General features: G+C 36.9%; 1 protein-coding gene across 1 annotated transcript; it reads left to right on the forward strand.

Moving 5' to 3' along the window:
* Window positions 1-40650: 40650 nt before the first annotated feature.
* On the forward strand, window positions 40651-41226 carry LOC145140645 (uncharacterized). Its single transcript, XM_079074064.1, has one exon. It carries the CDS (start codon window positions 40651-40653, stop codon window positions 41224-41226), a length of 576 nt encoding a protein of 191 aa, XP_078930190.1.
* The last annotated feature ends 30863 nt before the right edge of the window (window positions 41227-72089 follow it).

The following is a 72089-nucleotide window of genomic DNA, read 5'->3' on the forward strand; positions in this document are numbered from 1 at the left end:
GCACACATTCTTTGTCTCCGAAAATCCACTCCCACCAGTAAAATTTGAAAATGCTTAGTTTTATGTGATAATGGTGGGAGGCGAGGTTAACCATAATTGTGATGATGGTGAGAGTTGGTCCGAACTAGAAGTGTTGGTGGGAGAAAGAGAGAGATCAGAGGTCTAATGGTGGTGGGAGGATAATTAATTAGAGTAGTGAATGTTTAATAATAGTACGAGAATGAAAATAGAGACGTTCGAAAGTCAATGTGGTGTCCGTTGATGTAGGCAGTACTTAGAGATGGAGGTAGTTGACATGCAGGTCATTGGCGGTTTATTATTGAAGGGGAAGAGTGTGATTAAAGTTACAAGTCTAATGCCTTTAGCTTATAGATTTTTCTTTATATATGAATATAATTTAATCACAAATTTAGCCTCTTTAGTTATCTTTTTACTCAATTTGGTTTGAGGACAATCTAGTTATTTTACACACATTTAAAGATGGCCCATTGATTGTAACAACTAAAGGGACCAACTATGTAACATTTTGCAACCATGAGGACCATTGCCATAATTTTTTAAAACTTAGACTAAGCTGTAGATTAGTACCAACCACGGATTGCAACTTTATTGGGTGGTGTAACTATGAATTGTACCCTATATCAAAGGAGACGATCCTTGGTTTACTTAACTTAATGAACATTATTCAAGATAAAGTGGAGAAAAAGAAGTTAGGTTTGATTTGGAAGATTCTTTTCGTATCCGGTTGGGTGTATTTTATGTTTTCTCGTTTTACCATAAATAATCCATATTATATGGTAATGTGTCAATTAAGTAGTTAAAAAATGTAATTAGAATTATGTATTTTGGTATGTTGAACTTCAAGGTTTCCTTTTGGAAATGTATCTTGATTTGTTAGAATTATCTTATGAAATGTGTTGTTATTATGAACTAATCTACTACTATGTTATGTATGTTGAATGCAAAATATGATGTAGCTTATGATACTTATATAATCAACACATAAATAAACAAAAAATATTATATTAATATACATAACCATAATGAAAACTTAAGTACTTATGATTAATTAATAAACATTTTTAGGTCCCAAATCTTCACCTCTAATTGTGGTGGCCCTTTTCACTTAATTTCCATTTCGCATATGCCTTTGTCTTTACACGATTTTGAATGATTTTACCCTGTTACTCTTTTTACTTTCACAACTTCTAGCATTATGACCCTTGTTGTGACATTTGATGCAAGTAACACTGGCTATAACACATGTGTATTTCGGGAAGTCGAATAATTATTTAACCATTAGTACTTATTTATTTTGTTTTACTTAGCTAGAACAGTTGTGAGATTTAAAGTTTATAAAAAATATATTTTGAGACAAAGGATTATACATTAGAAAAGTTTGGAAGGATTTAAGGAGTACTTAAAATTTTAAGTAATTTACTATCTATAAGAAGGATTAGAAACCTTGCAATTCACAAGTTGTATTGGAGTCATATTTGAAGGATGGAATAATGTTTGGAAAATTAAGTTAAGATTACTATGTTACCTAGATTTTGGTTTGAAAAATCATTATTAATCATTAAGTCATAATAAGGTAATCTAGGAATTCCATGAAGTTATTGATAGATTAAGACTTAAATTAGATGATGTTCTCATTCATAAATTCTTGGTTCCATGAGACATTAAGAGATTTGTATGTTGACTCATTGACGAATTAGAGCCATTTGAGAATCATTATGAGTTTTGGAACGTATTTCATGCATACATGGCCGTGGGTAATGTTTAGGAAAAATTGGAATCAAAAGGGAGAAAAATAAGATGTCAAAAGAATAAATTGTGCAGACCAACATCTCAATTGGCGTATGAGACGCTAGACTAAGACGTCGTGGCATCTTAGTGTCGCACTGTGACTCCTTAGTTGGTGTTTAAGACACCAGACTACGATTCTTCAACTTTCCGATAGATGCTTCTATATTGACGGGTAATGAGTCATAGAAGTGTAAGATGTATTATGAACCTATGTAAGGAATATTTTATTTATTTTATTGTTTGATCATGATGTAATTTACAATACAAACAAACACAATCATAATTAAACAAAAGCATCATGATTGAACCGTGGATCTAATATCCATTAATTAATAATAACTAACTTAACTACAAGATGGATTAAGAGAATACCTTTTTTGATGTCAAGAAGAAACCTAATAGTATTCCTCATTGGCGCATAAGAAAAATCAAAATAATCATTGTGGAAAGGATTTTGAGCCATCAAATAGGGAAAGGGGGGGGGGGGCAGGGGGAGGGGGAGAAGATGGATAATGAAATTTAGTGTTTCTTTAAGTCTTCTATCAAGAATTTCCATGCCTTATATAGTTCACAAACACTAGGGCCTTACTTTGTCTCCAAGTTTGATCAATTATGGTAATAGTACCATAATTCAAACTTGAAGCCTTTATTACATGGAAGACCATTCTCTGTAATTTCTAGTTATTTAAATATCTACTAATAAATAGAAAATTAGTCCTTCTATCTATTTATTCTTGGTTTTCAAGTTGAGTCAAGTGTGTATCCCAATAGGCTCATTTAATTATTAATTGCATCACTAAATTGTTGTGCCAGTAGGCATATATCCAACAAACTCTCACTTACACATGCCATAACAACTGTAGAGCTGAACTTATAAAATTACATAGGGTATGTATTCCATGATAAGTACTAAGATCATTTGAACCATTAGGTTTGATCTAGTCCAAAATAAGTGATCAAATATCATTTTATTCAAGATATATGGATGAACAAGTTCCATTGAAATCTTGGAAAGATCAGATGTTCAATATTATGTTTCTTAATAGAGTCTCTCGATGATCAAATGAAAAAAATGCATAATTAAGCAAGTATCAATTCAGTCTAGGTATAACTATACATTTTTTTGCCAATATCGATTCATTGATGGTCCCATCAATATCACTTCTACAAAACGCCAGAAGGAATAAATCAAGCTTGAATACATATACATTTACCCAATCATCATGTCAAACATGAGTGTACCATGTATGGTTTCTAGTTATAGACGAAAATGGAGGACTTTAAGGCACAAGATACTTAGGGTAAATCCTATACATCTATGTTTTTGGTACAGAAGATATTATCAGTGAAATTGAGTAATCAAACCCATATAAACAGTTAAGGGTAAATAACACAAAAGAAACTAAGTTTACACAAAATTCTAATTTGACACTGTGTTTTTTGTTGTCTCAATTTGGACACCGCATTATTGATTTTTTTCCTAAATATAACCATAATATCGGTTGCCTTCAGGTCAATCGGTTTTCACTTTGCTAACTAGGACATTAGTGTATGTGGCATCCACCTAAGATCCTACATTGTAGTTGAGCCTTTATAAATGAACCCAATCCTCATCCACTCCTATTTCCCTAGATCGATCCTTACTTTTTGTTCTCAGCTCTTCATGAGGATTATGCAATGTTTTCTTTGTCTCGATCAACTGGATCAGCATCCCAAAGTGGGATAAACAAGTCAAATAGTGTTCCTTCTAGGACGTGCTACTGTGGACTAGCAGCTCCAATGAAGATATCAACAAGTGAGAAGAATCCTGGTAGAAGATAATTTGGGTGTAGGTACTGTTCATATTAAGATGAAGACTTTGGTTACTTTGAATGGTATGATGGTGAAGTAAGTCCATGGTACAAGGAACTTCTTCTTGAAGTTATGGAAAAGAGGAAAAAAACCACTGGACAGGGAAAAGGAACCCTCGTCATGGTTAAATTAGTATGCTATTTCTTATTAGGTTTGTGATTAGTTTGCTTGTTGTTTTACTACTCACGGTAGGTATTTTGATGTGGATGGTGTACAAGGGGTAAGTGGGAAGAAGTTGTGATAGGTCTCTGTGACACTCGTCAATTTTGGTCAACAGAAGTCAACCATGATTAAGGTAAACATAATATATCCCTCACAACTATTATGATATATTAGAAAATCTTTCAATGAAATTACATTGCCTTTTAAAATTTCAAACCTTATGTAGGTCTGTACATCAAGAACACCAAGATCCACGCCAAGGACCACCATCTTCAAGTTTTGTTTAACCTTTGGACAATAAAATAACAAGTGAGTTTATAACCCATTTTCTACTAGTTTTTCTCATTTCACTCGTTTGGGGGAGATTACATGCCATGCTAACAAATTATACTTTGGTCAGTGACTTTACACAAAAGTCCTAGATCTAATATATGTTGGATAAAACCTTCAACATACCAAGCTATCTCCCTCTTCATACATTTCCACCAATAACTAAGTCTTAAATCTTTGTAGATCTAGGTTGCACCAGGATGAATCGAAAACCTAGACTTGTGTGCTTCAGCCAACAATGTCTGCCAAACCCCTCTTGAAACTGGAACCCAAACCCTGCTATGATGTGTTAGAAGTCCACGCCTATCAGTAACAAAGGTAGCAATTCGATCCTTGATTTTATCCTTCATTCGGTTCTCTTCCTTGATCCCCTTAATCCGTGCCTCTCTAATCAAATCCAATAGAAGTGGAGTGATGGTCTTAATTAAATATAGGTGCCTCAAAGGAACACTAGTCGACTTGCGACTCAAAGCATTGGCCACCACATTGGCCTTCTCTGGGTGATATAAGATCTCACAATCATAGTCCTTCACCACGTCCAGCCATCTACATTGTCTCATGTTCAGATTTGCCTGATCCATTAGGTACCTCAAACTCTTATGATCTATGTAGATGGTACAGTGGACCCCGTACATATAGTGTCGCCAAATATTAAGGGTAAAAACCACCATCCCAAGCTCCAGATCATGAGTAGCATAATTAGCCTCGTAAGGCTTCAGCTGCCTAGAACCATACACAATCGCTCTACCACGTTGCATGAGCACCACTCTTAATCCCATGATCATGGGTATCATAATATAATACTAGATCCTCAACACCCTCTAGAAGGATCAGCACTGGAGTCTCACATAATCTCTGCCTCAGAGTCTCAAAGGTTGTCTGCTACTCGGGTCCCCAGTACAAAATTGTATTCTTCTCCATCAAACGAGTGAGAGGTACCACAATCTTGGACAAATTCTGAATGAACCTCCTATAGTAACATGTTAAACCAAGGAAAATGTGAATCTTAGATGCAGACTTTAGGACTTCCCACTGCGTCACCGCCTCAATCTTGGCCAGATCGACCAAAATCTCATTTTGATTAATAAGGTGCCCCAAAAAATGGACCTCGTGCAACCGAAGCTCACACTTGGAGAATTTGTCATACTACCTCCCCTTCCTCAATACCCAAGAATCTCCCGAAGGTGCTCCTCATGCTGCTCTTTTGTTTTGGAATGGACCAAAATATCATTAATAAACACAATAACTGACCGGTCATGCATCTGATGGGTTTTGAGCATAACTACAACCTATGTGATCATGCAACCCAAATTGCTTTGGATCTAAGTTTTTCACTAGTTGAACATGCAATTGAATACCAAAGCAATAAACCCTAGATCTAGCATACAATTTCACAAAATCATATAACAAAAGGGTTTTGATGATTACCTTATGTGTTATGTAGTAATAACAAGAACTCCTTGTAGATCCTTGACTCTTAAAAGCTTAGTGCCTCAAATGTTGCACCTCTAATGGTTCACAAACACCACTAGCAAGAGGATGAGAGGAGAGAGGAGTGAATGCCTTTAGAAAATCGGTTCTTCTAGGTTTTGAAGTCTTAGGCCGAAAATCCAAAGGGTTGAGTCCCTTTTATACATGAGGTGGCCTAGTCCCAAAGCTAGGGTTTGCAGGTGGAAACCCTAAATCTCTACTTAAGGTCTAAGCAGCCCATGAACTCCTCTTTAGAAGGCCTTGGACGAAAATCATATAGGGCACCCTATAATTTTCGTCCACTCCTATCCAAGGAGTCCAAGAGCCCAATTTCACAACTATCAATGATTTGCAAAACAACCCCTATACTTTTAATCAGTTCCTTAAATCCTAAAATTAATTCCAAATTAATTTCTGATTAAATACTAATTAAACAACATGATTTCTAATTAATATATTATTTTCATAATACATTAATAAATCAATTTATTATTCCAAATAATAAATTCAACCTCTCTCTCCAAAAGTCATCCTATCAAGTTGCTAGAGTGAAGGCAACCCAAAATGACCATGCTTTTTTCAAATCAAATACATACCAATTATAGTTATGGGCTTAAACACCTAGTCCACCAGTCTCCCACTTGGATAGGTCTAATAACTATAATTGCAAGTATGACCTCTAAACTTGACTACCAATCGTAGCTTTCAAAAGCCGCTGTCGAACTCTAACCTAGTTAGTTACGTGTCCTTAGATAAAGGATCAAATATTCCTCCATTATACAAGATATCATATGAAGACGAGACATGGATTATAATCATTCTCTCTGTTCAAGGTTTGTTTCCCAATTTCCGATTTAGGACGACTGATTCAGACTACTAAATTGAACACATCAATTCAGTCCATGCTTGGCCAAGCGCTTTAGATGTCATCACCAAATCATCGAGAGGACCACATATATCGCTTTTTCCTGTTTAGGGTAAAAGGAACAGATAAACTTCGACTCATATGCTTGCACTATTCACTCATCAAATCACGCATAACAATACGTTTTATAACATCAAGTTACTGATGTGTTTACGTATTATCAATGCACAACTGACTCGCAAACAACAACTCATATGTCTCCGTTTCAAGAATATATGATATTATCGTCTCAAAATTACTCGTGATATAATCCATGAAGTAATTCTCTGAGCGTGAGTTAATCCAATACTTAAAATCACCATTTCAAAAGTACTCACGGACACTGCAACAAACATTTGCTATGTCTAAGCTCTTAGACAATCTACAGTCAGATTTATGACAGTCTTAATTTACTACTTACTTCCAAAGTATGATCGACTGTGGATGTTTTGAATAATCCAATTATTCGGGAAGTAAAATATGCAAAGTGAAACACAATAATAACCTAATTAAATATGGTCTCAAAACTATTGAATATAAATAAAACTCCTTTTATTTAATCAACATATTAATTAGACTTTATTAATTGTATAATGTTTCGAGTAATCAACTAATCACTTGAATTAAACATTAGTCATGTCATGTAACAAACATGCATACTATGTCTCTCTATGGTCCTTCCTTTGTGAATAGATCAATTGGACATAATTCCAATGATGCCAATATCATAATTCCAAATCCATATTATAAGTGTAAGAATTTCCAAAATTCCTGTCACCACTAAATGTGTTAGAGTATAATCTTTCATGTAATGATCCTTTTGTGATGATGTGGCCTAGAAGTCACAAAGAATTTGCCAACGATGTCACAAAATGCTCCATTGAAACTTTGTTACTTAAAACAATTTCATGGTAAATAAGTATCAGATTCAAGGTAACTCCTTGAACAACTTCTTTGTATTAAGATTTCTAACTCACATTCAGATTCTAATCACTAACTCCCATTATGGAAATATTTCCATAATCCCATATGAGTATCAATTCTGATCAAGAATTATTCCAATCCGAAACATGTCAGTATGGTCCGTCCAAATGCTACTATACTTCCAACTGTCCACAAGCAACGAATCTTCAGCGAGCCTCAGATTGTTCTTGACAATTTTTTAATAACTTTAGTCAGATCTTGTTCTAGTCCTTTTTCCTTCTTAATGCCCTAGGCATTTGGAAAAATCTGAACAAGCGAATACTATAGCATATGTGAAGTATAATTACCTTTCTCCCCTAAATCCTTTTACAACCAAACAATTCTCAAATATAGCAACATGCAAATTGAAAACTTTGTTTCCCATAAATAGTATTGCCAACTTGCAATACTTACCATAACTATTATGCTCCCACTAGCATAATAAGTATATTATTGCTAGCGTAACAATTATGCTCCCATTAACATAACACTTATGCTCCCACTAGCTTTGACATGTATCCAAAAATCAACTGGACTTTTAGGAATCAATACCATTGACTTACTTACTAAAGTTCAGATTCCTGGTACGTGATGCTTTGATCTATCCAGACTTCTCAAGCCCATACACCTTTCATTAGTTAGCATGCGTGTGTGTTTAAACCCTTTCAGAACTTATAGCAATAATTCCTGAATGTTCAAACTATTTCTTGTCATTTCTCATAATTCAAACTATGAAAAGGGATGCCGTAATCATATACAAATTTGAGAACGCAATTATCGCAACTGCTAATCATAATGATATCAAACAGATTTAAATCTACTAGCAAATTTTGTTTCCACGTAATCATTTTCATGAATTAGAGCAAAACCTTTTGCCACCTAGATTTTTTGTTGTATGTGTTCCTATCCATGTGAAATTGTCATTTCCAACCTACAATCATAAGATAATGTCGATGACAAAACCAACATCAAATTTAGTTTACTTTCATGGACTGAACTTTGTTTATTCTTAACTTCTCGCCTTCTGGTAGCATAAGGCCTGCCAATGCTTCCAAGTTGTCAAGCAGCTCATTTAATTGGTCTTAGTTTATCTTTGTTTTAACCAAAACATCACAACTACCAATTTCAAATGTGCTAGAGTAAGAAAACTTTTCTACTCCACATTTCATGACGTGTTATAAACCTACTTGGTTTGAAATAAGCTTCAAGATTTAATTTGAAGTTACTAGAGTGTGACTCTAAAACTTGATCGGAAAACGAAGTATGACTCATCTCATGATCAAACCATTTCAACAATATCAGATTCCTCTTCTTAGTCAAAACAATTGCACTAAGGTGTCCTTAGAGGATCAATTATGACATGGTTCCACAATCATGAAAATGATCATAAAACATGATACTAAAGTACTCTCTTTTCTTCTCAGATTGGAGAAACCTTTATCTTTCTGCCTAACAGATTCTTCATATTCGTTCTGCCACACTTTGAAACTTTTCCAAAGTATCAGAATTACACTTAATCTTATAAGCATAACCATATTTACTGAACCATCAGTAAATCATGACGAATATGCTTATCGTCCTTTGTGATGGTTCTGACCAGTCCACATCAATGTGTACTAGATCCTTTAGTCCTTCACTTATCTCACATAAACACGTGATCAAAGAATTAGTCATGATCTTCCAGTGATCAAGATTCTCATACATCACACAATACGGATTGTATGACTCCAAGTTTGTATCCAATTGAAACTTTGGTGATGACAATTCCTTTTTTCATTAGTCAGTGATGACATAACCACAGATGATATAGTCAAGAATCAAATCCATATTTGACATTGCTATTAATAGAAATATAAGCACTAATTTTCATAAATACCATTGAAAGGAAATATAAATCAAAAATTCACTTTATTGATAATATGTAGAAAAACTTGTCCTTACAATGCAAATATATGAATACTATGTATCTAGACATATTTCCTAAGCAATCTATTAAACTATCGCAACTCCTAAGCAGCAGCTCCAAATTCTGATCATCGAACCATGCGAATGAAATCCATTTCTCACGATCAGAATTAGCTTTCTCTTCTTAAGGTTCCTTCTTTCTCTTAGATCCTGCAAAACATCAAAATATGATTATCACATCATGTAATAAGAATCTATGAATAGGAACTTAATAAAAGAGAGTTAGATAGTGGATGTACCTGAAGTACAGTCATACAACTTGACTTTACTATCTATGCGATCTTTTAGGTAGACACGGAAGCTTCGCATCCAATGTCCCTTCAATTGGCAATAGAAACATATGGACTCTTCAGGAACAGCACATGGGACTCTCTCAAAATTAGCCTTTCTCTTTACCATATGGTCAAACAGTTTTACCTCGGCCGATCCCTTTCCATTGGGAAGAGAAACCTTTTCTGTGCTACCAATGTTGCCATTGTCATTGTCCATGGAAATTTGGTAGATTGATCCTCAAACACATTTGCTTGACCATTTCACTTTAGCATTTTTGCTTTAGCAACAATTAGAAAATATGTCATATCAATAAGGGTCACGTCGTTGTCGGTCATATAGTAGTCCTTAACAAACTCAATATATATCCCAGGAAGCGAGTGAAGAACCAAGTCAACTAGCTCCTTTGGGAAAACTACACCAAACATTCCCAATCTATCAAGGTGTGACTTCATTTTAAGAACATGTGCACAAAAAAATTTCCATCTAAGTGTTTACATGCCAAAAGGGATTGAGTAATCTTGAACTTTTCAATTTGACGAAAACGTGGGTCAGGGAGAATCACTGGAGGAAGAGCCGGGGAAGCATGATTTCCAGTTCCACCATTTGAAGAAGTGAAGATTCTTTCACCTTGATCAACTTGTGTAAGATCATCTTCGGAAAAAGATGGAAAACCATTTCCGGGAAGACCATAGTTGTCTGAACTTGACATCTATAAAAGGGAGAAAAGAATTCAAGTTAGTTGATTTATTTAATCCTTAATTATTAACCTAAATTTTAAATTAAGGCTAGGATCCATATGTTTGATTCGAATTCTGAAGAGGGATGTCGTAATCAAATTTTGAATCTATTTTAGGTAGGTAAACATTTACGAGTTTCAATCTAATGAAACTCCTAGATCTTTTGAGATTCATTGAACTATTCAATGGCATGTTTAATCTCTATTATGCTCTCACTTTGTGACTGGGATGCCGAGGATCACAAACGAGATGTGAATAACCATGCAAATTAGCTTGGTACTCTCGATGTTATTTATCACCTAATCAATGTGTCGGTTAACTACACACGCTCTATTGATCAATGATATTTACGAGACACCCATTGCCAACAATATTGGTCCCATATTAGTGTGCCGGTTAACCACACACGCTCCACTAACGACCAATACGATGCAATGTGCAGTTTCATGGGTTAGCATCAAATTCACATTTTTCCTAAAGTAACTAAGAATGGGATTTTAGAAAAGGTTTAGTTACTTTATGTCTTTATACTTTTGATGAGAGTTTAGTGTCCTATCCTACCCGTTCGGTTAACAACCCTCCACTAGTCAAGGGTGCGGTGGGTAAGAATGGATACCCAATGGCGGTCATTTTATAGGCCGCTTCCTTAAACACCCCTTATAGACCAGCTTCGTGAATGAGGCCTACTAACAGTAAGACTGACTTTTCTTTTACATATATATATATATATATATATATATATATATATATATATATTAAACTTTTAATTGTATAATAGTATAAGGGTGTATTTTGAAGCTTTTAAAATACTAGGGGTTTAATCTTTTAATAAATTAAACTTTTAATTTGATTAAATTTAAACCCTCTTAAGGATTTATTAATTTTCTTTTAATTAAACACTTAATTAAATTATTAATAACATCCATAAGTTTGTATTTTAAATCTTATAAAATACAGGGCTCTAAAATTTAAGATTTCAAAATTAAACTTTTAGTTAAATTTTAAATTCGAAAACCAAAGGGTGTATTTTTAAAACTATTCACAAATACTAGATCAAATTTTTAAATAATTAAATTAAACAATTAATTTTGTCTTTATCTTAAAATTTGACCAAATCATATCTATTTTTAAGGATATATTATTACCTTTTCAGAAAATTCAATTTTAAACAATAAAAACGAATTATGGTAATTATCCTAATCAAATCAAGATATAAAAATCGAAAAATCAGGCATCTGACGAGTCAACTCGTCGAGTTCTGGGCTATGAACTCGTCGAGTTAGACCAACTCGTCGAGTCCCATGAGGAACTCGTCGAGTTCAATGAACAGATTGACGAATCTGTTCCCTCCTCCTTTGGACAATTCACATATGCATCATATTCAACTGAAAAACATCGTAGGCCCTGATACCACTGATGGGTTTTGAGAATAACTACAACCTATGTGATCATGCAACCCTAATTGCTTTGGATCTAAGTTTTTCACTAATTGAACATGCAATTGAATATCAAAGCAATAAACCCTAGATCTAGCATACAATTTCGAAAAATCATATAACAAAAGGGTTTTGATGATTACCTTAGTTGTTATGTAGTAATAACAAGAACTCCTTGTAGATCCTTGACTCTTGAAAGCTTAGTGCCTCAAATGTTACACCTCTAATCGTTCACAAACACCACTAGCAAGAGGATGAGAGGAGAGAGGAGTGAATGCCTTTAGAAAATCGGTTCTTCTAGGTTTTGAAGTCTTAGGCCGAAAATCCAAAGGGTTGAGTCCCTTTTATACATGAGGTGGCCTAGTCCCAAAGCTAGGGTTTGTAGGTGGAAACCCTAAATCCCTACTTAAGGCCTAAGAAACCCATGAACTCCTCTTTAGAAGGCCTTGGAAGGAAATCATATAGGGCCACCCTATAATTTTCGTCCACTCCTATCCAAGGAGTCCAAGAGCCCAGTTTTACAAATATCAATGATTTGTAAAATAGCCCTTGTACTTTTAATCAGTTCCTTTAATCCTAAAATTAATTCCAAATTAATTTCTGATTAAATACTAATTAAACAACATGATTTCTAATTAATATATTATTTTCATAATACATTAATAAATGAAATTATTATTCCAAATAATAAATTTAACCTCTCTCTCCAAAAGTCATCCTGTCAAGTTGCTAGAGTGAAGGCAACCCAAAAGGACCATACTTCTATCAAATCAAGTACATACCAATTATAGTTGTGGGCTTAGACACCTAATCCAACAACATCGGCCTACACAGATGGTTCATTAGATGCATGAACATGGTTGGTGCATTGGTCATCCCGAATGGCATTACCACGAACTTATAATGACGATAGCGAGTCTGAAGGTCGTCTTCTCAATATCCTCCTCTTTGACCCTCATTTGATGATACCCCAATCTCAAATAGATCTTGGAAAACCAATATGCACCCATGCAACTGATCGAAGAGGTCATTAATCCTAGGAAGTGGATAATGTTTCTTCACTGTTAGCTTAATCAATTCCCAATAATCTATGCAAATCTGGTTTGAACCGTCCTTCTTCTTCATAAATAGGATTGGCTCTCCCTAGGGTGAACTATTCAGCCAGATAAACTCTTTGCCTAAAAGCTCCTGGAGTTGAGAGGACAACTTCTGCATCTCAGGCGGTGCGAGGGGATATGGCACCTTAGGAAATGGGGCAGTACCAGGGATTAGATCGTTCCTAAATTTAACTTGCGTCTTTAGAGGCACAAAAAACAGATTCAATTATAAGACATCATGGAAATCGAAAACCATTGGTAAATCGAATATCAAATGCTTCTTCTCCTCTTGAACCTCAACCACATAATCAAGGTGTTCGCATATCCATGTTGTAAATATCTCCTAGCCCTTTCGATAGAAAAGAAAGATGATCCAACTCTGGTACCCTCGTCGTAGATGGTCAACTCTCCCCAACTTGGGGTACGAACTACTACTAATTACTGCTCATAATAAATCAAAGCCCCGACTAGCTCAACCAGTCTATACTCATAATCACACAAAAAAACCCCATCAGAATGGGAACAAAATCAATTGGAGAGTGTACCCTTAATATCTACAAAACACAACCACAAAAACAATTTTGGCCGCAACCTTGAATTCCTCGGTGATTGAGACATGCAGTGGACACTCTAACATCCCGAGGGCTACAACAAAGCTCCTACTAAAATATAGCAATATAAAAGACCGACTCGCACCCGAGTTAAATAGCATTAAAGCAGGAAATGAATTCACTGGGAAGGTACCTAAGCAGAAGCATAAACATAAGCATGCAACAATTAATGCAACATAAATATAAATAGATACATACTAGTAATGACATCAAGCATCACCCTGGCCTCCTATGTTGTCAACTAATAATCACTTCACCAAGCGTTCGGGGCCTCAACTCTCCCTTGGTTACCATCTATGTTCCACAATGTCATAGGAGCTAGTTCCTGCACTAGCCTGACATCAAGTAATGGGCAGTTGGCCTTTACATAGCCCAACTACTCACAATGGTAACAGACTAACATAATCAGTTGTTGGAAATCCCTCGGATAATAGCCCTCCTTGCCACATTGATGGCACCCTGTCCCCAACCGACAAGAATCCTCGTGATCCTTCCCGCACTTTCTACAAGTGTGGCCCTTCTGGCCTCCAGATCAAGAATTAACGGGCTTGAACCAAATAGCTGCTGACTGGGTCTGAACTGGGGCATTCCTCTTCTCCTTCCTCTATGTCTCTAGCTCTATCTCCCTCCTCCGGGCATATAACTACAACTCTACTTGGGTCTAGTACTAGGTGTTCTCCACCAAATCTCTAATCTTAGTCTTGAGCATGCTTAAGTATCGTGATATTTGTACTTGATCTGAAGCAGGATACTCAGGGAAAGACAGGGACCTCTCGGTGAATATCCTGGTGATCTCTGTCACCGTCTCGATTGTCTTCTTGAGTGATAGGTACTCCTGTACCAATCACTCTCTCTCCACCAATGAGACATACTCTGTCTGAAACATCTCAGAGAGCTACTCCCAAGTCATCGCGGCCCGTTACGTAGGAGAAAAAGTCTAAGTCGAAAAATTCCACCAATCCTTTAATCCCAAGCAAAGAAGGTTCAACATAAATCTGGTATTCAGGTTATATGGACAAGAGCAGGTGTAGAAACATCCCTCTACGTCGGGAGATCCACCTCATAGCAACAATCGGGTCCTTGATTATAATGTCCCAAAATTTCAAAAGAATTAGAACTTTTAGAACATTTAGAACATTTATATTTATTATAAATCCCATTAAATTCGTTACTTAACCAAACCCTTAAGTTTGAAGTAATCAAAAAAATATTTCGAATCATAGTTTCATCCATACTAATCCGTTTGTAACTGAAAATCAACAACGGAAATAATAGTGAGAAAAACCACATAACAAGTGTTCGTGGCAAGGACCTAATCTTCGAATCACGTTTGTGTATAGTCAAGATTTTTCCTTACGCTTATTTGTACCAGATGTACATGTAATAGTCATTTTATGACGGAAAGGATAGGCACAAAGCTTAGTGAATTCGTACACAACATAGAATTAGAAGTATTATAACCTACTCCTACTTATCATGTCATTATCAATCATACAAGCATATATATAGCACATAAATTGAAATCACACAATACGTGCATGTTCAAGAGCACATCCTAAATAACACCCATATAAGGACTTGGCATCACTGCCTTCAGTCCATGGACTTGGCGTCTCCGCTATCGATCCCCCTGACTTGGCATAATGTACTTCCATCAGTTTGTCTTGACACAAAGCCATCAGTCAAATAGGATCGGCCTTTCGGCCTTCAGTCCCCCAAACACATCAAATATAAGCCATACGAAAATTAATAACATCATATACAAATCATACGGAAATTAACAACATCACTTATCATTCACATAGTTCCTAGTCTCACTGACCTAACAGTAAGCACATAACACCATCATGTTATGTAGTGAGGAACTCACCTTAAACCATAGTTGAATCACTGTCGAACAAGGACTGAAGCTCTTGGAATCAAGTTACTTCCTTCTTCCAGATATTAATGTTTATGGTGCTAGCAAACACTCTTTGGTCCATGAACTCACTAAAAAATTCCTAAGTATATTTTTAGATTTTTACATTATGGGTCAATAAAATTTTAGGGACTACTTACATATGTTCATATGATTTTTTTACAATTTATGGTGAATTTTACAAAACTATATATCATTGCAGCTCAATCTGGTCCAGTCTAGAAAAACTGTCACCTTCACCCAAGTTAGGACCAATATCAGTTCAGGGAAAAAATCAAGGAAAAATTAGACTCAAATTTTAAGCTTTAAGAGTTTACGGATCCAAATTTTTACTCCCTATTATTTTTCAAGAATTTTTCGAAGACAAGGGTAGAATAGGCATTTTTGATAATTTCCTAGCTTTGACTTACTGGGTTAATTTGTCATCTTAACCCAATAAGTCGTCATGCAATGACCCCATAAAGCTAAAAACAATATCCAAATAGTAGCTACAATTCATTGAGTCAAAATGATAATTCCAATATCAATCCATGATCTAAAGTATAAAACTTTAAAGAGAATAACAAAGTGTGATGCTATATAGAGAAAACACCACTAGGGTTCGGATTTCCTCCACCCTTAGCCCGTTTGAGGTTGGACAAGCATCACCCATTTCCATCATTACATGGTGGACAATGGTGGTTGGCAGGTGGTGGCCATGACTAACATCCATGGCGGTGGTGGAGGCGGTTCTAGGGCAAAACGCACCAAAGGAAATAAGGAGAAAAGATGAAGAATTAAAAGCTTACCGGAACTAGGATCGACCACCAGTCAACCTCATACCCCCACACTAGATTCCTCTTACATAGCCTTCTTGATTCCTTCTTTTGTACCAATCTTCCCTCTCTCGTTCTTCCTTACGGCTCACCAAAATCACACACCCACACAAAGACGTAAAAAAAATAGGCTTTATCAATGGATTACTAAATAGACTAACACTTAATTAGATAGGGCCCATCAAGGCTTGAGCACGTCCAAAAATATGTTCCAAATTTCAATTACACAATTAACCCCTGAGAATGCCATAATGACAATTTTCACCCATCAAATAAATTTCTTTGCATCAATAAGTTCTAGAGTTGGCAACTATGGTGAATCCTTTTGAAATTAATTACAAAACCTCTAAAACAAATTTTATTGTTGTTGTTGTTGTTATTGTTGTTGTTGTTGTTATTGTTGTTGTTGCTGTTGTTGTGGTCATCGTCATCATCTTCGTTGTCGTCGTTGTAAGATACCACATCGTATCATACTTCTAAATGTGTAAACTGTCAAACGAATCAAACATCTCAAACTTCAACCCTAGTTAATGTGTCTGAAAAACTAAAAATATGTATTAAGAAGTTATGAGAAAAGCAAAGATTCTAGTGTCATAACACATGTTATTCTGTTTCCAAAAATATAAAAAACGACCAAAACGGAGTTCATATGTAAAAGTTACGACAGTTATAAGAAAAACAAACTGGTTCTTTAAACTGCTAAAACTGAATCGATCCATTGAGGCACTTACACATCTCAGATGGAAATTCCAAGAGCGTTTTCAGACTCGGGTTATGGTCTACTATTTAATTTCATACTCGAAATATTTTTAGCGCAAATATTAGCAAAATTCGAAAAATCGAGCGTTTCAGGCCATTTAGACGCAAAACTTTAAACACGATTTCCTAGAGTTCTACAACTCAAAAAATTAATCCGTTCAGGTTTTTAGAATCCTTGAACTCGGCCCTATCATAAGACACTTTCAGAAAAAATATTCGACATCGGGATCTCGATACACCAAACTAGGATTGTTTTGGGAATTTATTGAAATGGTGACATCATTGGAGCCTACATGTGCATGTAAGAGATCTTCCAAATCAGCCACTTGTCTCGTCTTTGGCCCATGCACCCATACACCACCTTACATCTTCTCTTTTTCTTCTTCTTTGAGTGTAAAACTTCCTAAAAGTACTAATTATGACTAAGTGAAGTGTGTAACCTTCTATCAAGGCATGACCTTAGAGAGGAACACTTTCACTATAATAGGAGCTCAATACATCCCATTTGAATCAACAAAAAACAACGCTCTCTAAAACTTCCTCTTTTTTTTGGTTTACACCAACACAACACCACCAAGAAGCCACCACTGGACCACAACTTATCCACCTCCTTTCTCCAATGATTTTGCAAGGAAACACCACCCCAAACATGTAACATCTAAAATCTAGGTATTTCATTTTAAGCCCTTGATGAATTTTTAAAGTTTCAAAGCATAACCCTCCGTATGTTGGGCGTACATGTATGTACACTTAGCGTACACAAGTGGATGCATCGGTTAGCTGAGGCTCATATGCGGGGGAGTACAAGGCCAAAGGCTAAAACCCTAATTCTCAAACTTGAGCCCTATTTAAGCTCATTTATGACCTTGGACCCTCTTCCTTACCTGCCTCCATTGCCTTTAAATGTCCCTAAAACCCTAGTTCCTTTGAGAGTAATTCTTGAGCTTGAAGGTGCCAAAAGTAACACCTTTTTGGTGTATTAGCAAGAAGAAGGAAGTGGTGAGCAAGTCTTGGACGTGGGAGAGCTTGTAGATCCTGCATCTAGAACATTTGGAAGAGTTTTTGGAGGTAAAAAGTTCATATCTTGCTAATCCTCTTGCTAGTTTGAGATAGGGTTTAGTAATAGGTCCACTTTTGGTCCATGAATCCTCTCATGTGAGTTCCAGCAACTCCAGCGGTTAGGAATGTTAGATCTGAGTTCCTTTGGCACGTTAAAAGCGTAAAAATGCTAACTTGAGTGTTATTATGGCATCATGCATGAGTTTAAGGTCTTAAAGGGAGTCTTAATAGATAAAATGAGGTGTTGGGTTCCCATATGGCATGCAAAGGCATAAAGTTGCCAACTTTATGCCCTAGGACCTCTAAAATGACAAAGATCTAGAATTGGACAAAGATTCTTCACGTATTAAGTACTTAATGGCTTTTTGTGAAAAATAGCTTGTACGTTGGGCGTACTAGTTTGTACATTGCGCGTATGGCCCAAAAACTTAGTACACTAAGCATATTGAAGGTGTATGATGGGCGTACGCTTCCAGTGGGTTTTGGGCTTCCGATGGAATTTTGAGCCATTTGGGCCCTATTTAACCTTGGGCTTAGACCTATTAGTGTATTGGGCCTTTGATCTGGTTTTTGTACTATAGGTAGCATGGTTGGGCGTTTTGGGCCTTGTGGCCCATTATTGTTTTGGACCTTGGATGTTAGGCCCATTAATGAAGGAAAGACTTTTACGCCTTATTGAAGGAGTTTGAACTTAGGGTTTTGGGCCAATGTCTTGATTTTGTGATTTAATTCTAATTAGGATAACTTCTGTGTATTCAATGTGAGATTTCCGAACCAGTAGCTGAGCAATATTTTTTTTATCAGCAGTCTGAGATGGGTCTTCTCACTATAACCATGGGTCTAAGGTACCAAGGTCGTCCCATTATCCATTTATGTAGTATGCAAGTTGTTGTATGTCACATGTTTTGATTGGGTTGAATATACCATAGGGCGAGGCCTAGTATGACATAACGGGTTGAAATATACTCCAGGTTGGGGCCCACTGTGATATACTAGGGTTGTAATATACCCCAGGGCGAGGCCCATACTTCTTTTTTGGGTTGGGATGAACCCCAGGGTTGGGCCCATTTGTATGATTGGTATGTGTTATTTTAGTAAAGCTCACTAAGCATTAGCTTATAGTTTTTATTGTGATTTTAGGTGCGTCCGGTTCTAAAGGAAAGGGCCTGGCTTGATGGCGCAACATTCGCTCTCCACTATTTTCCGCATTCACTGATATGGACACTCTGATGATTTTGTATAATGATGATTACGTATTGGATTTTTGGAATCATACTTATGGTTGTAAACCTTAATTAAAAATGAAAATGTTTGATCTGGATTTTTGGGTTGTTACAAGTTGGTATCAGAACCTTGGTTTGAGGGATTCGGGCACACTCTCGGGTGTGTTAGAACTCAAACTAAGGAAATGGTAAACCTTTTCAAAAAAAACAAAAGTCAAGTCTTTCTGAAAATGGTTTTCTTAAGTAAATCGGCCGAGCTCAAGTAAGTGTTTCCCAAAGTTTAACCATGTATATGAATATATTTATTGGAATCGATGTTGACTCTGTTATTTACTAAGTGTATGCTTTCAAAGTTGTATATGTTTAGGATTGCATAGCCCTATAATGATGGATACATCATTTCCTTTTCCTTGTTTGGTTGTGGTCTTAGGGTAGAAGCTTTATTTGACAGTCTACATGATTCTATTTATGTATAACTTGCATGCATAAGGCAACATGCAGTGTTGATTGAGGTTTCTGCTTCTGTGAGGATTGAGAAATCCTAGAAGAGTCTAGGATATGTGTATGTGTTGTGTATTCTAGGTCATGTTTTATCTATGGTTTGGTGAATTAGGGGTATCAGGTATGTCCTTGAGGAAGGTACATGTAGGTGTGGAAGGTAGTATTGGGCCCATACTACTGAAAGCACAGGACCTGTACCCAAGACAAGGACAGACCTGGAAGCTCTAAGGAGTCCGATGGGGAGGAATCCCTTCGAACTTTCTTATCAATTGTTTTCTATGTTGTATTTTCAGTTGAGAATGGTGATGGCTACACGAGGAGATTCAGCTTCGGGATCAGGTTCAGGATCGGGTCAGGCTCTAGTACAGAGCTGATTGATGAAAGGTTGTGCGAGCTTATCACATCTGAGGTTACTCGCAACATCCTTGACTCTACCGCAGTGATTTTCGGTACCGTCGAGGAAAGGATCATGGAGATTATGGAGGAGCGGCTCAGGTCTTTTCGAGCCGAGATCGTTGCGGGTCAGATTGGGACTCGAACTCCCTCATTTTGGGAGTTCAAGGCGTGTGGTGCACCTGAGTTCTTTTGGGTTAAGGACCCCATCACTAGTCGTCATTAGATCGCTGACATGGAGAATGCTCAGCGCACAAGCTTTTGCCCCCATTCAGAAAAGGTGGGATTCACGTCCTTTATGTTGTGGGACGGAGTGCAGGACTGGTGGGAGGAGGTTACCCGCAAGGTAGGGACGGCGGGTGTGATTGTAATGACATGGGAGGATTTTCTGCGGCGGTTTGATCAGAAGTTTGCACCAGCCATAGAGGTACAGTAGCTGGTGAGGGAGTTCCAGGGCCTTCACCAGACCATAGAGACTGTGGCAGAGATTACCTCCAATTTTAGGGAGAGGGCGTTGTTGGTTCCGCAGTACGCTATAGATGATGAGATGAAGATGACGAGATATCATGCTATGATGAGAGATGATATCTGGGAGTTTGTCAGTTTCTCAGGGTGCAAAACGATGAATGAAAGGATTGAGAAGGCCCGTAAGTGGGAGATCGAGTTAGAGCTTCGGACGAAGCGGAAGTCGGAGAAGGTTCAGATGGCAGTGGGTCAGGCTAAGAAGCCTAATACCTCCTATGTTCACAGTAGAGGTCAGCAGGGCCGGGACCGATGTGCCAAATGTGGCAAGCCGCATAGTGCACCTTGTCGATCAGTCGGATCAGGATGCTTTGGTTGTGGTCAGGCAGGCCATATGAGCAAGGACTGCCCTAAGAGTGCCTTGATTTGTTTTCACTACAACCAGACCGGTCATAAAAAGGCCGATTGTCCGAGGTTGTTTGGAGGAGCAGTGGCTGCGCCCGCCACATTGAGGATTACAGATGGCTGCCAGGGCAACGAGGAGGCTCCTACGGTGAAAAGCAGAGTGTTTCAGCTGACCACAAATGAGGCTCAAGCAGCGCCGGACGTGGTGACTGATATGTGACTTATCTCCATCTTTATTGTTTTATTATTATGCTTATGTTTTTATGATCTTGTATAGGGACCTTTTTGGTCATTGGATTGTCTGCTCATGTTCTCTTTGATTCGGGGGCTACCCGATCTTTTGTATATCTTACGCTCAACAAGAAGTTTCGAGATGCTCCGGGGACTTTGGAGTCCCCTCCGGAGGTGGAGATCGTTGATGATCATACTGTGAGCACTATGAGGGTATTCCGTAGGAGTATTCTAAACTGATGGGTTTTAGTATACTACAACATCCTATGGTACACATACAACCCTAAATACCTTGGATATATGTTTTCACTAATTATACATGCAAATGGTTTCCAAGGCATTAAACCTAGAACTAGCATGCATTTGACATAAACCATATAAGATACTAGTTAGGGTAACATACCTTTCATGTAGCTTGAAGTCTTGATGTATTTGGCCTTGAGAGCTTAGCCCCAATAGTGTGGAAGCCTCAAATGAAGTCACAACACATCATGGAAAAAGGTAGACATTTGAGAGAGAATCTTCATACACCAAAACACCTCATAGACTCCAAGAATATGTGTGTAGTCACAAGTGGCGATTTTGGGCAAAGGAACACATATTTATATGTGGTGGATTCCAAGGGTCATGGGTATATCCCAAATCCATACCCATGGGTTTTATGATCCATGGTTCATGTGGCCCAACTCTTTATGTGTCCATACATAAACTTGGTCCAACATGGATCATAAGCCCAACACATATAAATATAACTAATTACCATAATTAGTCCCCATAGATTTAATTAGTCTCTTTTGATCACTAAATTAATTCCAAATTAATTCTTGATCAATACTAATTAAAACATATGATTTCATATTAATATATTAGAACTTATAATATATTAATAAATCATATATAACCTTCTCTCAAGAGTCCATCCTAACAAATTGTCCTGGTGTTATGAAACCCAAATGGACCATGCTACACTCGGGTCGAATACATAACAATAATAGTTATGGGCTTAGACACCTAATCCAACATAAAAATGTTCGGCGATAGGTTTAATATCGACTTGGTACCGATTCCCTTAAGGGGATTGAAGGTGATCACCGGGATGAACTGGTTGGGTCCCAATGGGGACGCAATTCATTGTGAGCGGCAGTTGGTGAGAGTTCGAACCCCAAGTGGGGGAGAAGTAGTCATTTATGGTGAGAGAGCTTCGCATGGGCCATCTATTTGTTCAGCAGTGAGGACTAGGAGGCTTCTTCAACAGGGATGTTTTGGATTTCTAGCTTATGTTTCAGACTCGAGGGTAGAGACTACGACAGAGTTAAGCGGGGTACCTATTATGCGGGACTTTCCTGATGTTTTTCCTGAGGAGCTGCAGGGAGTGCCTCCCGAGAGGCAAGTTGAGTTATGGATTGATTTGATGCCTGGTGCAGCTTCGATAGCCAAGGCGTCGTATCGCCTAGCTCCGCCTGAGATGCAGGAGCTGTCTACACAGCTGCTAGACAAGGGTTTTATTCGTCCGAGCAATTCCCCGTGGGGAGCACCGATCCTATTTGTGAAAAAGAAGGATGGGTTACACAGGATGTGTATTGATTATCTGGAACTGAACAAGCTGACAGTAAAGAACCGTTACCCGCTTCCGAGGAACGACGACTTATTTGACCAGCTTCAGGGTGCATTTTGGTTTTCCAAGGTCGATATTCGGTTAGGATATCATCATATCAGGATCAGGGATGAGTATATATAGAAGACGGCCTTCAGAACTCGTTATGGTCATTACGAGTTCGTGATGATGCCTTTCGGGCTCACCAATGCTCCAACAACGTTCATGGATCTCATGAACCGGGTGTGCAGATCGATGCTGGATCGGTCCGTGATTGTTTTTATTGATGAAATCCTGGTCTACTCTAAGACCAAAGAGCAGCATGAGAAGCATTTGAGGGAGGTATTGGAGACCTTGAGGAGGGAGAAGCTTTTTGCCAAGTTCTCAAAATGCGAGTTTTGGTTGCGTGAGGTGCAATGTTTGGGGCACATCATCAAACAGGGTGGTATCTTGGTGGACCCGACCAAAATTGAGGCTGTGATGCGTTGGGAAGTTCCGAAGAACGCATATTAGATTTGAGTTTCTTGGGCCTCGTAGGGTATTATCGTAGGTTTATCCAGGACTTCTCTAAGATTTTAGTGCCTTTGACTCGTCTAACCAATAAGAATGTGACCTTTCGGTGATGTCCAAATCAGCAGTTACCCTTTGAGACTTTGAGATAGAAATTTTGTGAGGCCCCGATTCTTATGTTACCCGAGGGATTGGATGATTTTGTGGTTTATTGCAATGCTTCTATTTCGGGTTTGGGAGTTGTCCTTATGCAGAGGAGGCATGTGATTGCTTACGCCTCGAGGCAGCTGAAGCCTCATGAGCCGAATTACCCCACTCATGATTTAGAATTGGGGGCGGTGGTGTTTGCCCTCAAGATCTGGAGGCATTATTTGTATGGGGTCCGATGCGCTATTTACACCGATCATAAGAGTTTGAAGTATTTGATGGATCAGCCGAACTTGAATATGCGGCAAAGGAGGTGGTTAGACGTGGTAAAAGATTATGACTGCGATATTTTGTACCACCCCGGGAAGGCCAATATGGTGGCCGATACTTTGATCCATAAGGCGGCCTGTTCTCCAATCCGAGATATTTGTTTGAGGATGATGGTTACCTCACCATTGATGGATATGACTAAGGAGGCTCGGGTAAAAGGATTGAAAAAAGAAAATTGGAAGACTGAGTGGATATGGGGGCAGACTCCGTTGTTTGTCAGAGACAGCTGGGGATTATTGACACAGTGTGGTAAGGTTTGGGTTTCGACATTTGGTGGGGTGAGGGAGAAGATTTTGGAGGAGGCACATAAGCCCAAGTTTTCAATTCATCAGGGGACCACGAAGATGTACCGAGACATGAGATTTAGCTATTGGTGGCCCTGCATGAAGAGGGAAATTGCTTGGTTTGTTGAGCGGTGTTTGACCTGCAGGAAGGTCAAATCCGAGCATCAGGGGCCTCACGACATGGTCCAGTCATTACCCAATCCCATGTACAAATGGGAGGAGATCACCATGGATTTTATCACGAAATTACCCAGGATGGCACGGGATGTTGATTCTATTTGGGTTATTGTGGATAGGCTGACCAAGAGTGCACACTTTATTCCAATTGCTGAGAGTATATCTTCCGAGAAATTAGAGGATATTTATGTTCGGGAGGCGGTAGTCAGGCACGGAGTACCAGTATCTATGGATTCAGAACGTGATGTTCGGTTCACCTCCAGGTTTTGGAGGAAGTTTCATGAGGAGTTAGGCACTCAGTTGCACTTCCGTACAACTTACCATCCCTAGACCAATGGGTAGAGCGAGCGGACAATCCAGGCGCTCGAGGATATGCTTCGGGCATACGTTCTAGAGTTTGGAGGGATTTAGGATACTTACCTCCCGCTAGTAGAGTTCTCCTACAACAACAGTTATCATGTTAGTATTGACCGAACCACATTTGAGATGATGTATGGAAGGAGGTGTAGGACTCCGGTTTGTTGGAGGGAGGTTGGCCATCGAGTCATGGGAAGCACTGAGGTGGTGCTTAAGACCACCGAGTTGATTCAGAAGATATGCGACATACTGCGAGTATCGCAGAGCCGTCAGAAAAGCTATGCTGACCGATGCCGATCTGATCTCGAGTTTCAGGTGGGAGATTTTGTATTGTTGAGGGTGTCACCTTGGAAAGGTGTCATCCACTTTCGGAAGAGGGGCAAGCTAGGTCCCCGATCCAATTGTCCATTCAGGATTTCTGCCCGAGTTGGAAAGGTTGCCTATCGGCTGGATCTCCCTGATGAGCTCAGTCAGATCCATAACACCTTCCATGTGTCTCAGTTGCAGAAGTGTGTAGCCGATGAGGCTGCAGTTATCTCGTTAGATGATATTCAGGTGGATGAGAGCCTGAACTATGTTGAGAAGCCCATTGCAGTTCTGGACAGAAACACTAAAGCTCTTCGTAACAAAGTGGTGAAGCTAGTGAATGTGCAATGGAAGCACCCGAAGGACTCCGAATGGACCTGGGAGCCAGAGGACGAGATGAGAGAGCATTACCCAAATTTATTTGTGTTGCCAGACTTCGAGGAAGAATTCTAATTCAAGTGGGGAAGAATTGTAACATCCAAAATCCAGGTATTTCATTTTAAGCCCTTGATAAAATTTTAAAGTTTCAAAGCAGCAACCTCTGTACGCTGGGCGTACATGTACGTACGCTTAGCGTACACAAGCGGATGCATCGGGTAGCTGAGGCTCGCACTCGGCGCGTACAAGGACAAAGGCTAAAACCCTAATCCTCAAACTTGAGCCCTATTTAAGCTCATTTATAACCTTGGACCCTCTTCCTTACCTGCCTCCATTGCCTTCAAATGTCCCTAAAACCCTAGTTCCTTTGAGAGTGATTCTTGAGCTTGAAGGTGCCAAAAGTAACACCTTTTTGGTGTATTAGCAAGAAGAAGGAAGTGGTGAGAAATTCTTGGACGTGGGAGAGCTTGTAGATCCTACATCTAGAACATTTGGAAGAGTTTTTGGAGGTAAAAAGTTCATATCTTGCTAATCCTTTTGCTAGTTTGAGATAGGGTTTAGTAATAGGTCCACTTTTGGTCCATGAATCCTCTCATGTGAGTTTGAGCAACTCCAGAGGTTAGGAATGTTAGATCTGAGTTCCTTTGGCACGTTAAAAGCATAAAAATGCTAACTTGATTGTTGTTATGGCATCATGCATGAGTTTAAGGTCGTAAAGGGAGTCTTAATGGATAAAATGAGGTGTTGGGTTCCCATATGGCATGAAAAGGCATAAAGTTGTCAACTTTATGCCCTAGGACCTCTAAAATGACCAAGATCTAGAATTGGACAAATAGTCTTCACGTATTAAGTACTTAATGGATTTTTGTGAAAAATAGCTTGTACATTGTGCGTACTGCCTAAGAACTTAGTATAATAAGTGCACTGAAGGTGTACACTGGGCGTACGCTTCCAGTGGGTTTTGGGTTTCCGATGGACTTTTGAGCCATTTGGGCCCTATTTAACCTTGGGTCTGGACCTATTAGTGTATTGGGCTTTGATCTTGTTTTTGGACCATAGGTGGCATGGTTGGGCCTTTTGGGCCTTGTGGCCCATTATTTTTTTGGAGCTTAGATGTTAGGCCTATTAATGAAGGAAAGACTTTTGGGCCTTATTGAAGGAGTTTGGGCTTACGGTTTTGGGCCAATGTTTTGAGTTTGTGATTTAATTCTAATTAGGATAACTTGTGTGTATTCAGTGTGAGATTTTCGGACCAGTAGTCGAGCAGTATTTTCTTATCAGCAGTCTGAGGTGAGTATTCTCACTATAATCATGGGTCTAAGGCACCAAGGCCGGCCCATTATCCATTTATATAGTATGCTAGTTGTTGTATGTTACACGTTGTGATTGGTTAAATATACCCTAGGGCGGGGCCCAGTATGACATAACGGGTTGAAATATACCCCATGGTGGGGCCCACTGTGATATACTTGGGTTGTAATATTCCCCAGGGCGGGGCCCAGACTTGTTTTTGGGTTGGGATGAACCTCAGGGCTGGGCATATTTGTATGATTGGTATGTGTTATTTAAGGAAAGCTCACTAAGCATTAGCTTACTGTTTGTATTGTGATTTCAGGTGCGTCTATTTCTAAAGGGAAGGGTCTGGCTTGATGGCGCAACATTCACTGTCCACTATTTTATGCATTCGCTGATATGGACACTTTGATGATTTTGTATAATGGTGATCATGTATTGGATTTTGGTGGTAAACTTATGGTGTAAAACTTAATTAAAAATGAAAAATTTTATCTGGATTTTTGGGTTGTTACAAAACACACCCTTTGACCCACTGCCACATCCCCTCCCCCTCTCGATGATCACAGCTGAAGAACGAAGCCAGCAGGAGGCTGCCATCACAGCTCCGCCCCTTACTGCCATCAACTGCTGCTGTTTTGCCACCCTCCCCCACACACTGCTTGCAGCTGCTTCGTAAGTCCCTCACCACTAACATATTTTTTCATGTGTTCTTCGTTTCCCCTTCGTTTGTAACCCATCGAAGATCGGAGATCCATTTCCTTTCTTGCTTGTTGCTTCGTGCATGCATACGTAACAAGAGGAGGAGGACCCTCCTCCACAAAATTCATTTGTAAATATTTAAAACCCACCCCCATTGAAATGTTTTTACAAAACAAGTCCTAACCTCCCAAAATCCATTTCCAATTAAACAGAAACAGCCCCTCCTTTGAAATTCTTTACAAAATGAGTCCAAATCTCAAACTTGGATTTAAAATAAACCATTTTTGTCCCTCCATTGGAAATGGTTAACAAAATCGGTCCCATTCAATTTATTTATTTTAACTAAATCAACCTTATTGTTTAGTTAAGTTACAAAACAACCCTACATTTATTAATTTATACCAAAACTTTCTTTTTGGTTAATTAAGTAACTAAATTAGCCCCGATGGTTCGTTTTAGAAGCGACAAGTTGCGTTTTCTCATGTCATGTTTCTCAAAATAAACCGAAAATCACACATTAAAGTGAGTGTTACTGCCCCTATTTTATATTTCCATGTGCTTTGGGGTAGAATACATGTGCTTACTTATACTACTTTATGCAAAAACATACATAAAATGTTATCAATTTATGTGAAAAATATACTAGTTTATAAAATGTTGATTTGAAATATATATGTTATGAACCCATAAACTAGTTTTAAACCTCGATATTTACATATGTTATGTTGTTAAAATGATATAACTAATAAAAATAACATAAGCCATTTTGCTACAAAACCGTATGATTTTATGTGACATTGTATGTCTTAAAAAGTATGTCATAAAACTTAGTAGTATATATAGGATTCAAACTATTACCAAGCATGTATATTTATAAAGTTTATACATGAACATTACTTGAGACATACCTCTTTATAAAAGCAAGTACCTTATACTATACATACATGCCAAATATATTCAGCTTTTATAAACTTTATATAATTGATTATACATAGTAACTTATCCACTTATAAGTTAGGGGTGAGAGCTATTCACTTACCATAGATTAGGGCTTTTTAGTGAAACTATATTCATTAGCTAGGTCTAAACACGTACCATACCCACACTACTATAACCGTTAATCTTCGAAGAAAGATACGTATGTATTGATCTATACGGGATTGACAACCCCACATGCGGTTTCAGCTACAACATCGACCGATCAATCGAAGCGGGTGATAAGTATCTACTATCATTACTATGACATACAATGAAGCATTGTAGGGGGTACATTCAGTCTCATTGCTCGGTTATAGGGCTCACTATAAACATTAACTAGAATCATTCTCTCTTACTAGAAACCACAGACTTGGTTGCTTTCAAAACTATTTTAAGTGTGGATTTACTTTTTCAAAGATACATTTTGGGTTTTCAAAGATTATTCAAAGAGTATTTACAAATATAGTTTTAAGGATTGTTATACTTACAAAGAAAATAAATTTTAGACTTTTTAGAAGTACCACTATTGTTAGCATAAAACCTGTAACTCTCTCCAGCTTTGTGTTGACCCTCAAAACTACATGCATTCTCAGGGAATCAGTAACTCAAGCATTTGGATGACGAATAATCATGGATTTCGTGTACTATTATTATCTGTAAGAACCCTATATTCAAACTTAAAGATGGAATATAAATGTTGTTTTGTTTATTGTTGTACTTGTGCTATATATTTAGTTTACTTGTGATCCATGAACTTAGTCGCACAACCCAACATGGTCCGCCGCCTCGGTCGGGGGTGTGACAGATTGGTATCAGAGCTAAATCGGCTATAGAGAACTTGTATCCTATAAGTAGAATACAACTATAGCAACAATATCTTAATAAAAGTATTATTATTATATACAGTACTTCTTGACAACTTACGGTATGGGGAAACTAGTTTGAAGGGCCACTTGGGTTGCTGGATTCAGAACAACTTAATTGCTAAAATAATCCTGCCCTCCAGTGCTTCCTGTCTGGCCCTCATCTGTACTTGGTAGTCTTGGAGTATAAAACAAAAATTAATAATACTACAAACCTCACCAACAATAATATATAAGAGTTATATATACTCTAACCTACAACGAGAACACTTAACAAAATTCTAAACATCCTTTCAACTAAAACTACCAACTCAACCATTTAGGTCAAACGCCTCGAATAAGGTTAGTACCGTACATAAACCATACCAAAAATAAACATGGAATGTGCGCTATGGTATTTATGGTCGGGCCGGTGCACAACCACCCTTGAGCAAGGAGTTTAGCATACTACAATGGTTGATAGTTTTAGAGATTGAAGAATGTTCTCAAAGATTCATTACGAATACCTAGTACCTTAGAACCTTTATGTGAACCTTAAAAACACTTATACAGTTTTAAAACACTTAAAAACTTACTAATACACTTAAAACCCTTGTATGTAGATGGCAGATTTACCGGATGACCATCCAGATTGGATGGATACTGCCGACCTAGATAAGCTCCATGAGGTCCCGATACAGCTAGCTGGAGATCCGTACTTACCTTAGAACGCTCCAGTCACCCCAATAGACCTCTCGGAGGGAGATGATCCATCAGAGGACGGGGAGGATGACGATATAGAGGACGTTGCAGAGTCCAATGATGGGCGCATTCTTTAGGATGCCATAGAGATAGATGATAACGCTCCCCTAGAGGATGAGGAGGGCCTCACTGACGAGGATCCTTCCCATCCCACTCCACCATCCTCTCTACCTACGCCACCTTATTAGCCCTATGACCATAATGGAAATGGTCCTTTTCTGATGATGACCGCAAGGATGAGAAATCCTAGTATATACCACTTGGACCCTTTTGCTCATGTTTCCTGACCCACTTTTGGTCAGTTGGGGAAACAGACAATTGCCAATGATCCAACTTGGCCCCCTAACTTCCTCCGCAAGCGGAGGATTAATAAACTTCCTCCACAGTTCAATATTAGCGAGTCTTCTCAGGCTCCGCCACAGGCACCACTCAGGGAGGACCCTGAGAACGATCTGATCCCCCACCTTTTGACTCAGGGCGACCATCTATATGACCGAGTCTGATCCATGGAGGGTCTCATCAGAGGTTCAGACTCTACTACACTAGAGTAGTGAGTCGAAAAAACTTGAGGAGGATAAGAAGGAGGAAATTGTAGCCATCCAGACACTTTATCATTGTATGGGTGCCACCTGCACCAAGGCGAGCACTATGGTTGCTCATTATAAAGCCTTAGCATACCGAAGCCAGATTGGTGAGAGCCGGCTGGATGTGGCTGAGCACTAAGTAGTAGTTGCCGAGCAAGAGCGACATCATATCCAAGATCAGTTTGATGAACTGATCCTCCATCTAATTTTGCGTTTTTGGCGTTTCATCTAGGATAGCTTGTGACCTAGAGTAGGGTTAGATATTTTGATGAATAGCTTTTGTTTTGCAAGTGTTTATCACTGCCTGTTTAGCATATGATCTTTTGTAAAGCTTTTCCATTAATTTCTAACCTTATACGGTTGGTACCATTGTAACAAAAAACAAGCAGTTCTAATATATGAAACAAATTTCAGTATTTGTTAAATGTTGAAACTCATTATCTGTATTGCTTGTAACATACTATCATTACTCAATAAAAAACATCAGTTGAAACTCTCATTCTACGATTTGGAAATCTATAAGATTTCAGTAATAGGTTACACTAATATAAAATACAAATTGTTAATGGCTACAAAGTGTGAAACAACTTAACATATCCGTCTAAACTTATTAGGACGATGACCCCACAAAAGAAAGATTATTTAGCAGATCCGGGCTAGTCAATTTAGAGACGATGAGCATCAAAAATGAGTTTTTTGATGGAAGATTATTTAGAAGGATTAATCTTAACCAAGTTGTAGTATATGTTACAAGGGTTCCGTACATATAAATAACGCCGAAATCCGAGTTATAACGAAGAAGTTATGGCCCGTCGAAGTTTTACGACAATACCGACACGGCACTGGGAGACGTAAATAGTGAATTTATGGTAGAAGACTTTTTAGCCTTAGTGATATAAACAAAATTTGTAGTATACGTTAAACCGAGAACATAAAAAAAAGAACGCTCAAATCTGACTTCGTATGAGGAAGCTATGAATTTTCTAAGATTTGGCATAGCAGTGCACGGCCCGAAACTCAAATTTTAGTTCGAGCGGTTTTTAGCCTACGCGACCTAAATGAGAGTTGAAGATCTCATTAATAGGAACTCAACGGTAAAAAGACAGACGAAAACGAGTCCGTATGTAGAAGTTATGAATTTTACGCTGACATTTAACAGTATAATCTCCTCCTACTGTTAACTTTAAGATCGGTCGAGAATTAGCCGACGGAGTCTAAATGAAAGTTTTAGATCTTGTTTTTACCTACGCGTGGATATAAAGAATGTCGAGAGTAGAGCTCGTATGTTAAATACATGGACGAAACTTGGTCCTTACTCTTCGAGCGCGATAAATTCGATACAGTTTTGTAAATCTGAGATAGAATAAGAATTAGCTGACGACGTCTAAATGAAAGTTGTAGTACTCGTAAATACCAACGCGTAGATATAAAGAACATCAAAAATGGAGTTCGTATGACGAGTTACAAATTATAATAGCATATTTACGTATTAAAATAAAGTAAAAATCATATATACGTACACATATATATACAAATGTATATATCATTAGAAAGGTATCGACGATGCGGTTATTATAAGACTAGTGTTGAGTACTTTCGACATTAGTTTAGTACAAATATCATTAAATCTATTTAAAATAGTATTATGAAGGGGTGTTTAGTCGTTTATATAACTATAAGGTCATTAAGTAATTATGGAGGGTAGTTTTTGTAAATTCAATTACTATAAATAAGAGGCTTGGGCTCTCATATTTCTTGCACCATTCTCTTGATTCAAGAGTCTTTCTCTTCTTATCCCCCGAGCATTTCGGTCCCTCGTGATTCGACTTCTCTTTCTGTAGTTTTAGTATAGTAAGGTGAGCGCTGAAGCGCTGCACGAATCTTTCTTAGAAAGATTTAGCGACGAAGTTCTGCCCCTGCAGAGCCCGACTCCTAGCTAAAACCCCATTGTAAGTAAATTTTGCTTACCTATTTTAATATAGCTTATATTTAAAATTAGTATTGTTATTATGAACTTATAATAAATATTTGAGCTATTATTATGACTTATATAAGTGTCGTTATAATATCTTTTTAACTACTCGCGGTACGGGGAATCTGGTTTAAAGGGCCGCATAGGGTTGTTGGATTTCAGAAGTGCTATATGCCAAAATGGTCCTGCCCTCCGGTGTTTTATTTCTGCCCCTGACTGTACATAGTGGTTGGAAAGTATTGTTTAAACGCTTATATAATAATAATAATAATAATAATAATAATAATAATAATAATAATAATAATAAGACTAATAATTAGTCACGGTAAATATTAGACTAAAATCTAGTGGTAATAATACTAGGTTTCGTCGAAGGAAATTATTTTAAAGTAAACGAAGCGTTGTCCGAGTACCGAGTCACCACCTTATCAAGTGAGTGCATAGTTACTTTCATCTTACACATAGATATGAAGTATTTTATATAAATTACGTGCTATGTGTGCATATTATCTATATACTTGCTATTTATGCTGGATGAACGATTTTATACAAGTTTTATATGATTTAAACTGTATATGTATTTATATCTACATAATATGTTGGGTAAAACGTGGGTAGATGAAATATGAGTTGGATGATGAGTTGAGAGGTGATATAGACCATGAGGTAAGGGTGAGAGGTGGACAATGTGAGAAGCCTTGTTCCCAAATGCTGGCCCCGTCATCTAGCAGAGTATGGATGACAACCACAGACTATTCTAGACAGTCCAGTGAAACACTAGCAGGCTCGCAACCTGTAGGTGTTGTGAACGATGTGTTCACCCGGTGTACTCTAAACTCTGGCGATCATGCAGACTTGGTGCCTAAACCTTGGCGATCATGCAGACTTGGTGCCAAAACCCTGGCGACTATGCGGACTTAGTGCCTGTTGTATAAACCCTTGCGACTATGCAGACTTGGTGCCTAAACCTTGGCGACTATGTGGACTTAAAACCTGTTGTATAAATCCTGGCGACTATGCAGACTTAGTGCCTAAACCCCGGTGACGATGGACTTCGTGCCGATTCCTTAGGATGATCCTTAGGAATGAATGAACGAGGAATAGTTGATTCTTAGGGTAGATCCTTAAGAGTAAAGAAGATAATGGGGATGGGTAATTGGGTTGATTGTTTGATGTTTAAACATAATAATTATATTATTGTGGGTTGAAAACCCTATGTACTCACCAGGTTTCCCAACCTGACCCACTCCAGCTTATTTCTATCACAGGTGTCGATATGAAGTTACATTACACTGAGAGATTTAAAAGAGATGTAGATCACTAGTGTAAATGAATGTAAGTTCTGTTTATGCTTATGTTTCTTTATTGACGATGACATCCCAAATGTTTTAAAAATGAATAAAAATACATTTCTTCGGAAATGCTTTGATAACGTATTTATCATGTTTTACTGGGAACAAATTCTGCAACATTTTTATTAAAAGAAGTACTCTGATTTTCATAAAGCATAAACAAAATCGGTCTTTTCTGGCCGTGAAAATGGGGATGTCACAGTTGGTATCAGAGCATTAGTTTAAGCGAACTAGGAATATGGATTTATTTCTAGACTTAAACTTAGAATGCTAAGCAATGATTGTGAGGAGTGTGTGTAATAAAATTTATGTGCTAAATGATTTATGATGCTAAATGTCTGATCGGATCTATGGTCTGTTGCCGACCGGATCTGGAAATTTTATGTGCTCAGATTTCTAAACGTTTAATTACGGTATTAGAACTGGCATGTAACTTTTCGGAGTAATAGAGAGATTTACACGTCGATCGTGAATAAAATATTTCCTATCTTAATTCTCGTCATTACACACCGAACTGTGTATAGATTGAAATGGCAAGAACCCGAAGCGGAATCGGGAAAGCAAATGGAAATAGGAATCAACAGACCCCAGTGATTGAGCAAATACCTGTTTGTAGTAGAAGTTGCACCTGAACCAATCACCATGGCTGGAGTACAAGCCATGATTCAGGCTATGTTAGCTGAACAAAGGGAAGAAATGAGAAGGATGTTACATGAAAATAGGGACGAACCTACCATGACCTGAGCTGATTCCCGAGCAATCGGAGGAAGGGAACTATAGTCGCCCTGTGAGTCAAGTTGGGACTCAAGGAGAACGAAGGAATGGGCCGAAGAGGGGAAATGACAAGGATGGACGAATGTATAAGAACTTCTTGGGAGCCAAGCTACCAAGCCTTTCTGGAAGCCCGAAGTCGGTTGAGATTATGGACTGGATCTTCGAAATGGAGATGGTGTTTGAGAGCTGTGACTGTAGTGACAAGCAAAAGACAGTCTTTGCAGTCAGACAACTAAAGACTGGAGTGCTAAGTTGGTGGAAGTTGTTGGCAAATACAATGCCACGAGGAGAAGCCATGCGAATGTCTTGGGAAGCATTCGTGGCGCAGTTGAAAATGCAGTACTGCTCAGAGATAGATCTGATAGACCTAAACAACGAGTTTCAGAACCTGAAGAAAGGGAATATGAGTGTCGATGAGTATGCCACCGCATTCACCGAGAGGATGAAGCTGTTTCCCTACTTGGTGCCTACTGAACTTTCCAAGATAGATAGGTTTGCTAACGGACTGCCAATAGACTTTGGCCCAACGGTTAAAATGGCAACTACTTTAAAGACAGCCGTTAGAGCAGCCAGGAATGTTGAGACCCATATTAGGGAAAAAGGTCTGGAGAGAGCTGAAGTTGGCGAGAAAAGGAAGTACGAAGGATCTTCAAAATCCAACAAAGAAAGGAAATTCTCAAAGACTGAAGGAGGAGGAGGAGGTGAAGCTAAGTGGTGCGAGAAGTGTAAAAATAAACACTTTGGGAAATGTAGCGAGGAAGTGACTTGCTACAAATGTGGAAAGACAGGGCATTACGCCAGCAAGTGTACATCCAACAAGAGGGTGTGCTACAGATGTCACAAAGAAGGGCATGTTTCTAAAGACTGCCCAAAGAAAAACGAGGCAGCAAGGCCAAAAACGCCACCAAGGCCAAGGGCATTCCACATGATCCTCGACGAGCCAGAAAACGACGCGAGAAATCGAGGATGAGGACTTCGTATCCGAAGATCGAGTTATGCAGTAGCCATAGTATCGTATGATGTAGCCTATTAGAGGCATAGTCTAGGGTGAACTTGAACACCTATGTAATCGTTTCAAGGAATAATATAAAACTTTCATTTTGTTATCTGGTGTGTTAAGTTGTTATGTGATTTTCTTGTATGATGACTTGGAAAACTGCGAGACAATACTTGGGACGAGTATGAGTAGGTGTGAATGGTAGTAGAGGCCTATACTACCGGAAGCACGCATGACTCACGCTTGGATCAGGGAAAGCCACAAGGTTACCAAGGAGCTAGTAATTGATTTCATTTTATTCCAGTATGTCGTTACCATCGTTTCGGTAATGACTAAGAAGATGATTGTTATTCTGACCCTAGTGGTCATATCAAATTGAGTCCGACTACGCTGAGTATGTTATGTGGTTTAGAGAATCAAGTTCGATGTAGCATCTGACTTAAGACGGAAGATTGAAATAAAAAGCGATCAGTAGAGGTATCGCGAAAAGTTGCTTGTAGCTATAAATGCTACCTTTTAAGATGAGATTAGAACATGAACGAAAGTATAGTCTGTTCTGGAAGACTCTAAGAGACCTGAGTCTAAGCGTTGCAACATACGATGATAGGTCATTAGAATATGACACATCGTTCCATTGTAGTAATAAAAAAAAACTTATCTTAAGTTCGTATCCAGTAAGGATCGAGATTGTGACTTGAAGGTCATAATTTGGAGTCTAACGTGAGATAAGGAGCAAGTGCAAGATCGAGCATCGTCTGCAGTCGAGAAGTCCAAGAATTAGATACTCATTCGAAGGAACATAGAAGTTACGATTATTACCTAGGATAAAGAGATAATGTACGGAGTCATTATACAACCCTGTTTCGTTGATGATTCCAGGACGTAATCATCCTAAGGGGGAGATAATTGTAACGCCCGCAGATCCGGGCTAGTCAATTTAGAGACGATGAGCATCAAAAATGAGTTTTTGATGGAAGATTATTTAGAAGGATACATCTTAACCAAGTTGTAGTATATTTTACAAGGGTTCCGTACATATAAAGAACGCCGAAATCCGAGTTATAACGAAGAAGTTATGGCCCGTCGAAGTTTTACGACAATACCGACACGGCACTGGGAGACGTAAATAGTGAATTTATGGTAGAAGACTTTTTAGCCTTAGTGATATAAACAAAATTTGTAGTATACGTTAAACCGAGAACATAAAAAAAAGAACGCCCAAATCTGACTTCGTATGAGGAAGCTATGAATTTTCTAAGATTTGGCATAGCAGTGCACGGCCCGAAACTCAAATTTTAGTTCGAGCGGTTTTTAGCCTACGCGACCTAAATGAGAGTTGAAGATCTCATTAATAGGAACTCAACGGTAAAAAGACAGACGAAAACGAGTCCGTATGTAGAAGTTATGAATTTTACGCTGACATTTAACAGTATAATCTCCTCCTACTGTTAACTTTAAGATCGGTCGAGAATTAGCCGACGGAGTCTAAATGAAAGTTTTAGATCTTGTTTTTACCTACACGTGGATATAAAGAATGTCGAGAGTAGAGCTCGTATGTTAAATACATGGACGAAACTTGGTCCTTACTCTTCGAGCGCGATAAATTCGATACAGTTTTGTAAATCTGAGATAGAATAAGAATTAGCTGACGGCGTCTAAATGAAAGTTGTAGTACTCGTAAATACCAACGCGTAGATATAAAGAACATCAAAAATGGAGTTCGTATGACGAGTTACAAATTATAATAGCATATTTACGTATTAAAATAAAGTAAAAATCATATATACGTACACATATATATACAAATGTATATATCATTAGAAAGGTATCGACGATGCGGTTATTATAAGACTAGTGTTGAGTACTTTCGACATTAGTTTAGTACAAATATCATTAAATCTATTTAAAATAGTATTATGAAGGGGTGTTTAGTCGTTTATATAACTATAAGGTCATTAAGTAATTATGGAGGGTAGTTTTTGTAAATTCAATTACTATAAATAAGAGGCTTGGGCTCTCATATTTCTTGCACCATTCTCTTGATTCAAGAGTCTTTCTCTTCTTATCCCCCGAGCATTTCGGTCCCTCGTGATTCGACTTCTCTTTCTGTAGTTTTAGTATAGTAAGGTGAGCGCTGAAGTGCTGCACGAATCTTTCTTAGAAAGATTTAGCGACGAAGTTCTGCCCCTGCAGAGCCCGACTCCTAGCTAAAACCCTTTTGTAAGTAAGTTATGCTTACCTATTTTAATATAGCTTATATTTAAAATTAGTATTGTTATTATGAACTTATAATAAATATTTGAGCTATTATTATGGCTTATATAAGTGTCGTTATAATATTTTTTTAACTACTCGTGGTACGGGGAATCTGGTTTAAAGGGCCGCATAGGGTTGTTGGATTTCAGAAGTGCTATATGCCAAAATGGTCCTGCCCTCCGGTGTTTTATTTCTGGCCCCTGTCTGTACATAGTGGTTGGAAAGTATTGTTTAAACGCTTATATAATAATAATAATAATAAGACTAATAATTAGTCACGGTAAATATTAGACTAAAATCTAGTGGTAATAATACTAGGTTTCGTCGAAGGAAATTATTTTAAAGTAAACGAAGCGTTGTCCGAGTACCGAGTCACCACCTTATCAAGTGAGTGCATAGTTACTTTCATCTTACACATAGATATGAAGTATTTTATATAAATTACGTGCTATGTGTGCATATTATCTGTATACTTTCTATCTATGCTGGATGAACGATTTTATACAAGTTTTATATGATTTAAACTGTATATGTATTTATATCTACATAATATGTTGGGTAAAACGTGGGTAGATGAAATATGAGTTGGATGATGAGTTGAGAGGTGATATAGACCATGAGGTAAGGGTGAGAGGTGGACAATGTGAGAAGCCTTGTTCCCAAATGTTGGCCCCGTCATCTAGCAGAGTATGGATGACAACCACGGACTATTCTAGACAGTCCAGTGGAACACTAGCAGGCTCGCAACCTGTAGGTGTTGTGAACGATGTGTTCACCCGGTGTACTCAAAACTCTGGCGATCATGCAGACTTGGTGCCTAAACCTTGGCGATCATGCAGACTTGGTGCCAAAACCCTGGCGTCTATGCGGACTTAGTGCCTGTTGTATAAACCCTGGAGACTATGCAGACTTAGTGCCTAAACCTTGGCGACTATGCAGACTTAAAACCTGTTGTATAAATCCTGGCGACTATGCAGACTTAGTGCCTAAACCCCGGTGACGATGGACTTCGTGCCGATTCTTAGGATGATCCTTAGGAATGAATGAACGAGGAATAGTTGATTCTTAGGGTACATCCTTAAGAGTAAAGAAGATAATGGGGATGGGTAATTGGGTTGATTGTTTGATGTTTAAACATAATAATTATATTATTGTGGGTTGAAAACCCTATGTACTCACCAGGTTTCCCAACCTGACCCACTCCAGCTTATTTCTATCACAGGTGTCGATATGAAGTTACATTACACTGAGAGATTTAAAAGAGATGTAGATCACTAGTGTAAATGAATGTAAGTTCTGTTTATGCTTATGTTTCTGTATTGACGATGACATCCCAAACGTTTTAAAAATGAATAAAAATACATTTCTTCGGAAATGCTTTGATAACGTATTTATCATGTTTTACTGGGAACAAATTCTGCAACATTTTTATTAAAAGAAGTACTCTGATTTTCATAAAGCATAAACAAAATCGGTCTTTTCTAGCCGTGAAAATGGGGATGTCACAGAGGCCGACTGGAACGAAAATACCGAGAATAGTAGAAATGCTGGCGACACTCCAGTCATTAACCAAAACAACTCTAAAAATTGCTCATACAAGGAGTTCATGGGCTATAAACCCCGATCCTTCTACGACGTGAAAGGAGCCGTTGGTCTATCCTGCTAGATAGAAAAGACGGAGGCAGTATTTCACATTAGTTCTTGCTCTGATGACTGCCGAGTCAAGTATGCTACATGCACACTAATTGATTCCACCCTAACTTGGTGGAATACCCATGCTAAGTCCATGAGAATCAATGAAGCTTATAACATGGGTTGGAACCTCCGAAACAGATGATGATCAAGGAGTACTTCCCACAACAGGAAGTGCAGGATCTAGAGCAGGAGCTTTGGAATCAGACCATGCAAGGATCAGAGGTGGTTGCCTACACCTCCCGATTCAATGATCTTCCAAACCTTTGCACGGGAATAGTGACCCCAGAAGACAAAAAGATGAAAAGATACATCTGGGAACTAGCTTCATTAGTCCAAGGTCTAGTTACTACATCCAGATCCGCCACTTTTGATAGTGCTAAGAAATTGGCCTATCATTCACTGAACAGTGTATCCGTCGAGGTACCATGACCTCGCCAAAGGAGAAGAACCAATCTAGGAGTACAAAAAGGAAGTTCCCTGGGAAATCGAAAGGGAACCTCAAGCATCGCAAGCCCAATCCAGAACTTGTGGTTATGTATGCCACAATCATAAACAATCCCACTTCAACAAAGCCCTACTCTGAAACTTTACCCCACTGTACCAAATGCAACTTCCACGTTATTGGAAATTGCTTGATCTATCGCATCTGCAATTTGATGGGCCACACCTATAAGTTTTGCAGAAAATCCCCAATCAACACAACCTCAACCACTGCTGTAGGGGGAAGCCGAAACTCCTTTAAATGCAACCAACTAGGGCATTTCAAGAAGGGTTGCCCTAAACTGAAGAACCAGGATGGTAAAGGAAAGGCATTTGTGATAGGCGCGGGAGATGCATGTTAGGAACCAACTGTGGTTATTGGTACAGTTCCTATCAATAATATTTAGGGTTCCGTATTATTTGACACTGGTGCCGATAGAAGCTTTATTTCCCATAAGTTTAGAAGAATGATAAATCATAAATCATGAAAACTTAATGAAGCTTACATGGTACAATTAGCAAATGGTCAAATAGAAAGCACTTTAGAGATACTCACCGATTTCCTTCTCACCATGAATAATCATGTCTTCCATGTCGACCTAATGCCAATGACCATTGAAAGTTTCGATGTGATCATCAGAATGAATTGGTTATCACTACAACGAGCGAAAGTCTTATGTTACGAAAAGGCCGTTCAACTAACCTTACCAAACAACAAAGAACTTGTGATATACGAAGATAAATCAGGGAAGAACCTAATAATCATCACTTTCATGAAGGCAAGGAAGTATTTGCAGAAAAGGTGCTTCACTTTCTTGGCCCACGTGGTGGATATGCAAGGCATGGGTAAGGAAATTAAAGACATACCGCAAGTATGCGATTACCCGAACGTATTTCCAGAAGATCTACCTGGACTACCTCCAGTCAGACAGGTCGAATTCCGAATCGATCTAATCTCGGGTGCATCACCAGTGGCAAGCTCTACTTATCGCCTAACTCCATCGGAGAAACAAGAACTATCCAGTCAACTTCAAGAACTTGTTGACAAAGGATTTATCTGGCCAAGTTTCTCTCCACCCTGATATTGTTTGTCAAAAAGAAGGATGTATCATTCAAATGTGCATCGACTATCAAGAGTTGAACAAACTCACCAAAAAAACCAATATTCACTCCTGAGGATCGATCACATGTTTGACCAACTACATGGATCATGCAACTACTAGAAGATCGATTTAAGATCCGGCTACCATCAACTTACAGTCCAAGAAGCAGATATTCCAAAGACGGCATTTAGGACTTGCTATGATCACTACGAGTTTCTGGTTATCCCATTTGGACTGAACAACACACCAGTCGTATTCATGGACCTTATGAATCAGGTGTGTAAACCCTACTTGGATAAGTTCATGATCGTGTTCATCGATGAGATATTGATATATTCATGAACGAAGGAAGAACATGGACAACACTTGCATTTAATTCTGAAACTGTTAAGAAAAGAGAAACTTTATGCAAACTTTTCTAAATGTGAGTTCTGGATTAACGAAGTGCATTTCCTCGGCCATGTGGTCGTAGTAAAGGGATTCATGTCGATCCTACAATGATCGAAGCGGTTAAGGATTGGAAAGCACCAATGACACCAAGTGAAATACGCCAATTCCTAGAGTTTGCGTACTATTATCGGAAATTCATCAAGAACTTCTTCGAAATAGCTAAGCTTATCACCGTGCAAACCCAGAAAGACAAAAAGTTTGATTGGGGAGACAATCAAGAATCTGCCTTCCAGAAATTGAAGCAATTGTTGTGTAGTGCACCAATCTTGTCTCTTCCTGAGTGAACATAAGACTTTGTAGTATTCGGCAACGTCTCGCACCAAGGGTTAGGATGCGTACTGATGCAAAGGAATAAGGTCATTTCATATGCATCCCGGAAACTTAAACCAAACGAAACAAACTACACTACCCATGACCTAGAGTTAGGAGCTGTAGTGTTTGCTTTAAAAATTTGGAGGCACTTCTTGTATGGAACAAAGTGTGTCGTGTTCATCAACAACAACAGTTTTCAACACATCTTTGATTAGAAGGAGCTCAACATGGACAATGAATATGGGTCAAATTGCTAAATGATTACGAATGCAAAATTGATTATCATCGTGGTAAAGCAAATGTCATGGCAGGTGCTTTAAGCAGGAAAGAGAAAGCAAATCCACTTCGTGTAAAGGCTCTAACCCTAACCATCCACTAAAACCTCACCACCCAAATTCAAGATGCCCAACTAGAAGCACTAAAACTCGAAAATATCATGGAATAAAACCTCCGAGGTATGGATAAACGTTCGACCTCAAGGAAGACGGAACATATTTTTTTATGAACCAAATTTGGACTCCAAAGCTTGGTGAAGTCAGGAGTTTAGTTTTAAACAAAGCTCAGAAATCGAGGTATTCAATACATCCTGGATCATATAAGATGTATATTGATCTCAAAAAGATTTATTGGTGGCCCAACATGAAGGCATATATTGCCGCCTATGTTAGTAAATGCTTAACTTGCTCCAAAGTCAAAGTAGAGTACCAGAAGCCATATTGTCTACTACAACAGCCATCAATCCCATATTGGAAGTGGGAACAACTAACCATGGACTTCATAACAAAGCTGCCAAAAACATGAAGCGGTTATGACACCATCTGGGTAGTGGTTGACCGTTTAACCAAGTCTGCCCATTTCCTAGCCATCAAAGAAACTGAGAAGATGTAGAAACTCACCAAGACCTATCTTAAGGAAATAATAAGACTACATGGTGTGCCAATATCTATTATCTCGGACCGAGATAGCAGATTCACTTCCAAATTTTGGCAATCACTACAAAGGTCCCTAAGAACCAAACTCGATATGAGTACAACTTACCATCCTCAAGTGGATGGCCAGAGCGAAAGAACAATACAAACTTTGGAAGATATGCTTCGTGCTTATGTGATAGGCTTTGGACATGAATGGGACACTCACTTGTTGTTTGTTGAATTCTTATACAACAATAGTTATCACACTAGCATAAAGGATACTCCATTCGAGGCCTTGTACAAACGTATATGTCGTTCTTCAATATGTTGGGCAGAATTTGGAGATACTCAACTAGCTAAAAAGCATGCTAGAGATACTCTACTCACTAGTCCATAGATCATTCACGAATCAATGGAGAAGATCTTCCAAATAAAGGAACAATTAAAGGAAACACGTAGTCGGCAGAAAAGCTATGCTGACATAAGACGCAAACCATTAGAATTCAAAGTAGGAGACCGTGTCCTACTAAAGGTTGCATAATGGAATGGTGTCATCAGATTTGGAAAACAAGGTAAACTAAATCCCCATTACATCAGACCTTTCGAAATCATGGAAAGGGTTAGTCTGGTGGCTTACAAGCTCAAGTTACCTCAAGAACTCAGCAAAGTTCATGATACCTTCCATGTGTGCAATCTCAAAAAGCGTCTATCTAAAGAGAACCTCGTCATTCCACTCGATGAAATCCAGGTCAAATCTAAACTTTACTTCGTGGAGGAACCGTTGGAGATCATGGATTGAGAAATCAAAAGCCACAAACAAAGCCGCATACCTATAGTAAACGTCCGATGGAACTCTCATAGAGGGCTGTAATTTACTTGGGAACGTGAGGGTCAGATGAAACAAAAGTACCCGCAACTATTCAACGGTGCTCCCTTCACTAAAGGAACAAAATAATAGTGGAACAAAGTAACCTAGAACTTAATATTTTTGGGACGAAATTCCCTTAACAGGAAGGTAAGGTGACATCCCATAATTTAGGTCTAAAACTATGGACAGTCAACTCACGGTAAATCTCATTGTAATTCGACTCATTGAGTTTTAGTGCACTTTTTTTTAAATTAAATAATTTCAATACAACTATTATAAGATACCAGTATGATATCTTACTTCCGAATGTGTAAATTGTCAAACGAATCAAACAGCTCAAACTGCAACCCTAATTAATACGTCTGGAAAACTGAAAATTCGTATTAAGCAGCTTGTGAGCAAAGCAAACATACTAGTCTCATAGTATATGTTCCCCTGTTTCCAAAAATATAAAGAACGTCCAAAATGGAGTTCGTATACAAAAGTTACAACAGTTATAAGAAAACAAACCAGTAAAACACTCATTTTCTTTAAGCTGCTAAAACCGAATCGATCCGTTGAGGCACTTGCACATATCAGATGGAAATTATGAGAGCGTTTTTGGACTCAGGCTATGGTATAATATTTAATTTCATGCTCGAAATAGTTTTAGCGAAAATATTTGCAAAAGTCAAAAAAATCGAGCGTTTCTGGCCATTTTGACGTGAAACTTTAAATTCGATTTCCTGGAGTTCTACAACTCCAAAAATTAATCTGTTCTGGTTTTCGGAATCCTTCAACTCGGACCTTTCATACGACACTTTCAGAAATATTATTCGATGTCGGGATCTCGATACACCAAACTATGATTGTTTTGGGAATTTATTGAAATGGTTACACTATTGGAGCCCACATGTGCATGCTAGAGATATTCCAAATCAACCACTTCTTTCTTCTTTGGCCCATGCACCCGTACACCACCTTACCTCTTTTCTTCTTCTTCTTCTTCTTTGAGTGCAAAACTTCCTAAAACTACTAATTATGACTAAGTGAAGTGTGTAACCTTCTATCAAGGCATGGCCTTGCATGGACTTATAGGGGAACAATTTCACTATAAATCGATCTCAATTCATCCCATTTGAATCACCAAAAATCACAGCTCTCTAAAACTTCCTCTCTTTCTTTGTTTACACCTCCACAACACCACCAAGAAGCCACCACCGAACCATCACTTCTCCACCTTCTTTCTTTACTGATTTGGCAAGGAAACACCACCTGAAACATACACTTTGACCCACTCCCACCTCCCATCCCCCTCTCGCTGATCACAACCGAAGAATGAATGCAGCAGGAGGCTGCCATAGCAGCTCCGCCCCCTACTGTCTTCGGCCACTGCTGTTCTGGCACCCTCCGCCACCCACTGACTGCAACTGCTTTGTAAGTTCTTCACCACCATAGTATGTTTTTGTGTGTTCTTCATGTCCCCTTTGTCCGTAACCCATCGAAGATCGAATACCCATTTCCTTTTTTGTTTGCTGCTTCGTGCATGCATACATAACAAGAAGAGGAGGACCCTCCTCATCAATCTTCATTTCGAAATATTTAAAACCCACCCCCCATGAAAAATTGATTACAAAACAAGTACTAACCTCCAAAAATTCATTTCCCATTAAATAGAAAAAAACCCCTCCTTTGAAATTCTTTACAAAATGAGTCCAAATCTCAAAGTTGGATTTAAAATAAACCATTTCAGGCCCTCCTTTGGAAATGGTTAAAAAAATTGGTCCCATTCAATTTATTTATTTTAACAAATAACCCTATAGTTTAGTTAAGTTACAAAACAACCCCAAACTTATTAATTTATATAAAAACTTTCTTTTTGGTTAATTAGGTAACTAAATTAGTCCCGACAGTTCATTTTAGAATCGACAACTTGCGGTTTCTCGCATCAAGTTTCTTGAAATAAACCGACAATCACACATTAAGGTGAGTGTTACGACCCTTCTTTTATATTTATATATATGCTTTAGGGGAGAATGCATGTGCTTACCTATACTATTTTATGCAAAAACACACATAAAATGTTATCATTTTATGTGAAAACTATAACCAGTTTATAAAATGTTGATTTGACATATATATGTTATGGACCCATAAACTAGTTTTAAACCTCGATATACATATGTTATGTTGTTAAAATGATACAAGTAATAAAAATAACATGACATTTTACTACAAAGCCCTATGATTTTATGTGACATCGCATCTCATAAAATATGCCATAAAACTTTGTAGTATTTCAAGGATTCAAACTATTACAAAGCATGTATATTATAAAGTTTATACATGAACATTACTTGAGACATACCTCTTTATAAAATCGAGTACATTATACTATACATATATACCAGATATACTCGGCTTTTATAAACTCTATATAATTCATTAGGCCTAGTAACTTATCCACTTATAAGTTAGGGATGAGAGCTATTCAAATACCTTAGTTAAGGAATTTTTAGTGAGACTATATTCATTAGCTAAGTCTAAACACTTAGCATACCCACACTACTATAACCATTAATCTTCAGAGCAAGATACGTATGTGTAGATCTATACGGGTTTGACATCCCCACCTGCGGTTGCTAGCAACAACCTCGACCGATCAATCGAAGTGGGTGATAAGTATTTACTGTCGTTACTACGACGTATAATGAAGCTTTGTAGGTGGCACATTCAATCACATAGATCGGTTATAGGACTCACTATAAACATTAACTAGAATCTATCTCTCTTACTACAAACCATGGACTTGGTTACCTTCAAAACTATTTGAAGTATGGATTTAATTATGCAAAGATACATTTTGGGTTTTCAAAGCTTATTCGAAGACTCTTTACAATTACTGTTTTTAGGATGGTTATACTTACTAGGAAAATACTTTTTAGACTTTTTAAAAGTACCACTACTGTTAGCAGAAAACCTGGAACTCTCACCAACCTTATGTTAACCATCAAAACTACATGTATTCTTAGGGAAGTGCTTCCTTTAAGCATTCAGATGATGGATAATCATGGATTTTAGGCAATCTAGTTTACTGGTTTTGTTATGTCTGCCTACCTATTAAGGCAATTCATGTACTATTATTATATGTAAGTACCTTGTATTCAAACTTTAATATGGAATACAAATGTTGTTTTTGATGGGTTTTGAGCATAACTACAATCCTATGTGATCATGCAACCCTAATTTCTTTGGATATAAGTTTTCTCTATTGAACATACAAATCTGAACACCAAAGCAATAATCCTATATATTAGCATACAATTTCGAAATTCGCATATGAAATAGGATTAAAAGATTACCTCACTTGTTATATTGTAATAAAAAGACAATCGTTGAAGTCCTTGACTCTTGAAAGCCTAGTGCCCCAAGTGTTGCACCTCTAATGGGGTCACAAACACGCAGTGCAACAAGGATGAAGGAGAGATGCTTAGAATTTGGATAAGGTTCTTGCAAAGGTCAGAGTGGCCGAAAATCTAAGCAAGAGGGTCTTTAAATAGTTGTGGGCTACTAGGGTTTTCAGGTGGAAACCCTAATTCCTTGTTTAAGACATGGATTATAATCATTCTATCTGTCCAAGTTCTAATTCCCGATTTCCGATTTATGATGACTGACTAATTGAACAAATCAAATCAGTCCAAGCTTGGCCAAGCGCTTAGGGTGTCATCACTAAATCATCGAGGGGCCCACAAATATCACTTTTATCCCATTAAGGGTAAAAGGAATGGATAAAATTCGACTCATATGCTTGTACTATTTACTCATCAAATCACACACAACAATACGTTTTATAACATCAAGTTACTGAGGCGTTTACGTATTATCAATGCGCAACCGACTTGTAAACAACAACTATATGTCTCTGTTTCAAGAATATAAGATATTATCGTCTCACAATCACTCATGATAAAATCTGTGAAGTGATTCAAATGAGCGTGGGTTTAATCCAATACTCAAATTCTTATTTCAGGAGTACTCATGAACACTGCAGAAAACATTTTCCATGTCTAAGCACTTACACAATCTACATTCAGATTCATGACAGTCTTACCTCACTACTTACTTCCAAAGTATGAACGACTGTGGATGTCTGAATAATCTTATTATTCGGGAAGTAAAACATGCGAAGTGAAACACAAGAATAACCTAATCCAATATGGTCTCAAAACTTTTTGAATATAAATAAAACAATAAAACACTTATTATTTAATCACCATATTGATTAGACCTTATCCATTATATAATGTTTCGAACAATCAACTTAATACTTGAATTAAAACAATAGTCATCCCATGCTCCAAGCATGCACACTATGTTTATCTATGGTCCTTACTTTGTGAAATAGATCATTCGAACACATTTCCAACAACGCTCATTTCACAATTCCAAATTCTTATTACAAGTGTAAGAATACCAAATTCTTGCCACTTACCAGAATGTGTTAGAGTCTAAACTTACATGCAATGATCCTTTTGTAATGTCAAGGCACCAAAGTCATAGAGACTTGGCCAAGGATATTACAAAGCATTCCATTGGAGAATCGTTTACAAAACAAAGTCTCACATTTAAAGTACATTCCTTTGAACATCCTTCTTACATTAAAGGTTCTAACTTTACACATAGATCTCAATAACTAACTCCCACTATGGAAACATTTCCATATTCCCATATGACTATCAATTCTGAACAAGAGTTACCTCTATTCAGAATATGTCAATATGGCCCTTCCATGATTGTACTATACTTCCAATTGTCCACAAGCAACCAATCTTTGGTAAAACTTAGATTGTCCTTGACAGTTGTTTAACAACTTTAGTCATATCTGGTTCTAGTCCTTTTTCCCTCTTAATGCGCTAGACATTAAGAAAATTAGAACGAGTGAATATTATAGCATATGTAATCGATCCTATACCCGAAGCATATGGGATACGATTCATAATGTCTTACATAAAGACATGATACTTGACCAGTCTCTTGCTATAATATTTCCATATATAGAATTTCCTATGTTGAAACATTTCAACATGATATTCATATATGTTTATGACTAAGTTCCATTAAAACTACAATCTAAACTTTTAGATTTGAAATGAAGTATAATTATCTTCTCCCTAGAATCTTACTAAAGTGAAACAGTTTCCAAATTCTGCAACTTTGCAAATTTGTAACCTTTGTTTCCTATAATTAGCATTGCTAACTCGCAACAGTCATCATAATGATCATGCTCCCACTAGAATAATAATTATGTTCTTACTAGCATAACGATTATGCTCCCACTAGCTTTGACATGTATAAAAAAAATCAGTTGAACTTCTTGAAATCAATACTTATTGACTTTCTTACCTAAGTTCAGATTTCTGATACATGGTGCTTTGATAAGTCTTTATCTAGACTTTTCAAGCTCATACACCTTTCATTATATAGCTCACGTGTGTGTCTAAACTCTTCCAAAACTTATAGCAATAAGCCCCGAGTGTTCAAACTATTTGCCAATTCTCCCAATTCAAACTATGAAAAGGGATGTCATAATCATACTCGAATTTGAGAACGTAATTATCACAACTGCTAATCCTTTAAAATCTACTAGTGAAAGCGTTTCCTCACAATCATTTTCATGAACTAGAGAGAAACCTCTTGCCATTTAGATTTTATGGTGTACATGTTCCTATCCATGTGAATTTGTCATTTCCAACCATTATCATAAGACAAGGTTTATGAGAAATTCAAACTCATATGGACTAAACTTGCTTAATCTTAATTTCTTGCCATTTGACAGTACAAGGGCCTACAAATGCTTCCAAGTTGCTGAGCAGCTCACCCATGCAGATTAATGAACTTTCACTGATCTGGGTGCCTTATCTTATGCAATCAAATGAGAACTCATAGAACTCACATGCATAGTCAACTTATTTGGAATGGGCACAGAAACAAGAATATGTCAACACAATGGATTATTAACCTCAAATCGTGTGCTAGTGATTTCTAAAAGGTTTATTCCTGATTAGTTCCTTAAACATTTCAAGATCATCAAGACTCCCACTGACCTCTTGACATATAAGATTCTCTATCAAGGAACATTACTTGACAACCAAATATTCAAGAGTTAGTGCGGGTTCTTATCAAGACAACACTTCATGTAATTGGTCTTAGTTGGTCTTTGTTTTAACCAAAACATCACAACTACCAATTTCAAATGTGCAATAGTTATAAAACATTTCTACTCCACATTTTATATGGTGCTATAAACCTACTTAGAACATGTTACTCAAGGTAGACCTTGGAGTAACTAGATCATATCTTTAAAACTCGATTTTGGAATGAAGTACGACTCATCCTTTTGATTTAACCATTTCACCAATTCCTGATTCATCTTCTTAGTCATATAAATGCACTAAAGTGTCCTTAGAGGATCAATCGTGACATGGTTCCATAATCATTAGGATGATCATAAAACACAATACTAAAGTACTCTCCTTTCCTTTCAGATTGGAGAAACTTTTATCTTTCTTCCTAATTGATTCTTCTTTATTCGTTCTGATGTACTTTGAAACTTTTCAAGGTATCAGAATTACACTTAATCTTATAAGTATAACCATATTTACTGAACTAATAGTAAATCATGAAGAATAGACTCATCGTCCTTTGTGGTGGATCTGACCAGTTCACAGCAATGTGTACTAGATCCTTTTGTCTTGACTCACATATACATGTGAACAAGGAATTAGTCTTAATTTCCCAATGATCAAGATTCTCATACATCACACAATTCAAATCGCATGATTCCAAGTTTCTGTCCAATTGAAACTTGGGTGACGAGAATCCTTCCTCACTTGGTAAGTTATGACACTACCACAAGAGATATTACTAAGAATCCAATCCATTTCCAACACTGCTAACAATAGAAATAAACACCAATTTTCATAAATACCATTGCAAGGAATAAGATAAAATAAAAATTAATTTTATTGATAAAATGCTAAAAACTTGTCCTTACAACGCAAGTACAAATTAAAACTATCTTACTAAATATTCCTAAGCAATCTATCATAACTCCTAAGCAGCAGTTCAAAAATCTGATCATCGAACCATGCGACCGAAATCCATCTCTTCACGATCAGACTCAACTTACTCTTCTTTTAAGCTTCCTTCCTTTTCTTCTATTAAGAATATATAAATAAGAACTTAATAGAGTTAGATAGTGGACTTACCTGAAGTAGAGTCATTCAATTTGACTTTACCATCTATTAGATCTTTCAAGTAATTTGGGTAGCTTCGCTTCCAATGTCCCTTCAATTGGCAGTAGAAACATATGGAATCTTTAGGAGTGACACGTGGAACTATCTCAGACTTGGCCTTTCTCTTATGGTCAAACTTTTTGACCATGGCCAATTTCTCTCCCTTAGGAGAAGAAATCATTTCTGGATCATCATTGTCATTGCCTATGTCCTTGGAAATTTGGGAGGTAGATCTTCCAATCAAATTTACTTAACCAGTGCGCCAAATCATTTCTGCTTCTGCAGCAATTAGCAAATATGTCAGATTAATAATGGCCAGGTTGTGATCTATCATATAGTAGTCTTTAACAAAATGACTATATGACTCGGGAAGTGACTGAAGAACCAAGTCAACAGCTATCTTCCTTGGGAAAATGACACATAACATTCCTAATCTGTCAAGGTGCAACTTCATGTTTAGAACATGTGCACATATAGAATTACCATCTCGGTGTTTACATGCAAATAGGGCTTGAGTGACCTTGAACTTTTCAAGTCGCCGAAAACGTGGGTCAGGGAGAATTACTGGAGGAGGTGGAGGAAGAGAAATATGATTTCCAGTTCCACTATTGCACGAAGAAGGGAACAAGTTCTCACCTTGATCGACACGTGGAAAATCATCTTCACGAGGAAAGCTTTTTCCAAAGGAATGAGGAAGACCATAGTTGTCAGAAATAGACATCTACAACAGGGAGAAATTCTAGTTAGTTGATTTAATCCTTAATATAACACCCAAATGAAATATTAAGGCTAGGACCCAACACAATAATTCACAATTCGGAAGAGGGATGCCGTAATCTAATTGTAAATTATTTGAAGGTAGGTAAATGATGATTTTACCAATTCCACCACGAAAATGAAATTTTAAACGAATTAGGTTCACTACTAGAAAAAAGCCCTTTAATGATGCGCAAACAATGACACTCGGTGATTTACGATACGCATTTTTTGTGCATCCTAAAAATGATGTCGAATTTCCAAAATTTGAAGGATAGAGGACGCGTATTTATGCGCGCCCTAAAATTTGTGTCCAACAAAAAAAACCTACAAACACAGAGGGCACCTAAATTAAATGGGTGTCGTGTATATATGTCGCTTTATAAAATTTTATTACGCGCTCCCTCCTTAATAACTAAGGGGCCGGCGGGAAACAAAATCCCCAAATTTTTTGAACACTTGTTCATTCTCTCCTCTCCAACAATCGACGACTTTCATTTTCTATCTCCCTTCTCTCTGAAACCCTAGCAGCCACCACTACCAGAAATATGGTTTTATGTTGGATTAAAAGGTATATATCACTCTTCTTGAAAGGACTATGAATAAGGAAGAGTTGGTCAGGAAATTCACTCGATCTTCTGCCACTCTCGTGTTTTCAATGCATAAATACATACAAGCCTCGAAGAGAAATTTCAAGTTTTTGAATAGAAAACTGAGCTGCTTTCTTCTCTGTCTCCGATGATGTGAAAAACCCTCAAAAGCCATTGTGATTTCAAAACAAACCCCTACCCCCTAATCGTCCTCAAGTTCAAAAGGCACATCAGTCTCACATCCTTCATCTCTTTTTCTTTCCTTCTCTCACATACACACTTAAACCCTAATAGTCTTATTTCTTATGAAGATGCTTGAAACTCGAGGGCCAGCACAAGTTGGAATCATGGATCCGTCTCATCTATTCCAAATTCGTAGATATGAACTCTCATCTGAAACAACACACCATTCCTTTTCTAACATGAAAGGTACAATTTGGATTTTATAATGCAAAAATCTTTGTTCGTTTATGGTTCTTTTTACTCTGTTTTGAAACTACATCATGTCCGCCTCCATTAATCCTTTATTGAATCAATCTTCACCTTTTAATTAATCATGTATTCAAACACAAATGAGATACGAGAAACCCTAGCCGCTCTGGCATTTCTATGGTCTGAAGACCAACTACAATACGATTCAAAATTGGTACTTCATTTTTTGATTTTTTTTATTTACCATCCTTTAATGGAATTTTGTTTCATTTTCAATTTTTTGCAATCCAAAATACACATACATTTAGGATTCTCGATTGATCAATTTTGGTTAAGGTTTAGAAGAAAAAGACATGAACCCAATTGTGCATCTACAATCACAAGGAACACTTAAAGTCTCATGTATTGCTCATTTACACTCAGTAAAACTTTTTTTTTTTATTTTCATTATCATTTTCCATCGTTTTTTCAAAGGCTGAAGGTTCGAAGCAAGAAGAAGTTGTAAAAAGGAATGAAGAATATGTAATGCAGAACAGAGATTTTATAAAAAGAAATGAAGAATCTGTGCAGATGAATGATATGGAAGTGCAGAGATTAGCTAAAGTTGTTGAAGAGATGAAGTCAATAGTCAAAGGACTCGAGTCAAATCTTATCGCGGTCAGTTTTTTTTTTAAGTGTTGTGTTGATTTCCTCAGACTAAAGCAACTATTTTACATTTAACAGGAGAAAAAAGATGGCTACTCAAGAGAAACACTTCTTACAGGGAGAATTGGTAAATTCATTCGTTTATCAATTTATTATCCTTGAAACTAAATTATTAACTTGTCTGAGGTTTTTGTTATGCTAAATTTGTTGATATTGAAGTTTTTAAAAAGTAATCCCTTGATTTGTTAAACAAAGTAGAGAGAAAAAAATGTCTGATTTACCCTTGTTGCAGGATTTGCTGAATTGAATAGCCACGTACCAAGGTATCTACTTTCACTGGATTATTTAGTGCCTGTTTATTAATAACTTGTGTTGATGTTTAGCTGCGTTAATTGTATTAAAACTTGAAATGTTGTGATGGACTGATGGCTTATAAAAGAATATTGCAACTCAACTGAGACATGAAAATTTTAAGCACTCTAGCAATAAAAAAGATGCATTTTCCACTAAAATGGATTCTTTAGTGCCTGTTTCTATTTTTGTCATTACCTGTTAATTTTATTTCTTACATTTTGATTCAGAATGTGCAACCAATCTAAGCTTTTGCAATGCAACTACTAATTAGCATGGAAAACACCCATTTTCTTCTGACCATGAACAAATTCTCAAACTACCCATAAAATTGCATCAAATGGCTCATTATAGATCACCGACATGTCACTTCTGACATGGCATTGGTGTTATTCAGTATATTTCTATAAGCAAACAATTCTTATCAATTTTGCAGTTAAAACACTCTGTTGGACCCTTGTTGCATAGAGGTGATAGTGTACTAAGATTCATAATAAGTTATTCGTTCATGGGCATAATTGTCTTTTTCTATTCTCACTCGATGCAGAAAAGAGTTACTGAGCAGATACCTCTGGATCAACTTACCAATAAGACCGAAGATGTCTAGCATGTGTTTTTGAAAGGAGATTTTACAGACATGCTCTATGGATACAAATTTTCTGGAGACTTTTGTCCTGAGGAAGGGCATTACTATGATTTTTCACGGATCTTATTAGATCCTTATGCTAAAGTTGGTAGCTTGTTTCATCTATTACATTTGGACATTTATTATTATTGAAATCTTTAAGATGAAATATGTTTATTTCTTTACTCCTGATTGTGCTTGTGACCTTGGATTTGCACAATTTCATATTCCTTCTAAAAGGTGATAGGCCTTGACTTTGTGGTTCTTATTCAGGCTGTTTTAAGCAGGGAGGAGTTTGGTGTTTTGGGACCTGATGGTGATTGTTGGAGCCAAATGGCCTGCAAAGTCCCTTCTAATCATGAGGTATGATTTTACTCCATAGTTCATTTTTTCACCATATTGATAATATTCTTTTAGATATGTTACGAGTGCACAAATATTGATAATATGTCTCTGTATTCATGTTGACTAAGGTTGTTAGTAGCTCATGACTGACTGATTATTTCTGTTTCCAGTATGTTTCCCAAGTCAACTCCTGAAACTTTTTTACAGAAGCTCTACCATACATTCAATAAATACAAACGGTTTAACAAACCAAAATTGTCACGCTCAGATTTCATAATTGCTCATTATGCTGGAGAGGTAATGTATATTTCTCAAGATCTTATAGGTAAGAAGGCTCCTAACATCTCTTTAGGCTTAAAGCATGTGTTTGGTGTCAATATTCAGGCTCACTACCATTCTGATCAATTTCTAGACAAAAACAAAGATTATATTTTCCTGAACATGAAGATTTGTTCCATCAAGCGAGGAAACAATGAAAAAAATCTAAATCCAAGTTCCTATCGATTGGTTCTCACTTCAAAGTAAGTTTTCTTTTAAATAAACAGGTAATGTTAATCAACTATGAGATAAAAAGTTAAAGTGAAACAAATAATCTTAATGCAACTACAAATTCAACAATTGATGAAGACTTTGAATTCCACACAACCCCACTATATCAGATGTGTGAAGCCAAATAATCTTCTTAAGCCTGCAGTAGTTGTCATTCAGAAGCCTTATGCTACATCTATTTTACAAGAGCAATGGCCATTTATGTAATTTTATCAGTGCCTAAATCTTGTATCAAATTGCAGATTGTACAATTGACAGCATCTGGAAACTTTGAGGAAGCTTTGGCATTGTGTAAGCTACTTCCACCAGAAGATTCAAACCTTTGAGCCTCAAAGTAGCAGTCAATTCATATCAGGTAATATTTATCATTTGTATGGGGGTATTCTTCTCATTGTTGATATGTTGTTCTCTAATACATATATGCACACTGTATGTTTTAAAATGGGAGCTATGAGGAAGCCATGGATCATTTTGTGGCATCTCAATTGGAAATAACTTATGTTCTTTCTTTATATCCATCTAATGTTATTCCGAAGTCATCAATGGTTTCTGGACCTGAGAAGTTTTTTGGATATTAGTGGTAAAGTTTACTTATCAATAGCTTCATCTGGTATGTCAGATGACATGGACACTTCTTCACCTTCTCATACACTGAAGATGTTATATCAGATGCTGTTGGACACACCCATGAAAGCAATCGATCCAAAAGATCAAACAAGGTAACAATTTAACATTATTTAGAGTGAAGAGTATTAAAAATTTTGATTTTTTTAAAATTTTCAGGGGAGAGTCAACATGCCCCTTGACTCAGGTGCTAGAGAGATGGGATCAATATTAGACACTGCACCTGTACAAGCTTTGCTTTTAACCTCACAATCTACTGCTGCTTTGCATTTACTAAAAAGTTTAAATTATTGTGATGTGAAAATATGTGAGGAAATATTAAGAAATGGAAACCATTATTTATGTTTATTAGAGCTTTACAAATAGAACTCCGTGCATCGTGAAGCTCTCAAGCTTCTCCATAAGCTAGTCAACGAGTCAAAATCAGATCAAAAGTTCAAACCTGAGATTATAATTGAATATCTCAAAGTAAGTTGTTAACTTTTTAATCATTATGTAAACATACTTGACTCTTTTTATAAACTTTTGTGTTGTGTATTTTGCAGCCTCTATGTGGGCCCGACCCAATGCTTGTTCTGGAATTCTCAATGCATGTTCTTGAAAGCTATCCAAGTCAAACCATTGACCTGTTTTTGACCGGAAACATCCCTGCAGATTTGGTCAATTCTTATTTAAAACAACATGCTCCCAAAATGCAGGCTATGTATTTGGAATTGATGCTTTCCATGAATGAAATTGGGATCTCTGGGAATCTTCAAAATGCAATGGTATGTTTTGATAATGTCAACATCATTCATCAATTATGTTGTGGGGTGAGTAGACTGCATATAATGATGTTTGAACTTTTATAAAGATTACTGAATCATATTTGAAGTTTCTTTTGTTTACTCTTCATGAAGGGGATTCTAGAAGCAATTCGTATAAGCTGTGTAGGGTACCCTACCAACAAGGCTTTTGTTGATTTTGTTAAGCAATTTGGTCTTCTAGTTCCCGAAGTTTTAAGATCAAAGTAAGTACAGTTGATTTAAATCCTAATGGATTTGTTTACTTATCACTTGTTAAGCAATTTGATCTATATATTTCTTGCAGTTCAATCGTCGCCATCGATCCAAGTCGACCTCGATCTAGATCAAGGTCACCGAGGGTTGTTAGTTTTACAGGAATGTATAACCCCTGTTAGCAATGTATTGTTTTTTTTTTAACATTTGAATGATTATTTGTATGACATATTATAATTTGTGCAATTTATTTTATTTTTTGTGTATGAAATTTTATTTTATATTATGAGACATTAAATGTGATGTAATTTGAAAATTAGTAAATTTACAATATATATATATATATATATATATATATATATATATATATATATATATATATACATATATGAAAACATTTAAACTTTATGACACGCAAAAATGTGTGTCGTCTTTCTTTATGACATGGGCTTTAATGATACGCAATGCAAGTCGTAAATGTGCATCGTTTTACGACACGCCAATGCGTGTCATCTTCTTTATGACAGGGCCTTCCTTGACACGCATTGCGCGTCGTAAACGCGCGTCGTAAGGTTACGACGCGGAAAAGCGTGTCGTCTCTCGTTATGACAGGGCCTTCCTTGACGCGCATTTGCGCGTCGTATGAGCGTTTTACGACACGCATTGCACGTCGTAAAAGGTTGTTTTTCTAGTAGTGGTTTTAAATGAAATTTCTAGATCTTTTGAGATTCATTGAACTTTTCAATGACATGTTTAATCTTGATTATGCCCTTCAAGTTTGTGACTGGGATACCGAGGATCACAAACAAGGTGTGAATAACCATGCAAATTAGCTTGGTACTCTCGATGTCATTTATCATCCAATCAATGTGCCGGTTAACCACACACGCTTCATTGATCAATTGATAATTTACGAGAAACCCATTTCCATCCTTCATTAGTCCATGTTAGTGTGTCGGTTAACCACACACGCTCCGCTAACTGACCAATAAGGTGCAATGTGCAATGTCATAGGTTAGCATCAAATTCACATTTTCCTAAAGTAACTAAGATTTGGGAATTTATAAAAGGGTTTAGTTACTTCATAATTCATTATACTTTTAAAGAGAGTTTAATGTCCTATCTTACCCGTTCGTGTAACGACCCTCCACTAGTCAAGAGTGCGGTGGATAAGAGTGGATACCCAATGGTGGTCATTTTACAGGCCGCTTCCTTAAACACCCCTTATAGATCAGCTTCGTGAATGAGGCCTACTAACGGTAAGACTGGAATTTTCTTATACATATATATAAATTAAACTTTTAATATTATAATAGTATAATGGTGTATTTTAAACTTTTAAAATACTAACTGGTTTAATCTTTTAATAAATTAAACTTTTAATTAATTAAATGTAAACGTATCTATGGATTTATTTAATTGTCTTTTAATTAAACACTTAATTAATTATTAATAAAATCCATGAAGGTGCATTTTAAACTATTCAAAAATACTAGGGTTTAACCATTTTAATTTCTAAAATCAAGACTTTTAATTTCAAATTTAAACTATAAAACCAAAATGGTGTATTTTAAAACCTTTTGAAAATACTGGGTTAAATATATGAATCAAAATAATCTTATATTATCCAATTTTAACCAAATCTTTTAGTTTTGAAGAGGATATCATGTTACCAATCAGAAAAATCAATTTTAGGCAATAAAAACGAGTTATGGTAATTATCCAAATCAAAATCAAATCTGAAAATCGAAATTTTAGGTAACTGACGAGTCAACTCGTCGAGTTGGCAAGTGGACTCGTCGAGTTCATACTTGAACTCGTCGAATTCATGTGTCAGACAGCCAAAAATTCAATTTCTTGTTCTTTGGACAGTCCACTGTTGCACCAATTCAATAGAAAAAACATCCTAGGATCTGATACCACTGATGGGTTTTGAGCATAACTACAATCCTATGTGATCATACAACCCTAATTGCTTTGGATCAAAGTTTTCTCTATTGAACATACAAATATGAACACTAAAGCTATAATCCTATATACTAGCATAGAATTTCGAAATTCGCATATGAAATAGGATTAGAAGATTACCTCACTTGTTATATTGTAATAACAAGACAATCATTGAAGTCCTCGACTCTTGAAAGCTTACCGCCCCAAGTGTTGCACCTTTAATGGAGTCAGAAACACACAATGCAACAAGGGTTTTCAGGTGGAAACCCTAATTCCTTGCTTCAGGATTAAGCAGTCCATGGACTCCTCCTTATTAGGCCTTAGACGAAATCTATAGGGCCTCCCTATAGGATTTCGTCCACTCCTAATTAAGGAGTCCAATAGCCCAGTTCTGCAACTATCAATGATTTGCAAAACAGCCCCTCCATTATTAATCAGTTCTTTTAATCCGAAAATTAATATTAAATTAATTTCTGATTAATCACCAATTAATAATATGATTTCCAAATAATATATTATTCTTATAATATATTAATAAAATCATTTTAAGTACTCATTTATTATTCATATAATAAATCCTACTTTCTCTCCACTAGTCATCCTGTCAAGTTGCATAAGTGAAGGCAACCCAAAAGGACCATGCTCATAATCAAATCAAGTACATACCAAATATAGTTATGGGCTTAGACACCTAATCCAACAGTTTTGTTTATTGTTGTACTTGTGCTATATATTCAGTTTACCTATGATCCATGAACTTAGTCGCACAACCCGTTATGTTCCGCCGCCTCGGCCGGGGGTGTGACACTCAGCTACCCGCTCCTTAGAATTCTTGTGATTTTTCTTGACACTCGTATGGATCCTGTGCTTCGGTAGTGCATGCTCATACTACCTTACGCACCTTTCCATATTTGCCTCAAGAATTATCCTAAATTCTGTTGGATTAATGTCTAAGTCCATAACTATATTTGGTATGTACTTGACCCGACCCGGCATGGTCCATTTGGGTTGCACTTCACCGACACAATTTATATGGATAGTCTTTTGAGAATAGTATATTTATGATTTATATTAATATATTATAAGTTCTAATATATTAATATGGAATCATGTTATTTAATTAGTATTGATCAAGAATTAATTTAGAATTAATTAAGTGATCAAAAAGAACTAATTAAATATGGACTCTTATATATATGGAATGGGCCAAGTTCATTTAGGTTGGGCTAAGCTTTCATGGATGGTCCATGGAGCTTTTAACCCATGGATCCTATGTAAATGAAAGGTCATGGGTATTAGGGTTTACATGGATGTAACCATAATCCTCCATAATATATAAAGGGGTCCTTGGCTTACAAAATTGGTACAAGTGTGTGAAAATAAGAGTGGGCCGATTTTAGTGTGCATACATATTCTCTCAAGTTCTTCCAAGGTGTTTTGGTGATTTGTGATTCCATTTGAGGCTTCCACACTATTGGGGCTAAGCTCTTAAAGCTTGAAGACATCAAGCTACATCAAAAGGTATGTCATCTAACTAGAACTTTGTAGTATAGGTGCTTCATAATATGCTAGTTAGGATGAAACCTTGGAATAGTTAATATTTGCATGTATAATAGAGAAAACATAGATCCACGGTTTATAGGGTTGCATGTACACCGTAGGAGTGTTAGAATGCTCAAAACCCAACAGTGGTATCAGAGCCAAGGGTTGTTTTCTGTTATATTGATGCAAATGTTTTATTTTCAAAGTTGAAAAAAAAGGAAAAAAAAACATGACGTTTGTCAAATTTTAAGATAATTACTTGTTTTTGTGAAAAACTAATTATTTGTAAAATTTGAATCATTTGCTATATGAGTTGAATTAGGTCAAATTTAGTAAAAGATAAAATGATATGATTATTTTATGAGTTTTAAAAGTTTGATCTAAAGAGTTTTTTGAAACCTCCATAAGTTATGGATATGAAAAGGTTTAAAAAAAAAAAATTGGTTCAAAATTTTTTATGGAGTTACAAAACTTGGTCTTAATGTTTTAAAGAATTCCATAACGTGTTCTTAAGTTATGGAACATGAAAAGTTTCATCATAAAACAAAACATTAAACTCCATAAGTTATGGAATCCAAAAGTTATTTTAGATTAATGAAAAAAAAAATTGTGTTTTAGTTATTTTCAATCCTAATTAATCTAGAGGTAGTTCATAAAATGTGTTTTTTTAACTTGTCATCAAGTTACATAAAAGGTCACATTTATGAATCTTAAAACTCATAAAAGTGTCATAGGTTACATAAAAAAAATGAAGAGTCTTTTTCATTAAATAGTATTATGACTCCATAACTTGTCCTCAAGTTATGGATGTTTAAGAGTCACTTCTTTAAAAGTGTTATTAAAGAATAAGAGGTTACATAAAAAATGAAGAGTCTTCATTTTAATGAACCATTAAACTCATAAGTTATGAAATGAAATTTTTTTAATAGTTTCAAAAACTTGCCCTCAAGTTTTGGAATTTGTAAAGTTTTCACTTATGAATCCTTTAACTCCAAGTTAAGCCCTTAGAATTTTAAAAGTTAAAATTCAACCCTTATACTTTATAATATTATAAGTTAATAATATTTATATATATATATATATATATATATATATATATATATATATATATATATATATATATGTATAAGAGTAAAGTCGTCTTACCATTAGTAGGCCTCATTCACGAAGCCGGTCTATAAGGGGGGTATAAGGTTACTGCCTATAAAATGGCAGTTTAATGGGTGTCCACTCTCACCCACCGCTTCCTTGACCGGTGGAGGGTCGTTAGCCGAACGGGTAGGACAAGGACTATAATTCTCCCTTCATTAAAAGTATTAATGATAAATACTAAGTAACTAAACTCTTAATAATACCCAATCTTAGTTACTTAGGAAAATGTGAATTTGGTACTAACCCATGAAATTACACTTTGCACTTTGCTTAAGTCAGTTAGTGGAGCGTGTGTGGTTAACCGGCACACTAGCTTGATTTAACAAGGTAGGCAAAGGGTAACTTAATGTTTATCATAGTATCGGTGGAGCGTGTGTGGTTAACCGGCACATCGATTGAGAGGTAAATATTAAGGGTACCAAGTATATTTGCATGGTTATTCACACCTTGTTTTGTGATCCTCGGCATCCCAGTCACAAAACCTGAAGGGCACACTCGAGATTGAAACATGCCTTTGAAAAGTTCAATGAATCTCAAAAGAATCTAGGAGTTTCAAAACCAATTAAAACCTAATAATACATTTCGTTTATCTTGGTGGAAATTGGTGAATCGTCATTCACCTACCTTCAAATATTTTATAGCTTGGATTACGGCATCCCTCTTCCAAGTTATAAAATAGTTTGTTGGGTCCTAGCCTTAATATATCATATTGGGTGTTATATTAAGGACTTAAATCAACTTTACGTGAATTTCTCCCATTGTTGATGTCTGGTTTAGACAACAATGATCTTCCCAAACCAAGCTTTCCTAATGAATATGACTTCCCGAGTTTGGCTCATGGAAGTCATACTTCTCTTCCTCCACCTCCTCCAATTATTCCCCCTAACCCACAAGTTCAAGGTCACTCAAGCCCTAATGGCAAGCAAGGTCTATGTGTGATCACATCTTAGAGATGAAGTCACATATTGACAAGCCGGGAGAGTTGGGTGTCAAAGTCTTGAGAAAGTTGGATGTTCAATCACTTTCTAAGTCACACAGTGAGTTCCTTTGGGACTACTATGAAACAGACTATGACATGAACCTTAATGATCATATCTATTTGCTTGGTGCTGCTGAATCAGCAATGATTTGGAACGATAGTAAAGCAAATTTGATTAGAAGATCAACTTCCCAAAAACTTTATGGACAGTGACAATGGTGACACTGGAAATCCAGAAAAAGCATTCTCTTCCCAATGGAAAGGGATTGGCCATAGTCAACCCGGTTGACCAAATGGTAAAGAGAAAGGCTAAGTCTGAGATAGTCCCATTACCAAAGGGTCCATATGTTTATTTTGCCAAAGGAAGGGGTGTTGATTGCGAAGCTGCCTATTTACCTAAAAGATCATAAGGTTGATCAACTCAAGAAGTTTGACTCTGCTTCAGGTAAAGTTCACTATCTAACTCTGTTAAGTTTATATTCTGAGATTCTTATTACATGATGTGACTTGGTAACATGTTGATGTTTTAAGAATCAAAGAAAAAGTGAAGAAACTTAAAGGAAGTATATGCTGATTCTGATCGCGAAGATGGTTTTCGATCGCATGGTTCGGTGATCAGAATTTTGAGCTGTTGCTTAGGAGTTATGATATATTGCTTAGGAATAGATAACAACATATTTGAACAAAAATGAAATCAATTACTAGCTTCTTGGTAACCTTGTGACTTTCCCTGATCCAAGTGTGAGTCTTATTCTTCCAGTAGTATAGGCCTCTACTACTATTCACACCTACTCATACTCGTCCCAAGTATTGTCTCGCAGTTTTCCAAGTCACCATTTAAAAAAAATTCACATAATCATTTAATACATCAGATAATAAAACCAGGGTTTATATTATTTCTTGAAACGATTACACAGAGGTTCAAGTTTACCCTATACTATGCCTCTAATAGGCTACACCACATGTTACTATTTACATTGCTATTTCATAACTTGATTTTCGGATATGAAGTCCTTATCCTTGATTCCTCGCATCGTCACCTGCTTCATCGAGGATCATTTGGAATTCCCTTGGCTTTGGCTTTGGATTTGGCCTTGCTGCTTCATTCTTCTTTGGGTAATTCTTCGAAATATGCCCTCCTTCTTTACATTCATAACACACTTTCTTGCTGGATATACACTCATTGGCGTAATGCCCAGACTTTCCACATTTGAAACATGTCACCTCCTCGCCACATTTTCCAACAGGTTTCTTCTTACACTTGTCACACCACTTTGCTTCGGCTCCTCCTCCGAATTTCCTCGAATCAGAATTCGAGAATTTACTCTTCTTGTTAGAACCTGAAGTTCCTTCAAACTTTCTCTTTTCGGCAACTTCAACCTTGCTGGCGGCTCTTCCTTTAATCATATCTTCAACAGACTTGGCAGCCCAGATAGCTGCCTCCAGAGTAAGTGCCTGACGCACTGGCACTGCATACTCCAATGGAAGTCCCTTTGCGTACCTATCAATTATTGTTATTTCATCTGGGACAATACGCAAGGAAAACTCCATTTTATCTGCGAAGTTATTAGTGTATTCATCGATAGACATGCTTCCTTTCTTACACGTCAGAAATTGGTTCTCTAGCTCAAGCAGATTTTGGGCCGAGCAGTACTTGCGCTTGAATTGCACCAAGAACTCCGCCCCAGTTAGTTGCAGTGGTTCATTAGGGCTTAGGGTCTTCACCAGAGTGTTCCACCAGCGAACAGCGCCACCTCTGAACTGACGCACTGCAAATGTGGTTTGTAACTTGCCTTGGTAACCACATGTCATGAAGGCCAATTCGATTTCCAAGATCCAATGCATTACTCCGACGGGATCTTCTTTTCCAGTGAAAGTTGATGACTTGCAAGTCATAAAGTCTTTGTATTTGCATCATTTTCTCTCCACTCCATCCTCATGGTTATTCCTCCTAACCACAATCGGCTCAGCTTGACCAACAGATCTACTATAATTTCCTTCCTCTGACTGATCGTCATTTAATTCAGGTTGTTCAACAAGCATTGAAGGTTCATTCCTGTTGTTCAGCAATAGTTGTCTCATTTCTTCCCTTTGTTCGGCCATCATAACCCGAATCATGGCTTGTACTCCTGCCATTGTAATTGGTTCTGGTGCAACTTCTACTATATGCACATGTTCCATTACTTGGGGTTGAGGTTGCTGATTTCTATTTGCATTTCTAGCTCCACTTCGGGTTCTTGCTATTATGATCTATACACCAAATTAGGCGAATTTAGATCTCTACTCACGATAGACGTTAAATCCTCCTTATCAATTTGAAACGTTATATGCTAGTTCTAATATCGTAATTAAACGCTTAGAATCCTAAACACATAAGGTTTCCAGATCCGGTCGGCAACAGACCATAGATCCGAACAATTAATATCATATATGGCAAACATATAGCATTTAGCACATAAAAGCATTTTAGGCATCTTTCCTAAAATATATTAGTGCTCGTGTCTAAAATATGGTAGACACTCATCTCACGATCATCACTTAGCATTCTAAGTTTAAGTCTAGAAATCCTACTAATTCCTAGTTCGCTTAAAATAATGCTCTGATACCAACTGTGACATCCCCAAATTTCTCGGCCAGAAAAGACCGATTTAGTTTATGCTTATAAAATAAAATCAGAGTAATCTTCCAAAAGATGTTGTGGAATTTGTCCCCAAAACAAAATATGATAAAAATTTATCAAAGCATTTCTTAAAGAAATGTATTTTCATTATATTATAAAACCTCGGGATGTCATGTTCCGATATAGACCAAAAGCATAAACAGTACGATATAGGCCTTACAACAGTTATTTACATCTATTGGCCTATAATAAAAAAATCCCTCGTCATCATCCAACTATGCTCGGGGTCCACTACTTGTAATATAAAAAGCTGAGTGGGTCAGACTTGGGAGCCTGGTGAGCATATAAGGTTTTCAACCCACAATAAATAAATTTATTAAATTTTCATCAATCAACAATAAATTTATTAATTTCATCAACCAACAATAACCCTGATTACCCGTTCTCGTTATCCTCCCTTTACGTCCCTAAACACCTATCATAAGGGATCTAGCCTAAGGATCATCATCGGGGTAACAACACTGCTTAAGGGATACCTCTGCAGTTTCTTAAGGTTCCACCCTAAGAATCCTCCATCATTCACTCATTCATTCCAAAGGATTGTCCTAAGGAATAGGCACGAAGTCCATCACTGCCAGGGTTCTTAAATTAAAACTGGTGAACACGTAGTTTAAAACATCTGGTAAACATTCAGTTCAAAAATACTTAATGAACACCTAGTTCAAAAACACCTAGTGAACTCTCAGTTCAAAAATACCTGATGAACACATAATTCAAAAACACCCAATGAACACATAGTTCAAAGACATCTAATGAACACATAGTTCAAAAACACCTACAGGTTACGAGCCTGGTAACATCTTAAAAATACATATATACAGTTTAAAAATTGTATAAAACATCTATTCAACACCCATCTCAGATAAACAAACAATATAATTACACATAGCACGTATTTTATATAAAATACTTCATATTTATGTGTAATAAGACGACGGTTGGACAACACTTCGTCCCTTAAAACAATATTTTTTTAAGAAACCGGGATGTTTTCTCAAAAACCGGGCTTCATGCGGGCAGAGTTTCGTCTCGAAAAACTCTTTTCTTGGGATCTTCGGGCTCTCTGGGGCTTGCTTACGATGCTTGGATGATATAATAGGCTTGGGGTATTTATTGTAATAAAAAGGAAAGTATAGGGTGAGAGGAAGTAAATTTTGTAAACAAAAGTCGGATGGCCTCGCTCACTATTTATAGTGGCTGAACACTCAATTTACGTTGGGCGTAACTTTATGGTACACGGGGTCTACTGCTTCTTTAACGAGTACGCTGGGCGTATGAAGGGATCATATCAGACGCGTCAAGGCTATGACACATGTTTATCATGCGAAGGAGTAGGGAGGGTGACGGACTCCAGAACACTTACACGAGTACGCTGGGTTTACTTCGGTACGCTGGGCGTACTCCTTCGGACCAGCCTCGAAGTTTATGCCCAAAACTTCAAAAATCTGTAACTTTCTCATACGAACTCTGTTTTTAACGTTCTTTATATCCACATGTAGGTGTAATTATGCTCTATAACTTTCGTTTAGTCTCCATCGGCTAATTTTGACTTAAAATTTAAAGTTATATTTTTAATAGGCCGGGACAGAAAAAGTCTGTTAAAAATTCATAACTTCTTCATCCGACGTCTGTTTTTGTATGTCTTTTTATCGTTGAACTACTATAAACAAGATCTTCGATTCTCGTTTAGGTTGTTTCGGATAAAAATCACTCGATCTAAAACTCGAGTTTCGGGCTGCATACAGCTAAGCTGAAACATTTTACTTTCGACGCTTATTTTTATTCGTAATTTATTATATCATCATAATTAAATATAAGGCACATAATTCAGTCTTATTACTTCAAAACACGTTACAATAGTTGACCTAGACTATTACATCGTCTTTAATGCTTAGCCCAGAAACATGTTCTTTACATTGTACACATCGCATACTCTTCCTTCTTCCTAAAGTTATTTTTAGAAAATTAATTATAAAATTTTTATAGATCCTTAGTTTGAGTCTGCAATCACACGAGTGTTCATCCAAATCCCTCAAACCAGGGCTCTAATACCAATTTGAACCAAGGCTCTAATACCAATTTGTAACGTTCCAAAAACCGTGGTGAAGTTTTCTAATTTTTAAAAGGAAATAGAATCCCTTTTCATAAGTCAAACACCACCAAAATAACGGTTTCACCATACAGAATCAAAATCATAGTATCATAACACATCTCTCAAAATCATAAAAACTATTGGATAGTGTGTACAATTATGCCTTCGCTTTTTATCGACCCTCATAAGTACCTGAAACATTTATATCAAAAAATGTAATACAATGTTTAGTGAGTTCCTAAAAATACCCCACACAACAATACACAAACAATGCATGTGCATCATGTCCTTCAACATAGGGTTGGTCCGCCTCCTGAGCACACAACATTAAGCTGGACCGCTCTCATTAGGTCTATAACATTAACTGGACCGCTCGAGTATCTTGGCCTTTAGCATACAACTGGACCGCTCTCAACCCACCCACAATATGTCGAAATGTATGAATAAACAGATAAATACCAAACAAACAGTCTCAAGTAATTATTAACAATTCTACCTGTGTAACAGGTAACTACAACATATCAACAATCTAACATACAGAGGATACATACTGTAGTACGAAGTATAGTGACGAAACTCACCTCATAGATAAAGAAGAAAACCTCTACAGCTCATAACACGTAAAGGCCGGTATAACAACCACTTAAACATATAATCCAAGGTCAAATATCAGCCTATGACCTAAACCCTAAAGTTTGACCTAAACTAAACCTTAGTAAAAAAGTCAATGATCATAGTCAACTCTCCAGTCACCGCACTGGGGCCAAACCATGGCTGTGACGTGGTAATGAGTGCACATATCAGACGCCAGACTTTCTCCAACCGTGCCATGGTCAGCACCTGGCTTCGCCACAACCCGCCTAGAGAACTCAATTGTTCATTAAGTTGTTAATCCGCTAAGACCAATCCTCAAACTCTCCATAAGGCTTTAACACACGAAAATGAGTCATAAAAATTATAACTTTATGGATACACACACTCCATGCATGTTCTACACCATTTTAAGTAAAAATGCTAAAAATGAGACCTTTGTTCTTTTCATAGCCCCAAATAACACTTTAATACCATATCTAAAAGATGAAACACTCTAGGGACACTCAAGGTTGATAAAGTTGCAAGATTTATCTGGAGTTCTTCCATCAACTCCAACCAAAACCATAAAAGGGACACAAAATGTCATAAAATGTTAGATATATGAAGTTTAAACCACCAAGCTAGGAACTTGAACACCTACAAAGCTCCAAATGGTGCACAAGATGCTACATCTTCATCAAGAAACACTCTTAAGCTCCAAGGATTGATGATCATCCTTCAAGAATACTAACTACACACAAAAAGAGGCTTAGAAAATAAAAGGATGGTAGGGTTTTGTTTTGAAGGATTCTTTAAAGGAGAAATGGAGACTAGGGTTGAGGGAAACCCTAGCCCTATCATTCCTTAAGTACGGCTCATAATCTGATTCTGGGGTTTTGAGCCTATAACGACGCCACAGCGTGGTCATGAAGAACGCCACATCGTGGTTGTTGGAAAGTGTGTATAAGGTCATTAACTACTGATAATATTTCTAATAATAGCAGGGTCCCCTTAGGTTTCCCTCAAGACTCAAATTAAGTAGAATAAATAAAGGAGGATTTATTTTATTAGTTATTATGGTTTAATAATAAATTAGAAACCAATTGGAAAAACAATTTGGGAATTAATTAATAGTTTAACTAATAGAGGGGTTGAATGTCAATTATTCAATAGGTGATTAATCAGGAATATTCCAGAACCTTAGAAAGAAGGATGGTGGACGAAACTTCACTCAAGATAAAGGGAATTTCGTTCTTATGGTTATCCATCCCACATAGGCTTTGGGAGAAAACCCTGAAGGTATTTAAGGCTATAATTAGGGCCTTAGGAATTCGTTCTTCCTTGCTCATTCTTGGCTTGAATTTTTGCCATTTCTTTCTCCCTCCTTGGGGACGAACTTTCCTTATAGTTTGTCGCCTCCTAGTTCATTTTTATTCTACTCTTTTGAGTTCATTGGGTGTGAACTAAAAGAGGGATTCTAGTTTGGGTCCTTTACATCCAAACAAGGTGGCACGCACGAGAGCTCAATCGAGAAGGTATTTGGCTACAAAAGAGATATGTGATTCTTCCTTTGTATTTTCAATTTCTAGAGTAGATGTAATTAGTATGAAACCATAGATCCATAGGTTGCATGTGTACTTAGATATATCTTACTTTTGATTGTTCCGCTACCTAGTTTATAGTGTACTTGATGCATAGAAACCCTAACAGTGGTATCAGAAACATTGGTTCATAATTGTCTGCACCCTTAATCCATTCTTTGAAATTGAAAAGAAGAAGAAATTTTGAAACCTAATAAACCTTAGTTGCAGGTCACGACATGTGAGCCTTATGCACACGACGTGACCAGTCTAGATTTAGGATTTCCCTTTATTTTTCAAAGTTGAAGATTATTTAATATGGATAAATACTAAATTTGAAATGTTTTAAATCTGGAAAAAACAATAAATATTATTTGAATATGATTATTTAAATTTCAATATTGATTTATTATTTAAATGGTGAATTTAATATATTTAATATTATTTATAATAGAGATTTATAAATTTGAGTATTAACCCTTCATGATTTATAAATTATTATATTGTCTCCTTGCAATTAACTAGAATTAATAATAGACAACTAAATTTAAAGAGTTTTAAATTTAACCCTTATATATATATATATATATATATATATAGAGAGAGAGAGAGAGAGAGGTTCAAATGTTTTTGACAACTATTGTGTGCATGAATGCACCAATAGGAATTTAGGAAAAAATAAATAATTAGATAAATCATTTAAGGGTATTATAGTAATCTTTTCATATTTAATTATGGTATATAATTAATATATTTAATATCCAGATATCAAAGTCAAACCCGGTAGAAATTGGAAAGCAATGAAGGCGGCTATTCTTTTTTTAAACTAGTCAAAAACCTACTAATATGCATTCTTCTATTCAGTCGCATCATAACCTATTTTTCTTTCTCCATCTTCTTTGTTTTTTCCCCTCGTCGATTGCATATCCGCCTCCATCTTGGACCCAAAAAGGCATCAATGGCGTCGTCAGACTTCCGATCTCCACCTCCATGCCGATTTCATCCTTGATTCAGTTCCGCAACTAACTACTGTCAATCCTGTTTTCTCGGGATTATGACCTTCCGAAATCCAAGCAATTTCAGGAACAGGAGGTGATGTTCGGATTCGGGTTTCACCAAATTACAAACGAGTACATTGTTGTGAAGATTGTGTACTACAAAAACGGGCAATGGAAACGGAGGTCATCCGAAACAATAGGAATTACTCGAAATCGGAGGTTCAAATTCTCACCGCCATTCCTCTCTCTACATAAGAAAATTCCGAATTTGTGTTTGTATACAGGTCCAGAAGTGATAGTGCAATACAAATGCACATGAAAATCCTGGAGGTAAGTTTTTCTAACTAATCTTTACCCAAAATACAATTGAAACAGTCATTCACCACATCTTACTAAAGTCTCTATTGTCATCACGACCATCTGTTACTTCCCGATAAAAGAGTGACCCACCATCACCATTTTTTGTTCCAGTTTGCATATAAAGAATCATTTTTCTGCAATAATGGGTTGAAGTTGTGTTGGATGATTTTAGGGATATTAATCTGAGATGATTTTCTCATGATGATTTTCACATGTGATCTTAACGGTACACTAGGTAACATTTTTCTTTTGGGGATTGATTTTTAAACTATATAGATGCCACTGCCTTTATGATGTTGCAAATTTATAGTATGTGCTAATTCTTTTTTGATATCAGGAGCATTTCCAAGGTCAAAAAGACAAAAATAAAAAATAAAAAAATAGAGTCATTCAGATATCAATACATTGACACACAAAAACTCGGGTTTTAAGTTCAATTTTCATCTCATATGGCCCTTCACATGATTTTAGCGTGTTTGATGATAATGCCTAACAAGTGTTTGTTGAAATTTCTGAAAGAGAATCTAGAGAATTTAACCTTGTGGTATGCATTCTGTCAGAATTACTAGCAACACATGTTTTATGTAATTGTTTAAAAAGGTAATTAATTTGTCTCTGTATTATTTTGGTTCAATTTGTGATTTTGAATTCCAATTTCTATTATCCCTTGTTATTGTTCATTTGGAATTTAAAATTATATTAGCAATAAATATAATACTTTTGAATGTATTCTATGTATTCTGTCAGAATGTATTCTGCCAGAATAAAATCTATGTATTCTGCCAGAATGTATTCTATGTGTTCTGTCATATTCTATGTATTCTACCAAAATATATAACGTGATAGTTAATTGCAAGTAACATGTTTTTAACCATTATTAGTTTTGTTGAATTTTTTATAGGAATGGCTGGAAGATTTGTTGAAGACATAGTAGGAATAACTTGAAGAATGAATAAATTTTGATCATACTCATGATTTAAGAATGTTGTTATTTTTTAAGAATTTTATTCATTTTTGTTGATATTCTTTTAGAATATGTATAATTATATTAAAATGTATAAGACTTTTAGTCTGTAAAAATATGTATGAATTTGTATTTAAGTTTGAATGAAACAATATTCTACCAGAATAAAACCGCAAATTTATTTACTAGTTTATTGTTGACTTTTTGTCATTCTAATAGAATAAAGTCGGTTATTATTAAAA

Source organism: Lactuca virosa, chromosome 9, assembly GCF_052849685.1.
Source record: "Lactuca virosa cultivar CGN04683 chromosome 9, Lactuca_virosa_CGN04683_v6, whole genome shotgun sequence".
Lineage (NCBI taxonomy): Eukaryota > Viridiplantae > Streptophyta > Magnoliopsida > Asterales > Asteraceae > Lactuca > Lactuca virosa.

What these genes read in the sequence shown, in the direction of transcription:
- LOC145140645 (XM_079074064.1), top strand. Translation starts at nt 40,651, where the DNA reads ATGGTACAATTAGCAAATGGTCAAATAGAAAGCACTTTAGAGATACTC.